Genomic DNA, 60,948 nt, shown 5'->3' with positions numbered 1-60,948 from the left:
GAGACGGCCCGACATAAGGGGCTGGAGGCCGCCCCCCGGGACCTGCCGGCCCTCGGGGCTAGTTGGGCTCAGAGCTGCCCCTCGGCACTGGCTCGACGGACCCAGCTGGCCGGGGCGGCTGCCGGTGGGAGCTCCCGGGGTCTCAGGGGGGAACCCCCGCTCCTCAGAGCTCAAATTTGGGGTTTTTCTTTCTTTTGGACAAACGCGAGGGTTTTCTGGGCCTTGGAGCAGCGGGATGCGGAGCCCGGCCCGTGCTCGCCCCTCCAGGCACTGCGGCTTGCTGAGGAAAACGTTTCATTAGTTTGCGGAGGGAGTTCAGGAAAAGGAGAGGTTTTTGGTTTTTGTTTTACTATTGGGGTTTATTTTTGTTTGTTTTAAAGAAAACGCATTTCACACTGCCTAGTGCAGAGCAGAGGACGCTGCAGCCCGGCCGGCTCCGCGCCGACGGGCAGTTCCTGAGCACCGCTGTCAGCTCAGCCCCGTCGGGAAACAGCCGGGCAGCGCGGGCAGCTCCGCCTCGGCCCTCGGCTCTGCCTCCGCCCGCGCCGCGGTTCGGCGTTTCCGCGGCCGGGCAGCCGCAGAGCGGAGCGAACCGCCGCCTTCGTTGTGTTCCCGCAGAACCGGTGGCTTCGCCACAGATTTTCTCTCCAACGATTCCGGCCGGAGCCGCTGGCCTTGGCCGCAGCCGCAGCCCCGGGGGAGCCGCCGGGGGCGCCGGGCGCTGCGGGCACCTCGGGACCGCCGGAGATCGAGGTGTTTTTTCTTTTCAGGGGGAGAGGAGGCGGAAGGTGGAGTTCGGGGAGCAGCGGTTTTCAGCGCAAGCCGTGGGGCGAGCTGCCGCCGTCGGGGAGGCGTGTGCCAGTGGTCCCCAGCAGCTCCCCACGTCCCGCCACGGCTGAGCCACAGAGGGGGGTGCGAGCGGCGGGAGAGCCGCGCGGTGCGGAGGCGGCAGGGGACATGCTGTATTCGCAGCCGCTCCGCAGCGGCGGCTCCGGCCCCAGACCGGCCCCATCGCGCCCCAAAACCCTCCGGCGGCGGCGGCGCGAAGCCACCGGAGCCCCGACGTGCGCGCGCCCCGCCCGCGGCCACGCCCATCGCGCGAGGCCACGCCCCCACCCCCGCGGCCACGCCCCCTCTCCCGCAGGAGCCGGCGGGGGGCGGGGACGAGGAGCCCCGCGGCGCTCCCATTGGCCCGGCTCCGCGTCCGTCAGGGCGCGCCCCGCCCCCCGGGGCCGGCAGTAAATACGGTACCGGGCGGCGCGGCGGACACTTGGGAGGTGGTTTCGGGGCCGCCGGGCCGAGGGGACCCGCCCGCAGCCGACACTGCCCGCCCGCGACGTGGCTCTGCCGCGGCTCCGCGCCGCCTTTCCCCGGGCGGGGCGGACGGAACCGCAGCGAAACCGCTGGGGACTTGCCCCGGAGCCGGACGGGACAGGGCACCCCGTCCCGCTTTCCTCGCGCCGCACCGCCGAGGCCGGCGGTCTGCCGGGACGGCGCTGCCCCCGCCGCGCCCCGCCGCCGAACCCCGCCGCAGCCGAGCGGTGGGCGCCGGGCCCCGCCGGGTCCCTCCTCGTCCCCCCCGGCCGCGGCGGCTCCCTGACGCCCGCCGTTGTGATGCGTATTCCCGTAGACCCGAGCACCAGCAGGCGCTTCACACCCCCGTCCACGGCCTTCCCCTGTGGTAAGATGGGAGAGAACAGCGGGGCGCTGGGGGCCCCTGCACCGGGCGCCCGGGCTCGACCTGAGGTCCGCTCCGTCGTGGATGTACTGGCCGACCACGCTGGAGAGCTGGTGCGCACCGACAGCCCCAACTTCTTGTGCTCGGTGCTGCCGTCCCACTGGAGGTGCAACAAGACGCTGCCCGTCGCCTTCAAGGTAAGCCGGGAGCTCCGGGGAGGGCTACGGCTGGGCAGGTAGCCTCAGTGGCTCGGAGGGACCAGCTCGGCTCCGGGCTTGCCCTTCGCCCTGATCCACTCGCCTCTTAACCTCCACCCCTTTCGCTTTAACTCGCTCCTGACATCACCTCCGAGGGAGCTCGGTTGATTATTTTTAATCAAGTCTCCGCATTGCCCCGCGGTCACAGCATCTTAGATATTCCGTACAGTTAGGAGCTCTCAGGCAACTTTGAAGTTTAATGAGAGTGGAGGTTAATTACCTTCCTGGGAGAGGGAGAGAAATGTAGGGAAGGGAGATCTAATCTGCAAAAAGAAAACGAAGAGCTGAAGCACCAGCACCGGGCTGTGCTGCCCGGGCTCCCCGCGGCACCAGGCGACCCGACGGGGCATCCCCGGGCCAGCCATCCCCGCTGCGCTCCCAGGGCGTGAGGGAATGGGGCTGAGGCGGAAGAAAGTAAAACATCAGCAGGGCGAGAGGCGCGGTGAACCGGGCAGGGCGGCAGCCGAGCGGCACTGAGTCCGGCGACGGGATCGAGGGGGTTGTAAACCAGGTTCCCTCGGTCGTCCCGGCGTCAGGAGCTCGGGACGTTGCTCCCCGCACATTTGGGTAGCAGAGGCCCTTCTCCGCCCCCCGGCGCAGCCTCCGCACTCCCGCCCGAGCCGCGCAGCGCCGCCGGCTCCCCGCGCTTCCCCCACGCCGGGCCCGGAGCTCCGGGTCCCCAGTCGCAACCACCCCGCGCTCCGCAGCCTCTTTGGTTTAGTTGTTTGGGGGTTTTTTTTCCCACCAAATCAAACAAAATAAAAGCACAAATTCTCCCCGGGGGAGCTGAGGCCGGACTGGACTTCCCTCCCCACCCCGTGGAAGCCCCTCGCTCCTTTTTACCCACTTTTTAGATCGTTTTCCCTTTCTTCCACTTTCCAGCCTTCCTCGGGGCCCAGGTTACTTTGATTTTGCTTTGGGGTTTTTTTTGAGGGGGGAGAATCGTAGGTCAGGTTTAGGTCCGATTGCGGTCAATTTTAGCCTAAAATCCTTTCGTCCTGCCTTAGGTCGTAGCCCTCGGAGATGTACCCGATGGGACGGTGGTCACGGTGATGGCTGGGAACGACGAAAATTACTCGGCCGAGCTCCGCAACGCCTCTGCCGTGATGAAAAATCAAGTAGCAAGATTTAACGATCTCAGATTTGTTGGGCGAAGCGGCAGGGGTAGGTACCGGCCAGGAAATGGTTGGCCGCCTTATTTATTTGGAGTTTTAGGGAGGGGAAAAAATTGTCTAGCTTAGTTTTGTTTTATCTTAACGGTATGTTTTCCGCGGTGCTTTCGTTGCTGCGGGCTGAGATTGTCACGCAGGGAGGAACACCGCCCCCTCCCCCGAGCCCCCAAGGCCCTTCCCGAGTGGGATATGGGAGCAGTCCCGGCTCCCTTTTGCGCAGCAGAGCAGCACTGCCCGGCTCGTCCCGGGCTTTTCCCTCTTGCCGAAGTGTTGAGAATCCTCCCTCGTTGTCAAAGGTGACACTTCTCAGCCTAAATCCCCCGAATCTATCCCACCAGCGAGGTGGTGGGTCCCCTCGCAGGTGGATGTACTCAGGGCTAGTGACCCAGCTGGCAGCTGACCCACCTGAGAATCACTTTAAAATAAAATAATACTCAGGTGCTCGGCCTGAGGGGAAGGCGGCGGGAAGGGGTGAGGAAAGGCTCGTTTCAGTCGAGTCTCTTTTTTATGGGTAAGATTCCTTCTGTTTTTTTCACGCTTGTTGCATGGAAAAACGGGAAAGAAGTTTTACTTTCTGTCCCTTTGGATGCGTTATTTAACCTTAACAGAAGCGCGGTGCTGGCTTTTGCCAAACAAATCGTCACAACTCGGAAATAAATCCCCTGCAACCGCGGAAGAGCAGCGGTGCCGGGGCAGAGCCTGCCTGCCTGGTCCCTCGCAGCTCTGCTGCACCTGAGCTGCAGGCAGTACAGAGAGAATTTCAGCATTTCATCCCTAATAAACACAGCCGATCGAGGCAATTAATTGTTCACTTAAACATATGAATACTATATGTTAATGGCCATATGGCAGCATTTTCTCAAAGGCTTCGGATGTATACATATAATGTCAGATATATTTTGACTTCTCTGCATTAATTAAAAGCAGTGATGTTAAGAATTATTTGCATGTAATAACTGTTTACTTGTTCCTCTTTATGAAACTGGAATAGTTTACATTCTTTCATACATTTCCTTTTTCCTGTTGGCTCCTTCTCTATGTTGCAGTTTCTTTAAAACTCTGCACTTAACTGGTTGCAGGTTGATGGATGAAAAAATGTTTTTATTTTATGAATTAAGCTTTCATTTCTGTAATCAATTATTCTCGTAGGCTCTTTTCTTTCTGGTTTGTGTTTTGGTGTTGTTTTTTTTTTTCTTCATCCTCCTTACACAAATTTCCAAACTGAATGCAACCCAGTCTCGGCTTGCCTCTTGAATTCATTATTAATTTTCCTCCTCTGAAGTCTCTAACTCTGAATTCACAGTAGTTCACAGGCTCACAAAGGTGAACTGTCCTTTTCCTCGGGCAGAGTCCTGACAAATACTCACTACAGCACTGGAAACACCTCCGTTGCCTCTAACAGGCTTTGGAGTGAGAAGCATAGCTCAAATGCTGGTTTATAATTTTAATATATCGTTGTGGGATGAGGCTTTGTAATATTTGCAGAGAAACAGCTCCCGGGGCTCCCCGGGGCCGCTGCGCGGACGGCACGGCGGGGTTTTCTCGCCGCGCGTGTCCGGCCGCGGTTTCCCGGCCAGGGGCCCTCTCGGACTCAGAGCGTGTGAAAAATCGTTTCCGAAAAAATCGGCAGTTTTATTCCGGGTGTCCCGATTTCTTTCCCTTGTTTGACTTAATCTCTGAAAGCTTGGTGCTGGTTTCGTTTGTTCTGGCAAAAGTCTGGATTCGCTGCGAAATGTTGTTGTTGGAGCAGAGCTCTGTGTGCGTGTAAATGTTGGTGTAAATGTGGTGTGTGGCCGTGGGCATCCGCGGATGGGCAGAGCCGGTCCCCGGGCCAGCCCTGCCCGTGCCGGGCTGCGGCAGCTCTCTGCAGTCAGAAGCAGCGAGGCTCTCGTTTTGAAAATATGACTTGAAATTGGGTTCGGACAGGGCATTTTTAGTATTAGCGTGGATGAGATCGTGCCCTGGGAAGAGCAGTTCCTTACACCCACCCTCCAAAATTACCGTCTCCATACGCAAGACAAAGTGAGGGCAGAAGGACCAACTTTAAAAAAACCAAAACCAACCAAAACCTCTCGTTGCTGCTCAGACTGCACGGTATAAAATGAGTCGAGGCCAGCGGAGTGCTGTGGCGCCCAGTGCACCCAACTGCCTGTTGCCTCAGCTGGAATATCCCCCGAAGCATCCCGGGGGTGCTCCTGAGCTCCCCCCCAGGAGTGGGGTTTCAGCCCCATACAGCCAAGCAACTGGATCCAGGGACGAGGTGGGAAGAAGTAACCTCAGCCTGGCTTCCTGAGAAGGCGGGAAATGAGTAAAAATGATTCTGAGTAATAATTGTACTTTTCTATTCATGGGAGGATTTTTGAGAGCTGTTAAGAGGCACAAAAACAGCCTGGCCAGCTCCACGCTGCGGCCGTCCGGGCTGGAGAGCTGCTCCAATCTGCAGCGAGCAGGAGGTGAACTGAAACACAGGGAAGTTGTTTCACATGGAGAATACAAAATTAGAAATGATTGGAGAAATGAGATGCAGTCGGAAGCAGAGGAGCAGCGAGCTGCACGCTGAGCTGCAGGGCTCAGCTTCGCAGGCACACGGGAGGGTTACGTGTTTCACAAGCCAGATTTGCCCATATGCTGCCTTCTCCCTCACATGCAAATCAAGGGGCTCCCTCCCTTTGCCTCTCTTTCCCCATTTATTTCCTAAATATAATTGCTCCCAATAATCCTCAGCCCTGCAAAGGTTTTGCAGACGTTTTGCCAACAAGTAACTCTGCTGTTGGGTGTTTTTCCCGTGGCCATGCAGGAGCCCAGAGCCTCTGTGCTCAGCGCACGGCGGCAGCGCAGCTCTTCCGTGCAGGTTGTCAGCAGGACCATGTCACCAAGGGGCTAAAATTGTGTTCCAGAGTTAGGGGGGGGCAAAAACCCTTTTTGTGCAGAAAATGAGCTGAAGGTTTGTGCAGTGTTTGGTCCTGTTTTGAAAGCTGAGGCAGGGCATGGATTGATGCCTGCTGTCTGTGTTATGGCCAGTGTTCCCCTCGGTGCTCACCCAGGGTGATCTCCCACCCAGGATAATTGTGGGATGTTCTCCAGAGAATATAACTTCAGTTGTGTTGTTTTTTTCTTTCTTTAGCTCTATAAAATACTGGGGTTTTTTTGCCATGGATATTCTCAGGTCCAATGCAGTAGACAGATGATAGCCTGGATCTGAAAACCTCTGATATCTTCAGTAGAAAAGGGAAAGGAGGTGTTTTCTGCCTGCATTTATTTGTGGAATAAGGCTGGAGAAGCTATGGACTATTGCATGGGCACTTCCAGCCTAATTCCTACTGGGATTTATACCTCTGACATACTTGATACCTTTGAAACCCAACAGTGATTGCTCTTGGAGGGGCTGGGCAGAGTGGTCTGTTCCCTTATGCGTACAGCCTCTCTCCATTACCCAAAAAAAGGTGACAAACTCAATGCTTCAGAAGCCTCTCTGAAATCCCCTGTGACAGTATCTGAACCTTTCCACAGCAGTGGATTCCTGCCTTCTGGTCAGGGCTGGGAGAGGAGTGCAGTCCCACAGCCAGGCACTTCCAGAGCTGTACAGGTTCAGGTCCCGTGGTGTAGTTTTCCAGTTCCTGGCCCTGGTTCCTGTATGTGGGCTGTGGGTGCCCATATGACCAAGAGCCTGGGTGCAGCTCCCATCCAAATGTCACTGCATCTGTGGGGCCAAAGCCACCAGGATTCCCCCACGAACACCAGCAGCCATTGCCTACAGACTGAAGTTGCCACACCAGCTTGGTGCTGCAGAGGCATCCCATGGGTGCCAAGACCTAAATCCGTCCCTCACGGAGGGGGATCCATGTCCAGCACTGCGTTTCAGGGTGGGATCCCCATGGGAAAAGGGGAAGCATCTGAGTGGGAAGGCACCAGGAAGCTGCTGTGGGTGGAGGGGTCAATATGGGGACAGGGCAGGGGAGGAGGGAGACAAGTGACTTTTCCATCCAGGAAGGTCCTGGGTCCTGCTCTGAACTGGGTCCAAGCCTCCCTCTGCTGCAGCCAGCTGAACCCCAGCGGGAGCCGGCCGAGCTTTGTGTCTCGGCAATAATGTCTCATAAAATTAAATGATGTGTGTGTTGGAGTTTGGTGGATGTGGATATTTGTGTCTGAGTGTGCTCCAGCAGGAGCCTTTTGCTCCCACAAGAGCTGAACCCATGCAAATATCCTCATTTCTCTTGTTTTTCTTTTCCCTCTACACCCTTCTCAGGAAAAAGCTTCACCCTGACGATCACGGTGTTCACCAACCCCACACAAGTCGCAACCTATCACCGAGCCATTAAAGTGACTGTCGATGGACCCCGCGAGCCACGGAGTAAGTGATATGTTTTATTTGGCAGCCACTGAGAAGCCTGGGTGGGGGATGTGCAGGGGGCTGTGCTCCCTGTGGCAAAGGCAGCCGGGGCACCAGTGTTTGTGGTGGTGGCGTGGCTGAGTGGGTCCTGAGAGCTTTGCCGCTCTGATTTTCTCCCAGAGTGTGGTCTGTGTCCCTGACTGCTGCTCACCCTTGCCATACTCTGTGTCCCATTGTGAAGGGATGGTTTTACAGCTCCAGTCGTGGTGGTTGGGACACAGGGAAAATGCTTTGGGCTTCAACAGCAAAAATGCAGGGGGCTCGAACCTGGTGGCATGTGGAGCATTTCGGGGGGTTACAGAGGCAGGGATGCTGTGCCCAGCTTCAGAGGCTGCCGTGCTGGGTATCAAACTGAAAATGTTGCAGGTTTGCCCTGCGCTGTGCTGGTATTTGCCTGTCTGTGAGCACGGCCCAGGAGAGCTCGGAGAGCACCTTCCCCTTTTTGGTTAGTGGCAGTTTCGCTTTCGGGTTGTCAAAGGCGCCGCTGCAGCGACGGGGGCTGCGGTGCTCGAGAAAACCAAAGAGATGATTCGACCACAGAAATATCTTTCTGCTTTGATGGGGGAGGCTCTCCTGGGGGAAGGACAGTGTCTCCTGAGTGAGGGTGGCTCTTTGCAAAGGTAGCTGCAAATCACCCTCGCTGGGGTGGTTTTTGGCGTCAGGCTGGTTCGAGTTCACTTCTCGCACCTCCCATGACTTGAGTGTGTGGAAATGCTCTGGTGCCATCGGCCTCGGGAGTTTCCTCTGCCATGAGTATTACTTGCTCTGTGGGACCCCATGTGCAGAGACCTCATCCCTGGGGCCTCCATCTCTGGATCTTTGCTCCGGTTTCACCTTCCTACTCGCTTGGCACCACCCTGGGGACTATAAAGCAGAGTTTGTTCCCTTTGCGTGTAAAGCTGTTGGGGCCCAAATTGAAGGGAAATGTTTTGATCCTTCTAAATAAGCTTTAGAAAATATTTTCTGTTGATGCTGTCGTTGGGCCATCAGTGCCCCTTGATGTCAGGCCAGGTGGAGGCTGTTACCTCAGCAAGGGGGTTTTATTTGCGTCGGGGTTTGTTGGATTTTCTCCTCCCTTGATTTTTATTTTAGAGAGTGAGAGGCTTTATGGGAGCCCGTGGAGCTGCTGAGCTGAATTTGCAAAGCATCTGGGTGATGCCACGCTGTCAGGTTTTTTACTTTTAAGGCAGAAACACAAGGCAGGTCCCTGTTGTGGGGCTGTGTTGATGAGCAATAGTGGGTTCTGGTGGGTGCTGGAGCCAGCAGGACTGGGCTCAGCCCGAGGCTGGGAGGGGAAAGCAGCCAGGGCTGGGCAGGGGATTTCACAACTCTTCCAGGTCAGGAATAGAAACCAGGTCTCCTGACTCCTGGCTCAGCCCCTTATCTGCTGCATCAGATCGCCTTTCTAATAATAATAATAATCAGGAATACATAAATAATAATACAAGGTGAGATAGTTACTACTCTTAGCGTTTGGTTTTCTCTGCCTTCACCCACAGCCACCGCTGAATCACACCCACTCCTCCTGAATTGCAACACGCCGGCCGATCGCTCCCCATCTTTAATGTCAATGTTCTGATAGGGAGGTTTCGCAGCCCGGCGCGGAGCTGAGGGGCTGAGCCGCGGCTCCCGCGCCCGGCGCTGCTCGGGCTGCGACTCTGCCTGCGCTCGGCGCTAATCAGGCGGCGGCTGGCCCCGGCTCAGCCCGCCTGGGGGATGCCCTCCCCGGCACCGGGCTGCAACGTTAGCACTTTTCTCCACTTTTTTGTTCTGATTCGAGAACGTAAAAACGTTTGTGGCCAAGGTGTCGGCTCCTTAAGGAGATCCGAGTGGTGTTTGCCCACTGCTTATTTCTTTGCCTCATGTGGACCCCCAAGGTCGATTTCTCCCCTATCCCTGCATGCCCACAGCCCATAAACCACTGATGGAAGGAGTTTAGACTCATGGTGTGACTTTTTGGGGTTTTTTTTTTTCAGACTATCAAGATTTGCTGGCAGTAAAGGTCATATTTTGATTCTCAGTTTGACCCTGGGGCTTAAATTCCTGACGGATGAAAATCTAGTGTCTTGTAAAACCTCTGTTTCTGTTACCACACTTTGGTTTGCATTTTCTAATGAACATGACATTTAAAAACGAAATTAAATCATGCCCTTTGCCCCTCCCTCCCCGCAGCCCTCTGCAGAAACCCTCGGTGTGGAAACACCGGCTGCAGAGTGATGGGGGCTGGCTGGTGCAAGCCCAGCGTGGTTTTCCTGGTTAACCTGCCACTGGGTGTCTCTCTGGCCCAGCACCCCGGGTGTCCCGGCGCCTGCCGGGCTCGCCGGCCGGTACAGCCCCGGTAATAACCAACTTTGGCCAAACACGATGGCTGTGGGAGGTGAGAAACTGCCAGCAGGAACCACAAGTTTTATATATGTGTGTCTATAACATACTGTTTCATATACATATATGTAAAAGCTTGTGTGTATATATGTGCCTATAGACACGTGTGTGCATAAAAATAGAGGGTTTTCCCCCCTTCTTAGCTGCACTGTTGCAAATGAGTGAGTGTTGGCTCCTGTTGCACAGGATCAGTGCTAGTCAGAGCTGGAAGCTGGTGTGAGCAGGCAGAAAAGCACCCTTAATGTGGGAAGAATTGGTCATTTGTCTTGGTATCCTGGGAAAGCCCTGGGCATCATCTTCTCAGATGCAGTAATATTCCTCCAGCAAGCGTTCTCGTGGGGTTTATGGGGCCAGAAACACAGCTGGACTCCATGCCCCACCTCAGAGCATCCCATTCATCTCTGGCCCCCGTCCCATCGCTTCATCTCAGCCCTTGAGCAAGACTTTTAACTGAAGAAAAACTTCTGAGGAGTTGGAAATTTAGTTGAGATGGGCGAGAAATTGCAGGGAAGCGGGTGACAGCCAGAGCCCCTCACGGGGCTGAGGGATGAAGCCTGGATGAGAGAACCAAGAGAGCTGGACCATGGCGTCAAAGACACCAAAGTGTGCTCGTTTGAAGGGCCTGGAGGCAAGCAAGGGCTGGAGCATGTGTAGGGCTGATAGTGGTGGTGGCTTTGTCCGAGCCACGATCTCGGTTGCTCGGGTGTCCCCAAGCTCCCCCCTTCTACCCACCCCACAGGCTCCCTCCCATTGCCCTGCTCACTCTGAGATTCATGTTATTTTTTTTCTCTTGTGCTCAGACTCTTTTTGGGTTAGCTCTGGAGAGAAAAAGGACATTTTTTCAAGTTGACACCTTAGCTCTAAACAAATGGCGCAGCGGGTGCCAAGTGTTGACATACTCTGTACAAACAGGAAGCAATAAAATATTTGAACTTCCTGTGGAATTTCCTCCTTTTTTTTTTATCTCCTCAGCAAAAGCCCAACTGGGCTGAGCTGCAGCTCTGGTGAAAAGCCCTCTTGCATCCATAGCTGCCTAAAATAATCCATGGGAGGCAGAACATGGAGAAATAAATAGCTGGAGGCTGTACAGGGCTGCTCTGCCTGTTCCTGGGGAAACAGGAGCATCTCCAAGGGCCCCCCCCCATCACACTCACCTTCCATCCCTCTTCCTTTTTGCTTCCCACCACGCTCACCGCCTCTCTGCTGTCACTGATCTCCTCCTCTCAGCTGCTTCTTGCAGCACCAGCCCCTTTCTGCTCATCTCCTGGGAACTTTGGTGGTTGTTTTTTTTCCTCTTTAAATGCCTTTTTCCCCCCTCTTTGACTTTTTTTCTCTATGCTGTTCAGTCTTTCTTAATCTCTCTCCCCACTTTCCAAACCTCCTTTGATATTAACATTTGTTTCTGATTTCTACCCCATTCCTGCTCTCCTGGCCATGGCATTAAGGAATAAAAGGAGACCAAGGGGACTTGATCACCCACTATAACCCTTTATGGGGAAGCACATCTACACCTGCCCAGGGTAATAACCATCCCTCTGGCTGTGAGTCTCCTTCATGCCACGTCCCTGGGAAGGAGCAATGGGGCCCTGCAGGAGAGGTGACAGCCCAGTGGCTGTCACTCCCCAGGCCCCTGCTCACTCCTGGCACAGCACGTAGCTAGCGGGTGGAAAGGCTTCTCACCTCCCACAGCTCTGAGTCGTTTCCAAGAGCTGCCACTTGTTGCTTTCGTGTTCTCGAGAGTCTTGGCTGTGCGAGGGTTTCCCTCCCATCCATGAGCCTGAGACACAGCCTGGCTCTGAGCCCTCAGCTGAGAAATGAGGGATTTGGGATCCGCAGAGGGTAGACACTGGAAACCCCCTTGTCTGTGCCAGTGCAAGACGTTAGTGGCAACTGTGTCCTGGAGGTCAGGGGGCATGAGGGCTGGGGCTTGGGTGCTGGCTGCCCTTGGGCACCTTGTGCGCTGGGGGCTCATGGCTTCAAGATCAGGGCCAAAAAAAAAGCAACAAACCAGGAGAAAGATTGACTGTAAAGGGGAAAAAACTCAGTTTCTAAGTCCAGCCTGATGAGGGCTATGCCACTGATGATAGCGGGGTGCTGGGATGGCTGTGGGAGGAGGGTGCCCATGGCCCCACGTGCCCCCAGCCCCACTGCAAGGGCACTTCTGCACAGCACTTGTGCTGCCTGGATGGCAGCCAGGGAGGAGAAAGGATTGTCTCAGCACTTACTGGGGATGACACATCCCTCGCTGTGGCTTCTCTATCCATCTTGAAGCAGTGCCCTGACCAGCCCGGCCCTGCTGCCCACATGCGTGTGTCTCACCACCCCTGTCTCGGCTCCCAGAGCCCGCTGCGGCTTCAAACCACCCTGAAGGAGCCTCTCTCGCCTTTTTTTATGTTTATTTAAGGTGCATCTGAACTTCATAGGGTTATTTGGGGTTTTTTTTCCTCTTTTTCCTAGTGGGTGTGCTGGTTTCAGGCCAGAGAGAAAAAGGATGTGCAGGATTGTGCTAGCAAGGCAAGAGTTTCCCCTGCTACTTGCCTCATCCCTCTTGGCTGTAGATGAGCTTCACCACTAGAAATAGCAAAAAGGTAAACCCATTTTAGTCAAGGAGAGGTGCAATATTCCACTGTGTTAATCAGAATAAACTCTGCAGACACCCCAATACAATGCTAACAACTAGAAATCACCAGGCATCCCACATAAGATGGTGCTGCCTTAATTTGAGCCTCCCATCCTGCCCAATTTGCCCTGCAGATCTAGGGCAGGGAGGTGCAGGGCTGAGCACTAGGGTCAGTGCTTTAATGGGTCAGCTGCGTGCCTGGAGTCTGTCTGTGTGTGTCCCTGGTCCCTCCCCACCACCATCTCAGCTTGAACCCCAAACCAGCTCCACTCCCCTGCAGCCCCCAAGCACGAGGGGATGTGTTTATTTGAGGGCAAAGGCAGCTTGCCCAGAGCTGAGGCCTTGCTGCGGCTGGGCGAGGCTGAAGAGCTGAGTCAGCCTCTCTGTGCTTGGATTTGGGGATTTTTTGGCAGTGGGGGCTTCCCCATGGTGCAGCCTTCTTGTTTGGTTTTCCTGGGGTGCAGCAGCCCTCTGCAAATCTGATTCTTTTAGCAGTATCCCATTTCCATGCCTTAATGGCTTAAATGCCATAAAAAGGATGAAATGATGTGTTTAGTACCTTGCAGGGTTGATTATTTCACACAACTTTGGGGCTGTAATTTCTTTAATAGCATTGATGGGTTTGGTGAGATTTCTGACTCCTTGGTAATTGCTTGTAACAAAGAGTGTGTCTTTTAGAGCTCCCCTCAATTGCACTATTTTGAGGGGTAAAAGAGAGAAAGACAAAGCAGAAACGTTCCTGTTACCTTCAAGAAAAGTGGCTGATCCCTGAATTCCCCCTCCACATCCTGGCCCTGCCAGAGACTGTGCTTCACGGCAGGGAAATTGCCAGCACTTTTGGGAAAGGCAGAGCCTCTCCTGGAGCATGGGGCTGTCATTTGCCCCCAAGCCCCATGGGGATTTTGTCCAGCTCCTCTCAGGATGTCTTGTACAGACCTGTGCTGCAGGGGGATTTATGTAAACCCACACTGCACCTCCTCCACACAGGCTGCAAAAAACTGTCACGGTTCTGTTACAATTCGAAGCAGCTTTGAGATGAGATGGGGACCTGGAAAAGCTCTGCAGGGCTCTGGTCTCTGTGGGAAGGCTCAGGGTGATGCATTGTGGCCCTTCAGGATGGCAGCTTTGTGAACCTGCATGGTGAAATAAAATCTGCAGCTCTTCCCTACCTGGGACACAGGGGAATGGGGATTCACTGAGTGGCAGACACGGGTGTGGGTCAGCAGGGGAGAGCCTGAGAGAGCTGAGGATGGAAAAGAGGGAGTAGGGCAGTCAGGGGTTATAGGACGGGAGCCAAACAAGAGTGAGGACAAAATGATCCCCTATTGCCCTGTTCTAGGGGCAGTTTTGGGACCCTGCAGTCTGCAGCGTGCCCAGGGCAGTGACACCCCCTGTTTGCTGTGTATTTTACCCTCTGAGGTTTGATTGAGCTTTGGCAAGTGCTTGGAGAAGGGATAATAAATTGTTAGCGGGTCTTGTGCTTCTCAGAAGCTCGAATGGAGACCCAGGATGGGGGCTGTGTCATGCCAGTATTGTACTGTTTCAGATCTTTATCTTGGCAAAAAGGCTTCCTTGTGGGGATGCATCAAACTTGAACTCGAGATGTTTCTGTAATTAAAAGCAGGCTCAGTGCTGAAGTGCTCCCGTGGGGTGATAGTTTTGGGTACTATTAGGGGCTTTTGTTTTATTCCTCTGCTTGTCCTTAGCTAGATATAAATACCCAGCCATTTCCCAGTCTGTCCTGGAATTAGGGGGGAAAAAAGGAAAAGGGAAATGGCAAAGAAAAAAGGAAAATAAGGGAAAAAGGAAGAAGACAACTAAATCAATCAAACCAGCAAGATCATTTAAATAAATAAATGACCTCACCACTTCCTGGACAGCTATTTGTTGATGTAAAAATGTTATTTGGTCTAATTTAAAATGCAGTGCTTAAAATACACTGATTTCCCACTTCTTGAGCCCTGACCCCTTCCCTCGGGAGGAAGAGGAGGAAATCCTGAGTGACACTTTCTCGCTTCCCTATTGACTGTCTGCTCTGGACGTGCTGCAAGCATTTGAGAGGGATACTTAAAGAAACTGTGTGACCTCCTGAGTGCTTTGGCATCGCTTTTGCTGGTGAGGGCCCTGCCCTGGTGCTTCCCCACTGTGGGGGAGGATGATGCTGCCTGAGGACATCAGGGTAATCCCAGCTGTGCTCCAGCATCTGCATATACTGGTCAGGGCCTGTGCAGAGCTTGTGAGTCTCTGCTTCTCCCTGCACTGATCCAGCCTCCAGAGAGCCCTACCTGGCAGAGTGAAAGGGTTCTGGGTGGCATGTGGGCTTTTTGGGGTGTCCTGAAGCAAGGGAAGGCATGGGAAATCCTCAGCTGGAACACAAGGTCTTGTAACGTTTTGGTTCGCTGTGTTTTCTCTGCTGTCATTGGAACGGTCGGTGCCTGGGATGAGGCACTTGCATGGGTGGTGCTCCAGAGCCACGGCCACCGCGTGCCTCCTGCATGGAGACCCCTCATCTCTGTCACACTCTTCCCCATCCCGTTTGCTCTTTGGAGGGAGACACCAGAACGGCAAATGCTGCCCAGGACCGGGGCTGGAGGATGACACGGTGTCGGTGGGGCACACGCGTTGCCAGACCCCAGCGCGGCAGCAGCCGGGGCCGGGCGGGAGGCGAGGGATGCGGCTGAGCTGCGGGCGCTGGGTGAGGAGATGCCGGCTCCCAGGTTCGTGCAGGAGCCCTTGCAAATCGGTACTTGCTGCGCAGGAGGGTTTCTCTGTTTGTATTTCCATCGCTAATGTGTTTTGATCCCAGCGGGGAAATTTGCACCCTTTGGTATCTGCCGAGACCGACCGGGCATTGTTTTCCTGCAGAGGCAGTTTGGACGCTGTTGATACATGCAAGTAATTATGTTAAACTACCTCCTCCTCTAATTTCTTATAGGCACTGTTATCCAGTTAACCCCTTCAGGGTGCAGTCCTGCAAAGACAAGGCGAAGGGGAGTCAGAGCTTGGCTTTGGTGTGGATAAAAATCCCTCAGGGACAAAACCAGCCTGGCACTGGATTCTGAGAGTCGGGCTGTGCAAGACCCCCAGCCCCTTGGCAGGGCATGGGACCACCCTGGGGGACACCCGTGTGCCAGGAGCTTGCAGAGTATTCCACAGGGCCAGGCTCAGATTGAAAGCGATGGATTTGCATCCCCTGGGCCTTTGGTGCTATAGCTCGAGGGTAAAATCCCAGCCTTGAAAGAAGCATTAATAGAGCAACTGAAATTACATGGGCTCCAGTAAATTCACTCCTCTGATTATTTTATTTGATACATATGGTAAATCCCACCTCTCCTTTTATAATCACCTGGCACGTAATAACTTCAAATTCATTTCACTTAAAAATGACCAATATTTCCCAAACAAAGCAGTACTGGGACTGAGAACAGGGAAATTGGTTCTGCTCACACTGGACAAAGAGATCTGTGTGGAAATTGGTAGCAACACCTCCTGCTTTTGAAAGCTTGGGAAAACCTCAGGGCACAATTCTCTGCTGGGGTGGAAGAGGCATACCTGCTCCTGCTCTAGCTTGGAAATCAATCCAAAGCAGAGAAGTGAGCACCGATAGTGCGCTTGGAAGAGATTAAACTGGAGCAAAAAGATCCCGATGGGGGATGTTTGCAGAATTAAGTTTCATTGAAGACTTCTTCCAGGAGGATATCAGTGGTGTTTTGATTCTGGGTGTGAGGCTGAGTTGTGCCAAGTGCTGGACAAATAAATAACAACAGAAATTCCTACTGGGTCCAGTTGCATGGCCCAAAGGGAGCTGTGAGAGGGCTGGGCTGCAGGTTACGGGACATGCTGGCACTGGAAAGGACTGTGAGCATGGCAGGGCAGATGTTGGTGAGCTTTGCTCCTTTGCAAAGGGGCAACATTTTGCTCTGTGCCTGTTTACCTTTTGGTAAATCAGATCCAAGAACCAGGTGGGCAGCAGGTGATGTGGGGGTGCTGTGTGTATGTGGGTGAGGGTTGATCATGCTGCAGCTGGGACTGCACATTGCAGAGTCATTAATGAACTGTGTCCCAGCTTCCTGCAGGTAGGATTTGTGAGCTCAGGGACAGTCTGAAAGGGTCACAGATTGGAAAAGAGGGGGAGAAAAAAAAGTCAATGCTGAAAGACAAGCTTCATTTCAGGGAAGATAACAGCTAAAGGACCAGAACTATCAAACAAAACCACAAGAACACATCAGATGTCAGGGCAGGACACATCACGGTTCTCCCTCTCGGTGCTTATCAGTGCAACCAATCACTTTAATGATGTGGCAGAGGGAGGAAGAGGATTTGACTCAGAGTGAGATGAAATTTAGTTCCTAAGACCCTTCTCTTCCGCTGCCGGAGACCAGTCACCTGTTCTGCCACCAGCCAGAGATAAATCACATCCTGCAGCGGAAGGTGCTTAGACATGATTTTGCATTATTTTATCTTACGCTTTCCAGTGAATCTACACAGTGGGAGAGGGGAGGATGAAGAGGAGAGCCAGCACGCAGAGAGCACACCCATGCCTGCTTCGGCCTCTAAGCCCTTGCACCGAGGAGGATGGCAGGGAAAGGTGCTGAGCAGCTAAGCCCTGAGCTGCTGGCACTGCCTGTGCTGTGTCCCTGCGCTGCTCTGCTTCTCTGGCTGTGGAGGAGAAGCGTGGCAGAGAGGGTTAAGGGTGCTGTGCAGGTAGAGTTGCTCAGGGGCTCTCGTGTGGAGTGTTGAGTTGTGTGTGCTGGCAAAGCTCGACGGGAGCTGTAATTATCTGACATACCAGCCAGTCTCTGGAGATGGAGCTTGGAGCTCAATCCTGGGATCGAGGGATATTAGCATTCAGAAGTCAGGGCTGGGCTCCAGCTCTGTCCTAGGGCAAAGGGGAAACCCAGTGCTCAGCCCTGGGAAAGTCTGGGTCTGATCTGGCTGGCTCCGTGTTTCTGAGAGCACAGGACTGCCTGCCAAACTGCTGGCAAATTCAGTCAGCCTCAGGTACATCCCAGTCCATCAGCTGTACCATGGCACATTCTTCACACAGGTCTGAACCCAGACGATGGTCCTCCCCATCCTGGGCAGAGGATCCTTTATCACCCCAGGAATTTGATGTGCTTGCCCTAATGGAACAGGTTATTAACTGGGAAAAACCAGCTATACTGGTACCACATTTCAAATTGCTAGATAGCAGGCATTAACTCACTGTCAGCTGGCATCACTCCATTGATCTACGTAGGGACAGCTCATACATGCAGCTGAAAATCTGATCTCAGACGAGGCTGAGGCGATACCAGCTGGATGTACTCGAGATCTGGTTGCTTCCTCTCAAGCACTCAGCTTTGAAATCTTTGAATCAGGGGTTTTGCCTAATTTCCTGGGAACTGGATGGCAGCCCATAAATGAATTTTGCCTTCCTGGAAATGTGAGCAACTGCAGTCAGAAAGGCTGGTGGTTTTTGCGCCCTATTCAGAAAGCTGCTGTTTCTCGCACAGATGTGCACTGAGCTGCCAGTCTGTGACATGGGGGGTGAAATTGTCAGAACTGCAAATCAAAATCTTTTAAACCCCCACTCCCCAACTCACTCCGTGGTCTCAGAGTCTGATTTTCAGAGGTCTTTAGGGACAGGAAGATGCAGGAAAGCGCTTGTGAGGATTTTCAGCAAGGCACGAGCGGGCTAAATGCTTAAACCTGGTGGGTTTTTTTACCCAGTCTGTTGCTGATAGTGGCCCAACTTTTAAAGCACAAGTAAAGTGCTTTAACTGCCTCTGTAAATCCAGAAAGACCCCGTCTCCCTGCTGAAACCTTGGGAATGGTGAGTCTGTGTCCTTCAGGGATTTGTGCTGAAGTTGCATGGAAATTTAGGTGTGATGTTGCTTTAGATCTGAACAGGGGCCGCGTCTCTCCCGTCCCGGGAGCCTTTGGAAATGCTGCCCTAGAATTCTCTTGAAATATCTCAATTAATGCCCTGCCTTGTTTTCCTTCCAGAAGGCTTAGTTTTGGGGTCTGCCAGTGCAATAAAAGGCCACAACAGGATTTGTCAGAAGCTGGCTGCCTGCAAGGCCTCCCATGGCAGGGCGAGCAGGGAGAGGGGTAGAGGCAGAGTCAAGGGACTAACCCGCAAGTGAGAGGAGATCAGGAGCTTGCAAAGCAGCTAATCAATACCAGCCTCCTCGAACGAGCATCTCTCCCGCTGCTGCAGCTTCAGACAGTAAAAAAACCTACTGTAAATGCAACGTATCTCTGTGCCTCCTGCCAGCTGGCCGGGAGCCAGCCTGCTTCCTTCAAAAGGAGGGATATTTATTTTCATCCTTTTAGAGGCAGCCAATTAATCTCAGACCACCACCAGCTAAAAAAGCTTTATAAATTAGCAGCCTTTTCTTTTCGTTTCTCTCTTTAATTGTCCCCCACCCCTTTCCCGCCGTCGCTGGGGCCGGTGCAGACCCTCTGCCTGGCCGTGCGAGCCGCCGTGCGTTGCGACACACTCGCTTCGCAGGAGGACAGTAGCCGCAGTGTCTCACCAAAGCCAGAGGAAACCCGAGCACGGCCTCGCCGTGACTGATTCCCTTTCCAAATGGCGTAAACAGCCAACTTCAAGCGTGCGAATAACAAGTTATCTGTGCTGGACTCTGTTCGGCGGCAGCAGCGGAGGCAGCTCCTTCTGTTTTCGTCCCGCTTCCTCCCGTGAACTGCCGGGCTTCAGCTTTCAGCAGCGGGCTGGAGCAGCGCTGGCACGCGCTGCCGCTCGGTGGAGATCTCCATCCTCCTCCACGGACACGTCATGCTGAGTCCCAGCTGCCGTACTGTGGGCAGCCTGGCTCCTGGCTCCACACTGTCCTCCCCTCCCTATTTCACTGGCCACAGGGCTCCACCGAATTCTTCTGGGCTGGGAATTTCCCATGGAGAGTCTTGAGCTGGAGGTGGGTTTCTAGGGAAAACCTGAGGGATGTTCCTGTCTTGTGTAAAAGGTGTGCAAAGATGAAACCACCCCAGCATCTGTTGTAAGGGACAGGCCTGCTGTTCCCATAACACGGGAGTTTCACATGTGGCTTGTTTCTGGAGCACATGCTGGAACTTGATAGTCTAGCCGAGACTCAGACTGGGAAAAATTGCAATCCTCTGTAGAAGATTGGTGTGTCTCTCTGAAGTACCTATTCTGAGGGCTACAAGAGGGATCTGAAAGGTGTTTTGTGCATTGAGATGGAGTTTTATCCGCTGCTGATTGCTTTCTTGTGGTCTGCACTCAGGGACATGTAGAGACGAAGCTGTTGTGTTGTGTGGGGTTGTGCACAGGCTGCTCCTGGGGAACTCCTCAGCTGACTTGTGGAGTTGGGCTGTTCATGTTTGGCAGAGCCTTGCATGGAGGGTGGTGGGAGCTTGTCACTGGGGGGCTTGGAGCCTTGCTTTGAAGGTGGACGTGTGAGGGCCTTTGCAGCTCCAGATGGCTCAGCTCCAGCTGCTACTCTAGCCAATGCTACCATCTCCTGGTTCTTGTCTCCTCTTCAGTGGAGTTAAGGAAATGATCTGCAAACATGATTGTTAATGACCGTTCCCCCTGAGCTGAAACACTCCTCATTTCCTTCACTCCAACTTGCCACCAGTGTTTTGCAGCAAGATGCCTGGGGAGGGCCAAGCCACTTCCCACCATCTGCTCTTCTGTCCTTTGGCAGCACGAGGCTGCAGCAAGGAACAGGGATGAGCATGACACCCAAAGCTGAACAGGCTGAGGTCAGAGAGCAGGCTGTGCAGCTCTTGGTCTCTCCCAACTGTAATCCCATCTGCATCCAAACACAGATGAATCGAGGGACTGTGACTTCCAGGCACCCCAGAGAGTGGCTTTTTCAAATGAAATCTGCTGGCTCTGAGATTTTGGTGTCACTCAAACCATGAAATTCCTGGAGCCCTTTCTAGCATTGATTAACTTCATATTCTGCATCTGGATAATCTGGGGAAACAAGCTGCTTTGGGTGGACACTGTAGATAACCCCACTGCCTGGAATCCCATCCGGGTCCCGGCTTCAGAAGCCACATCAGGTTGCACACTCCTAGAAAGAGGAGCAGTGTCTGTTTGACCTTTGGAACGTTTCCATGCAGAAAGCGTGTTTTAAATGATAGCTTTGAGGGCCTTAGCTCCAGTGCAGCACATAGTTTCCCTGTCTGCATTTCCAGGAAACACCCAAAACTCCCAGTATGATGCTTATTACTGGCCGAAAGTGTCAAATTCACAGGGGCTCTTCCAGCTGGGGAGTGCTCAATGGGCTCGTTTGTTTGATGTGCTGATACAGATCTTGTTACTGCATCAGGATCCCAGGTGATCTGTCAATATTTGCATCATGTCATGTTCAACAATGCAGTTAACTGATCCAGAAACCCAATCCAGGGTTAAACCCTGTGCTATTGGCAAGAAGTGCCCAAGGTCAGTGGCTACCATCTTACGAAGGACTGTTGTTTCCTGCAAGCAGAGCTGGAAACGACGATCAAAATCTCTGACCCAGCAGCAGCTTCTGTGCCCCAAAAACTCACAGGTCGGGGTGATTAAAACAGATTTCTTTGGGTGAGATCTGGAGCTGCTTGAAGTTGATTGAAAACCTGCCCACTGGCTTTGGGAGGCTTTGACTCAGCCCTTGGGTTAAGCTAGAAACCACCTTCCCCTTCGCTAAGGTATGAGCTATTGTTCACTTGACGGCGCTGGTTTCCTCTCCGTGACAGCTGTGGGTAGACGGGGAAGGGCTTTTAATGAAGCCAACCGCTGCAGAAATTAAAAAGCTCAGGTTGTTCTGATGAAAGAAACCCATTAATAGTGATTCTCTCTTGCGTGACAAAGGCTGACGTCCTTAGCTCAAAGTGACATGAGGCAGGAAGTCCTGGGGAGACAGCCTGTACCAAAGAGGGCTGATAGCCCAAGTTGGTCGGTTTTTTAACTCAGTCGCTGCCTTGTTTCATAGGGTTTAGCACTGCCAGGTCCCACCCATGGAGATGGAGCCTCCAGGAGAGCCAGGAAGGGTCCTGATTCCACTGCATCTCTCCTCTGGCTTTTCACTCCTAAATGAGCCTCTGTGTTTACCTTGACTTATATTCCCATCAAGCTTTTTACTTCCTTTTTATCAGGATAGTTTTAGGTTTTTGGGGTTTTTTTGTTGGTAATTGCTTTGTCTCCCCACAAACCAGACTCTTTCAGAAGCTGTAAGTACAGTGCTGCTATTTACTTGAGGCTTGAATCCCCCGTGGGGCTGCGCCCGCGTTCAGACAGCGCGGGGACGGGGCGACCGCAGCGCAGCGTGATGCAGCCACATGAAGCCCTGGCTTCAGCTGGGCGGCTGAATGATCGTTACGAGCATTATCAGCATCAAGATCACTTGATTTATTTTTTGGGATTTTCTCTGTCACATGCCCCATCCCAGCCCAGGAAAAGGGTTTCAGCTGAGATACAGGCACCGCGTTTAATTTCCGTTACATTTTTTGCGGAACTTGGTCTTTGAAGTTCTTTTGGCTCCTCTGCTGAGCTCTGACAGAGAAAGCTGGTTAAATGGAAAACATAAACCTCTTTTTCTTCTTCTGTGCTCCGTTTTATGCTGAGATAATAAAACGTAGACCAAAACAAGACATCTCAGTGCACACGCTGTGCCCCTTGGGCAAGCACAGATCCGGTGTGGCAGGTGCTGCTCCGAAGGTCCTCAGTCAACGCAGAGATGCCCAAGGTCTAGGGACACACAGAGGTTCGAGGAGATCATTTATGGTGTTGATTTGAGGTTTCCATAGTTTACTTCACTCAGCAGGGAAAATAGATTTTCCAAACACCACTGAGTTTTGCTTTCTGCTGTGAGCTTGCTCTTACCAAGCTTTGTGCACTGCTGTCAGTGTGTTTTCATGCAGTTTGGACTTTTACACCCCCATGAGCTTTGGGATTATGGAGTTTGAGGGGGGCTCACATGGACGTGGAACTCCCAGGAGAGGGTCAAAGACCCTCAGAAACTGTGGCTGGGGTTTGTCTGCGTTTGGAGTTGCACCCATGCAGTGATGCCATGGCAGGAGCTCAGCTGGGAGAGCAAGATCCCCTCAGGAGTCGATGCTCTCCCCTCCCTTCCGAGCCGTCCAGCATCTCCGCAGACAGCCTGGCAAGTGCAGCCTGTGCACCAGGAGCCAAGCCGACGCGAGATCAGGAGATACCAGACCTCAGATTAAAGAGGGGGAAGTCTGGGGACTTTCTGTGACTTCGCTATAAATTGACACCCCGGTCACGCTACGCAGATGTGAGGGGAGAGGGAAGGGGGTGTGAGCAAGAGGTGGCTGCACTTTCCCCCTTTCAAATGCATCACTTTTCTTCTTAAAAGCTACCGAGAGCTGAGCTTGACTTGGTGGATGTTGAGCCATAGGACTGGATCTGATAAGGCCCTGCTCTCAGAAGTGCTGTAGGAGGGTTTCTTCCCAGCTCCTCTCCTCTCTCCCTGGCGTGCCTGCACACCTCCAGTGCCCCCAAGTTCTGCTCTGGGTGATGCTGGGGTGAGGCGTTTGGCGCCTTGGGAAGGTCCTTTCCTGGCAGGTGCAGAGCTCTGGGGGTGCTGCCCAGCTGTCTGGCTGCAGCAGGTAACGAGCAAGGAGAACCCAAGGTCTGAGCCCAGCACAGATGTAAAACTGGAGCAGCTTCTCTGGAGCCCCTCCAGCTTTGTGCGGGTGTAACTGAGACTGGAATCCGTCCCAGAGAGAGTGAAGCCGTTCGGTGATGATTAATACAGTAAAATGCGAAAGTTATGTATCGAGTGCATTTCATGCGCCTCTCGCCTCGGGACAGTTCGCATAAATGTAATAACTGCTGCCCTGTGCCAGCAGCTGCTACCTAAGGAGCTGGGAGTGCTTTACAAATGCTCATTAGTTGCTGCCCTGCCTGGGGGAGGTAGGTGAATAGTCTCCCCATTTCACAGCCAGGAAAAGAGGAACGGAAAGAAGCAAAGTGAGATGGCCGAGGTGGGGGCTGCTCCCATCCCTCCTCCTGCACCTTCTCCAGCCCTGCTGGGCTCTGACCCCCCTGGGTGGGCAGAGCTGGGGAGGGGGCTGCAGAAAGACAAGACTTTGTCCTGTGTGCACTGAGTAAACGCTGTTGAAAATACTTAAAACTGAGCATTTCCTTTGCTGGTTCCCCAGTCACCACCCTGCCAGGAGACAGGTTTCTCCTGTCCCCTCTCCCCACGGGGAGCGGGTGGGGGCTGCTGTGGGCCAGTCAGTTGGGCACAGCTCGGGGCACGCTGCTCCTTGATGGGATGCTGACTTGCCCAAGGATTTGGGGCCTCCCATGTGGGGCAGTCTGTGTCTCTTCCTCATCAGGCTGCATCTGCCCCAGCTGTGAGACCTTCCCATGTGTGTGTGCCATGCCAAGCCCCCCGGGACCCCCTCTCCCCTGGGGCTGCCACGCGTTACCTGCTGCACACAGCAGAGATGAGGCTGCCCTGACTGTGTGTAACCAGGGTGCTCTAGCTAAAGGGTAACTGATTAGATATCAGACTCTCTTATCATGTTCCAGGGCACAGACAAAAGCTAGAAGACCAAGCCAAACCCTTCACCGATCGCTACGGGGAGCTGGAACGGCTGCGCCAGTCCATGAGAGTCACCCCAACAACACCCAACCCCCGCGGATCCCTCAGCACCCCAAGCCACTTTGGGTCCCAGGCTCAGACTCCAATACAAGGTAACTGGTTGGGTGCCCCAGCCTAGTGTCAGTCCCTGAAGCCTCCTGCTCCCACACAGCAGCACCAGCCAAGCAGGCTGCCCTCCAGATGGTGCTTTAGGTCTGCAGTGCAACAGCTCCCTGGGTGACAAGCCAGGGAGGGATTTGGTTGGGTTTTATGACCCTGGAAGCCTTTTTGCACCAGTTAAATCGGCAAGATGGCTGCTGAATCACAAACCCAGGCGACTCTGCTCTGAGCACCATTAGATGTGGAGGCTTAGGGAAAGCTGAGCAGTTTCAGCAGGCATGGGAGGAAGATCAGAGCAGCATACTTTGAACCCAGCAGCTTCTTTGACATGAAGGCACCCGCGCAGTCGGTTAAGCATCAACTAGAAAGGGTGTTTTATACTTTACATGCTAATCCAAATGGTTTCTTATCTTGTTGCATTGTGTTTGTGCCAAGTCTGGCGATCCATCGCCCAGCTCCAGCATAATTCCCCACATGCATGCACACCTGCACGGGGCACGCGTGCGCACACACTGGCACACCGAGCCTCGGCCCTTCCCGCGTTCGCCATCAGCACGGCTGAGCCCTCGGGCGCTCCCCAGGAATCTGCAGCTCCATGCCAGGACAGAGGCAGGGATTGCCACCAGAGTTACCGGAGAGAGGTCACTCTGCTAATTCCCAGGCACCTGAATTTCAACCCCAAACTCTGGGTGAAGGCGCGTGTGCGCCCCGCTCCCTGCGATGCCACCCCGAGCAGCCCCTGTCCTGCCTGTGTGTGAACCCTGCTCTTTCCCCACGCACCTTTCCTCTGAAAATCTGCAGAAACACTGATGAGGATTTAAGGGATGATGTTTAAGGTGTTTGCATGTTGAGTTTTGGTGAAAAGTTCCCCTTCTCGGAAGGTTTCATATGAAAAGCTCCCAAAGCCTTTGTGTTGCGTTTCCAGGAGTGATGTAGCTGTTTGAAAACCTCAGTGTCACGGGCAAAGAGGGTGTCTCAGGTGCAAAAACATGTTAGAAAACGTTACTCCAACTGCAAAAGCTGCCCTGCTCCTCCCAGCCCAAAATTACAGCGAACATTTAATTTATTTCTCATTGCAATGCAAATCTTTATGCCTGGAATTCTCATTGATATTAGCATGGCTTGTGAGAAGAACTCGGGCATTATCATTTGATTTTTTTGTTAAAAAAAGCAAGAGAGAGAGAGAGAGAGTTTTGTAGGCTCATCCCGTTGGCTGCACAATAAAGAGAGAGGTTCCTAGGGGAAGAAAAAAAAAGAGATGCGTATTTTAAATTAGCAGAGTCCCCTGTAGTGCCAGAAACCCAAAGAACGTTGTTTGGGGAGAAGAATCAGGTGATGACACAAATTCAGCAAGAAAAATAATGAAACTGGCCACAAGCTACTGACTGTGCCAAATTCCCAAATGTCAAGTGACAGCAGGAGTGGAGACACACAAAATTAGCCATCTAAAACCGTTCCTGCGGAGCGAATCCAAAGGGCCAGGAATGCTGCAAAAGGCAGTTTGTGCACGCTCTGCTCTTGGCTCCCGTGTTCTCAAGTCAGAGGAACTGTCTTAAAATTACTGTGGGCTCTCACCAGCGTAACTGGGAGCAGAATCAGCTCAGCAGTTTTAATCTCAGCCCTGTCCCTTTGACACAACGCTGGCTATAACCAATCATAACAATAACACTAAAACCCACCCCAAGCCTCTTTCCCTCACACACACACACGGCTTATTCACAAAGACCGGGATTTTTACCGGAGCAAGTGGAGCGTGGCCTGTGCCAAGAACAGCACAGGAGTTAACAGGCCTGTAATTCTCACCACTTGGCACGTTCTTAGGTAACCCACACGAGGAGCCGATTAGTGAAAGGCACGACGAGATACGGGTCAGGAGGGACGAACGGGGCGGGCTGGAGTTCAGCCGGACCCTGCTGTCCTGTACCTGGATGCTTCCCAACCTCTGTGTGTTTAGCATCCCTGCATCCCTGTGCTGAGATTAAAAGGGGGCCAGCGAGAGGCAGAGGGGCAGATTTTCCCTCCCCCATCACCTGCACCCCGTCAGCCCTCCGCTCATGTGCTGGAGGTGGTTGGCCTCCTGGTTCTGCTGACCCAGCAGTCTGCACAAATGCTTCCTAATCTGCTTCTGGCAAACCCAGGCTGGGGAGCTGAGATGCTCAGAAGCAGCCTCAGACACCGAGGGGGAGCTCGGCACCTCCAATCCCTGCACACAGCACGTGGGGTTTGGGCTTTGAAGCAGATCAACGTCTAGGAGGTGATGTTGATCTCCAGGAGGAATTGGGGTCCTTTGGAGAGGGGTTTGCTCCGTCCCAGTGCAGTCATTCCTCCCCGTGAGCGGAGGCTGTGGCTGCAGTGGAGATCACAGCAAGGACACTGGTGTAAGGGGGGGAAGGATCTGCCCCGCAGCCGTTTGCAGCACTTTCAGTAAAGCCACCCCGGAGGTTATAAATAGCCCCTGTGTAAAACGATCGTCCTGAGGTTAAATGGTCTCAAACCAAAAACCTCCTGGTAAGAGAAAAAACGATCGTTTCTGCAGGCCATGCCAGGAAACTCGGGAGGAGAGTGTGCTCAGCACCCTGGCTGAGAGGGTCAGATCCTGCTCTCACGCTGCTTTCCTGCTGCCTAGTGTCAGTGTGTTTCAGTGGCTTCAGTCTTGCCTTACCCCGTGAGATAAGTGGAGAACCAATCCCTTCCCACGCCTGTCCCCAAATGGGATGGACGTGTGCAACCCTCCCCACATCAGATTTCATTCCCACCAATGCTGCTTTGGGGGAAAAACAAGGTAGTTCTGGGTTTGCTCCAGTGCAGCTGTGATGAGAATCTGTCCTGGGCAGGTAGGACAGGCAGACCCAGTGCTGCTTCCCTGGCTTCAGCAGCACAGAGCCGTTTGCCTCCATTGTGGATTTGGCCCAAGAGTTCTCCAGTGAGGTCTGGAAAATGTGAGGTTTGAGCTGCCAGGCGCCCGTCTCGCAGCGAGACACGGAGCTGCCGGCGTGGCTGGGGACGGTTCCGTGCGGGGGGCATGCGAAGCCAGGGCCTTGCGTGCTTGCCTCGTCTCGAGTTTTGTCTTCTAGCTCAAAAAAAAATCAAGTAGCTCTTAAAAGTGAAGCAAGATGTTGAAGGAACTTGCTCTGCCAGCCTTCAGCTGCTTCTGGGGGCCCCCCTTGCTCTGGGGAAGTGGGATGGTGACAGACACATGTCCTCATGGGGAGAACCGGGATGGGCGCAGCAGCCCCGAGCTCTCCGTGTGATGCTTCGCCCGTGGCTCACGCTCAACCCTTTTATTCTCCTCTCAGCAGAGGAGGCTCGCCCATGCAGCCAGCCCCTGGGCTCCCTGGCTTTGTGGTGGAAACATCTTCCACCACTCAAAGGCAATTGTGTGCACTGTGCAGCAACGTGCAGGAGCCTTGTGCACACGAGGACAACTGCAAAGTGATTTTAAATTGAATCTGCTCAGAGACAGAGCGAGCTGTTTTGATCGATGCACTTATCATCCCCTTGCACAATCTTTGCATCTCTCCAGCGAAAACAAATTCCCTCAGCTTCACAGGGAGAGCACTAAATACTGGATCTTTTTGCAGGCTCCATCCTGCCTCTCCCAGCCTTAGTGTCAGCTGAACTGGGAGACATTGTCTTTGCTGGTGAAGAGCTTTCAGATCTCCTGATTTGGAAACTGTTCAGCTTTAGCCAGCTTGCCTTCCAGGCTATCACTTAAAGCCAGAGCAACATTTTTAACACAGGCCAGTTATAGGCAGCGTGTTTTACTATAAGCATTTAAAGTGAAATCTCTCTCTGCCTCTTTTCCTTTTTAAATAGACATTTTTAAAGTATCATGTTACTTTTAAGAAGCCTCTTGGCATAGGCAGCAAGTGCCCTATTGTTTCTGAAATGCAACGTGGCCTCTCTGAGGTTAAGTCCTGAATTATGGGCCCAGCAAATACACTGAATTGCTGCTTCCTAATCCCTGTCCAGATCGACTTATGGTTTCTTTAAAATGTCCGTTTCTTAATGGATAAAAACATTCTACCATGGGCAGAGACTAAATTGTTTCCAAAGGAAGCTAGGCAAGCATTAGTGGGAAGAAAACATATTGTGGGATTCAGCTTCAGCCTCAAAGGAAGGAACATGCTGAAGATGGGTTTCCTGCCTGCTCTCAGGCTCCACAGGCTTCTGTGCCTATCTTTAAACCGCTTTTCTGCTTCTCTTAGTTACACTTGCCTGCTGCTCAGTGGATGTCCCTTAAATGAGTCTGGCATGTAGCCATCAGAGCACAGCCCGGTGCTGGACGGGAGCACCCCCTGGGAGAAGCCCGAGCACCCGCAGCCGCTGCCTTTGCCACTGATGTGCAGCCGCCTCCGTCTCCCAGCCACAGCTCAGGGAGCTGAAACCCTGCAGTTCCTATGGAGCAGCAGACGGGCCAAAGAGCAGATGAGCTTGATGCGAGCCCAGCTGCCTTTGTCCCGGGCTGCAGGGATGCCATCCTGCCCCTGGGGCGCAGGGGCTGCAGGAGGAGCCCTCTCCCCTCACCTCCCCGCTCAGCATCCCGCTCTGCAGTGGGGTTCCCATGGCAGACGCAGCCTGGTCCAAACCTGCTCAGCAGGCAAGGTGGTCTAGCTGCAGGCTGGGTTGTAAATTCAGCAACTTCCTTTTATGTAGTTAGGGCTTGTTAATTTTTTTTCATACCCTTTGAATACAGGTACAGAGCGAATGCAGGAGGCCGGGGGGGTGCGGTTCCCAGCCAGCCCACCCATCCGCGCCAATTAGCACCGTTAGCTCGCTCATTAGCTTTGCGGGACGGAGCGGGGACTGCGGCGGGTGCCGGGCAGGGGGATGCGGGCAGAGGAGACTCTGGGGATGGCGAGGGGAAGAGGGGGACTGTCATGGAAGAGGAAGCTGTGAGAGCCCGGCTTGTTTAGTCTAGCAAAAGGCAGGCTGGGAGCAGAGCTGAATGCTCTGTATAAATACATCCAGGGGGTAAACATCGAGGAGGGACTGGAGCTAATGTAAGCTATGAAGGACAGTGCTGGCACAGGAGAAGGGGCTGAACTGGCCCTGAATAAAGCCAGACTGGACATTAGAAGCAAGGTCCTCCCCAGAAGGGCAGGACGGGTCCAAGGTCTGGCAGGGAGCATCCCAATGGACCTTGAAGCATTTGCAGACAAGGTTGAAGTGTGGTGCCTGTTTCACCAAGCTGGGTGTAGCTGGGTATCTCCCTGCCCTGCACACCTGTACGGGCTGAGAGGCTGTTGCCCAGCACATTTGGTTCAGGCTTGTGATGCTCAGGTCTGGGGTCTGAGTGTGTGTCTGCATGGGCAGCACAGGGCGTTTGAGAAGAGTCAGAGAACCGAGCAGCGAGCACGCTCAGCATCTCGCCGTGGTGCCTGGCGATGCTGTGATAAGCGACGTGTGTGTTGTTGTGTTTTGGTTTGGGGTTGGTTTTTCTTTTTTTTTCAAACTCTTCAGAGGAAGTACTTGCACCCAGTTCGTGAGCTCCTTATATCAGATACAGAGCAATTGCTCCCTGGGTGTGTAACAACGGATGCTGATCGCACCCTCGTTTTCTTTCAACACCTCCCCTCCTCCCCCAAAATAAATCTTGCTCTATTTTTCGCGGGGGGGGGGAGGGGGGGAAGGGACCGTTTTCTTTTTTAGTTGGCTCTGACTTGGAAACGAATGAACTTGTTAACATGTGTGACAGAGGCGTGAGAGCGCGCCTGGGTGCGTGGGTGGGGAGGGGAGCGGCGCCTGCTCGCGAGATGAGTTGGGTCTGCAGAGATCAAACGCAGCTCCTGCACCCTCCCGTGCAGAACGCATTCTCTCTGCCTTTGGCCACCTGCCTCTCCGTGCTCCCAGATGGAGCCGTTCTGATCAGGGGAAGGAGGCAGGGAGGAAGAGAGGTCAGAAAAATGCTGAGAGACAACCTGGAGGCTCAAGCATCACAGAAACTAGTAGAGAAAAAAGCGCCAAAGGTCTGTACAGAGGGAGGATTTCTGTCCCTGCTGCGTCCCACACATGCACACGGATTATATACATAAGCATAAAGTATCATTAGTGTTTACACTGTCGTCAATCATCAGGGCATAAGACAGGAAAGGAGGTTTTTTTCCCCAGGCTATATTTTTCATGACAATTTTGCAAGGCACGTACATGCATATAAATAGAAGGGTGATACATAGCCAGGCTGAGATATTTATACAGTCTGTACGCTTGGAGAGTGCCACCCTGTCAAGCTCCCTTTACATTTCCTTTATGTGTGTAAATTTCCTCTGTGTGTACCACACATTTGAGTGTTTGTGTGTGTTGTGCAATACACACACTGAGGTTTTTTGCAGACTTTATTCAAGCAGCCACTGCATGCGCCTCACAGCTCTAAAATGAGGACCAGAGAGTGATGTCTTGGGTGCTGTGGAATTGCTCAGGTTCCACACGTCACTGCAGATGATCTGATAATCTCCAACTGCTGCACGTCGAGCCCCGGTGCTGTGCTCTGTGCACATGCCCTGGGTGAGCTTCTTGTTTAGTTACCTCTCAAAGCTCTTTCTGTGCTGCAGCACTGAAGAGGTCCTGACATGGCTTTTGCTGCTCTTTCTGCTCTCCAGCCAGAACAGATATTTCCTGGGTTAGGAAGCAGTGGAAGCCCCCATCACTTCACTGGGATGGATGCATGTCATCGCTCTGAGTCCCTAAAACCTCTTGCAGAGTCCACTGCCTCAGCTCCATGAAGGCTTCCAGGGAATTCAGAGCAGACCCACCAGTCCTGACCCAGCAAGGGCACATGAACCAGTTCCACTCCACCCAAGACAGCTCCCAAACCCAGCATGGTCTTATGGGAGGTAGCTGAACACACCCAGAGAAACCTCTGTGGTCAGCAGCCTCACAAACCAGCCTCTCCACCTCCGTGCTCAAGGCCAGCCCTCACTGCCCTGCCCAGCTCTGCCTGGAACCAGCTGCAGTTCAGCTCCCATCGCCATGCAGGCACTCAGAGGTGGCTTTTTGCATTTATATCCTCGCCATCCACCCAAGAAAAGACCCATATTTTCTCCAAGGTGAGAAGAAAGCTGCTGTGTCACTTGAGCGTGGTTGTTTTATCTGGAAAGGGGCTGAGCAGCTTTGAAAGCCTTTTTCTATCCAACTCTGTGTGCAGGGGGACTTGGGGGTCCTCAAAAGGTGCAAATTGCAGCTGCACAATTAAACCACGGGGTGTGTCGCAGTCCCCTGGGCAGCACAGCCCTAACGAGGAGACAGTGGCATTACTAATCAGGGCTTTGACCTTTACATGGCTTTTATTTAATACACATTCCACACTTCCCCAAACTCCCATCCAAAACATTGACATTTCCGCTGATAGATTGGGTCAGATTTTGGAGTAGTTGGGGGACTCGATTCACTCTTACAATGGTTAAATTCTTACAGCTAAATGGGCTTATTCAGTTAGTGCAGCAGCTGGTGTGATTTCGAGAAGAAAATAAACATTTCCTTCAAATATTTTGATTGGCAACTGGACAACTGAAATACTCAAGCTCAGATTGCCAGGGTCCAGAAAGGAAAATGGGGGCTGGACGGCGAGTGAGGGAGGCAAACCGTAGTAAATCCTGTGAGGCAGCGCGACCACGCAGATGTGTGAGATGCGCAGGGCTCTGTCTGCGCTGGACAAGGGGACGGTGACACGGGATTCTTAATGCCCATTGTTGTCTGTAGCCTCACAGGGAGCGTGAGGCCCAAGGGTACAGCTTCACCCGCTCCTATTTCCCTGGCATTTGCTTAGCACGTTGCTCGCTCCAGCTCGCTGTCTGATGGCTGGCTGAGCGTGACGGAGGGTTGCTTTGCTGCTGAGTTAGGTGGTTATGGAGGGTATTAATAGTGATGTTTTATTTGGACCTTTATTTGGCTGTTTCAGCGCAGCTCTCGGATGCAGGGAAGGAGGGCTGATGCCTCTGGACGGGGTGGTGGGCATGGGGCTGTGTGGGTCTGGCCGGTGTGGATCCATAAGGTGGAGGGGCAGATCCACAGTGAGGGAGCCGAGATGGGGGGGCAGCGCTCCAGTCCCGCCGCGCTCGGTGCCGGTGCCTTTGCCGGTGCCTTTGCCGGTGCCTTTGCCGGTGCCGGAGCCTCCGTCTCCCTCTCGCGGCCGCCCGCGACTGCTGCCGCGGAGCACGTCGGGGCGGCCCCGGCGGAGCCGCGTCCCGCAGCAGCCCCGTGCGGCCGCGCACCGGGAGCTCTCGCCGGGGACGGGCGGGCTTGGGCTGCTCGGGGCTGCGTGGGGAAGCAGAGACGGGCATCCTGCGGCGGGAGCAGCCCGGTGTCCGGTTGGCACGGCGTGGTAAGGCCGAGCCCAACGTACACAGAGCACAGAGACTGAAATGCTCAAGTGGGCTTTGGATTTTGGGGTTTCGTTTTGTAGCCTCAGCCTGGTCGGGTAAAGCTGGAGCTTAATTCTGGTCCAGACTTTAAGCCTGAGGCCCAGCAGAGATAAAAGTGAGTCGGTCACAGTCGCTGGGACGCTGCACTGGCTCTGTGGGGCTGTGGGTTGTGCTGACCGGGGCAGACGCAGCCCAGGATTTGCTTTCAAAGGGATTTGCACCCACACACTCAGATGTAGAGAGGCCCGAGTGTGCAGAGAGCTCTGGTCAAAGCCTGGCACCTGCAGAGCTTGCCTGCAGCCCCCTGTTACTTGTCAGGCCGTAGCTGGAGAGTCTCTGCCCCGACTGCTGCTGCTGTGCCCACCAGCATCTCACACACTCACGTCTGAGTTAGCGGCGAGGACACACTGCCAAACGGTGCAAGTTCAGGCCAATAACATGCAGCCTTAAAAAGAAACCAACCCCCTTTGAGTGTGTGTAAAGAGAAATGTGCCCTGAGCACTGAGGGTTTATTTCAATTTGCATTTTATGGAATATTGTTTATGGGCCTGAGAAAGCGAAGGAAGGAGCGTGGTCTGATGGCTGGGGAGTGTCATCAGCTCCCGGGAAGGCAGTGAGCAGGACGCTGGGCTTTTGGGGAGATGAGGGGGATTTCAAGTCTCTTTTTTCTCAGTATATGGCAAAACAGCCCAGCCGCTTGGGCTGCAGGGGCAGGGCAGGGCAGTGTGTGTGAGGAGGAACCATTCAGGAAGCAGTGCTGTTTGTCTCCAGCCCAAGCTCAGCCAGGATTTCTGTCCCAGGGTCCCACCTTACTCTGTGCTGCTGCTGGATTGCTTCAGCTACGGGCTGTGGTCAGGCTGCTGATCTCCAAGCCTCAGCTCACAGCACCTGGTGGCAGTTTTGGTGCTGCTTTTGCTTTGGGATGGAGCCGAGCGCCCTGCTGGAAGGCTGGGATGTAAAGTCAGGTTGGTTTGGTCAGTTGTGAGCACTTTGGGCAGCGCTGTGCTTTTCCAGCCGGCCCCAGCACGCTGCCCCTACCCCTGGGCACGCGAGGGACGGCCCCGCAGCTCCCACGCTGGGCTCCAGCCCCGGGTGTGTGCAGAGCCGGGACAGCTTTGAGCTGCTCCTCTTATCTCGCACCAAAGCCGCAGCCACGTTCACAAACCAGGTGCTCCCCAGCCTCTCTCCTCCGTGGAGCCTGCGTGGGAAGGCGCTGCCCGCAGAACGACTGCAGGGGAGGGAGGAACCTTCTGGCCCCTTCTCCTTCCAGCGGCCGATGGCTGAAGGACTCACCTGGCATGAGAAAGAGGGTTCAGATCATTCTCCTCCCCATCTGCTCCTCCAGAGCATGCCCTTGCCACTAGTTAGCTGGAAGGGATTAGCTCAAGTATTTTCTCCTGAGGAAATGCTGCAGGGCCTGGAACACCAGCCCTGAGAAGTTAAAAATGCTTCATGATAATAAATACATGTAAGGCACACAGCCCTGAGCATGCATAGCAAATGCACAGCCCTATGAGTGTGTGTGTCTGGATAGATATTCATACCTAAAACCAAGCAGCACGTTTTACCCTACTCATCTCACACCTTTTCTTGTGCTGGGTTGATTCAAAATCCAGCCAATGGAGCTGAGGCAGAACTGTTTCCCTGAGAGGGGTGTCAGCCCTGTGCCAGGCTGCCCAGGGAGCTGGGGCAGTGCCCAGCCCTGGAGGGATCCCAAAGCCATGGAGCTGAGGTGCTGAGGCTGTGGGTCAGTGCTGGGCTGGGCAGGGTGAGGGCAGCGCTGGGACTGCAGCAGCTCCAGGGGCTTTAACAACCCAGATGACTCTGTGATTCCATGAAAGGATCTGTTGGTGTGGATTCCAGGCTCCAGCCTGGACTTCCCACAGGAGGATGGGGCCGAGCAGCACTGGGCAAAGGTTCCTCTCCCGTTACAACTGACTGCAGCCTCCTGTGGGGTCGTGGTGGGGCTGCAGCATTTGAGGGAGCTGGGTAACCTCCCCCACCATGCTGACCCAAGTGTCCCTTCCCCCAACAGAAGAAAGCCTCAATTTCTCACTCTCTTTATCCTCTTGGAAGGAGAAAAATACACAGAGAAATGAGGCAGAGGGATATTGTGGCTCTTAGCTTGGGAGCTTTCAGCTGTGTGTTTATCAGCTCCATCCCCTGATGGTATCAGCACGAACAGGCCACCCACCAGAAGGCTTAGCAGCCGGGCCTGGCCTCCAGCCTTTCCTCCCTGTCTCCGTGTGTGTATTTACACCACCGACTATCTCAGGGACCCGCCGTCTGGGGCCTGCATCCCTTTATTTACTACACAGCTGATGTAATGGCTAAACATCTTTTTTTCTGTGTTTATGGGGTGTGTTTTTTTTAATCTGCCAGAGATGAATAGAACCCCGGAGCAGTCAGCTTAGTCCTGTCCCTTCTTGGATAGGAAACAACAAATTTTAGTACAGGAAATGGGAACAACTTAAACAAAGGGGTTTAGGAGTCTTGTGTTTAAGCTCTCCAGCTCCTTTCCCTGGCAGATCCAAGGGGTGCTTTTCCTTCTGACTGTAACTCCCGGGGTGGGGGGTGGCCGGGGCCGTGGGACAGCGCTTTAGCCTCTCCCTCTCCTCTTGCCCCCGCCAGGCACGTCGGACCTGAGCCCGTTCTCGGACCCGCGTCAGTTCGAGCGCTCGTTCCCGGCGCTGCCGGCGCTGAGCGAGAGCCGCTTCTCGGACCCGCGGATGCATTACCCCGGCGCCATGTCCGCCGCCTTCCCCTACAGCGCCACGCCGTCTGCCACGAGCATCGGCGGCCTCAGCATGACCAGCATGCCCACCACCACACGCTTCCACCACACCTACCTGCCGCCCCCCTACCCCGGCTCCACGCAGAACCAGAGCGGACCCTTCCAGGCCAACCCCTCTCCCTACCACTTGTACTACGGCACGTCCTCGGGCTCGTACCAGTTCTCCATGGTGGCTGGTGGCGAGCGCTCGCCCACGCGCATGCTCTCCTCCTGCACCAGCGCCTCGGCGGGGAACAACTTAATGAATCCCAACCTGGGCAGCCAGAGCGACGGCGTGGAGGCAGACGGGAGCCACAGCAACTCACCCACCACCATGACGACGACTGGGAGGATGGATGAGTCGGTCTGGAGACCCTACTAGGAGGAACTCATCCGGGCACCCCGTAGCTTTAACTTAATCAGCCACTGTTAGTCCTTTTGATAGTGAAGAGAGCAAAATGATGCCTAGGGAAAAGGTAAACCAAAGTGTCCCAAAACCAAAGCAAACCAGGATCCTGTGCGTGCGTGGGCAGACGGACCAGGAGCTGCATCACACTTCAAGATGAACATCCACGAGGCTTCGGTTTGTTGCTTGATGTGGTTCCTTTCGTCTGCTTAAAGTATGTGGATTGTACATAGGGAAAACACAAAACCAGCCCAAAGGGACTTGTGGAATCAGATGTTTGTTTCTTGCAGAACACTCCTCAGTCATCTCCCTCGCACCTCGTCCCCACACAAAGCATTCGGAGCTCAACCTTCTGCAGAGCGATGCAGAGGAACGACCGGGGGGTCGCCCAAGGCACCTCTCTGCCAGGGCAGGAAGACTGGACTCAAGAGGAAAAAAAAGAAAAGCCCCCTCCCCCCCATCTTCTCTCCTTCCCAACAGCGTAGGGCCCGGCCACCACGGAGCTGCGGGACGCTGCGGCACGTCAGGGTCTGGGCGACAGCACAGCCACGGCATCAGCCACGTGAACAGGAGCTGTGGTGGGATTATTGTTACTTGGTGCTGATGGCAGGGGTTGTATTGTTCCTTTTTGTCGTTGTCATAGTTTTTAGCCCAGTAACGTGGCTGATCCCGTGCCCAGCAGACCCTCTCCTGTATGTTTACGTATGTCCCTTTTACCAGGCGTGTTTCCTCCTGTTTGCTCTTTTGTCCTGACCTCACCACTCAATTCTTTGCTCCTGTTTGTTAGCAAATCTCAGTAATGGTGCCTGGAGCAAAGGCAGCATCCAGGACAATCTCAGAGGAGGCACTTCCAAGCACATTAGCTGCAGAAGGGACCCAGAGCCTCTGGCATGACCCTGCCACTGGTCTCTGTGTCTTCCTTTCATCCTCTCTGAGGATGCACATGCAGCTGATGGCAAAGCATCGCATTCCTGTTACGATTCCTTCCCATGGTTTCACCCAGAGCAGACTGACACGGGATGACTTTGTGAATTAAGAGAAGATTTGCTCTTGTCAGTTTGTACCACAAGCTCTTACTGGGATTTGGAGAAAGGAGCAATCTCTACTCAGTCCCTTGGTGGTGGGAATATTGTGAAGCAATGGGATCTGGCTTTTTCTATCCTCTCCCCCTCCTTTCCTCCCCCACAAGTGCCCCAGAGCACAGGTGTCTTGCTGTAGATGAATAAGCTGAAGCAGCAGCACTAAAGATCCCCCCAGCACGTCAGAACCTGGTTGCATCACGTGCAGCCTTGTAGCTGATACCATTGAGATCTCAGTGTGAGCAAGGGCTGTGCTGGGAGGCTGTGGGGGTCCCTGGGGTCTCCTGTGCCCCAGCTCCGAGGCACACCCAGGGTTTTTTGGCTTCCCCAAGCTGTCTGTGCCTTCTGCTGGCGAGGGGATTCGGGCTGGCCTCGGGATTCCTCGTGCTGGCAGGTTGTGGGGCAGCATTTAAAGCGATACCCCGTGCCCCAGGAGCCTGCCCTGGGCTGCAGCCCCCAGTGCCACCACTAAACAAGCCTTTTAATTTATTTCCTTTGGGATTTTTTTTGCATAAGCAAGAGAAAACTGAATCCCCAGAGCTGCCCTCCCAGCCCCTCTGTCCAAGCTACACCATCACAGCCTGTCACCGAATCTCAGCTGGCTGCTTGTCAGCCCTCCAGGGTTGTAATTGCACTACCATGTCAAGACTGGAGCAAGGCACCCCATCTTCCTGGGACAGCTGCAGTGACCACTCCTGAGTTAAATAAGCACCAAGAACAACAACTGTTTTAAATAATAACAATAATAATTAATTAAAAGCCCTACCCCAGCAAAGCTGCAACTTCCCCCTCGCTGCATTCACCTGTCCCACCCGGCCGTGCCACTGGTGGAAAGCACAAAGGAAACAAGGCATCTTAGTACCAGGCTAATTTAAGACTGATGTTAGTGAATTTAAAAGGAAAAAAAAAAGAAAAGAATGGCCAGGATGGTGTTTTTGTGACATATTGTCATGTGAAGGGGTGGGTGTCTGCACCTCTGGTGTGCACAAACGCTCCTGAGACAGGCCAATGTTTTCTGCTTTGCACTATAATTTGCTTTTTTAAAGAAAGATGCACAATTGCTTGTACAGTGAAACCCCTTTGGCTCACAGAATATTTAACTATGGAAAAAAATCTAATGTTTGGTCTTATTTGTTATAATAATATAATTCTTAAATGTGTTGAAGGATCTGACTTAATAATGCTTCTGATACGTGTGTGTGCAGGGTAAAGTGCCAACAGCCAGCCAAGTAGATGAGAACAGAGACCTTTGTGGATAAAGGGTGAAGTTGGTTTTTTTAATGGTGTCTTATGATGGACATTAAAACAAATGCTAGTGATGCCCAGTAATGTGGTTATTTGTGTAAAACACCAGCCCTACTTGAAGGCAATGCCCTATATTTAATATGTAGCCCATCTTTTTAACCTGTAGCACTTGTCACTAGGGAGGGGGGAGGTGGGGAGGGAGAGGAGGAGGAGGCTCTGCTCCTGTTGAAGCCCCTGGAAGAAGCTCTGGCTGGAGGAGTCTCTGCTGGCTTCAGGGAGGACAGAGCTGGGTCCAGGGAGGGCGGGTGGGAACGGCCTTGGCCCGAGGCCACAGCAGAGGGTCTGTTCTGCTTTTCTGTTCCTGGTGTCGATGTTCTTATCCAATGTACATGATCCTGTCGTCCGGCCTCCGTGTAATCATTTTCATGACTTTCCGTGTGGAATAATAAACGTGTGGTTGCAGATGCCCCGGTGCCTTGCTCCTGCTCCCTGCCCCTGGCACGGGAGGGCTGCCACCCTGCCCTCCCCACCGGCTCCTTTGGGCCCTCTCCCAGCACCCTGCCCCCTCTCAAGGTGGGTCTGGAGCACTCAGGCCGTGCCAGTCTAAGAAATGGTGTTTGCAATGAAAGAGGGGGAAAAAGAGACCAGAAAACAAGAGCAGCCTGAAGAAAACCACAATAAATGCTGCTCTGGGTGGGAACCCGGCAGCTCAGCCCTGGCCAGCGGAAACGTGTTTCGAGTCAAACCCTAGACGTGCCTGCCCTTTCTTCACAGCTACTGGGAGAGGAAACACCCCGAGGTGTAGCTGTTATTTAGAGGAACTTTCTGTTCCACATTGATCCAGGCTTTACTGCAGCCTCATTTAATGTGGTGACGAGGAGAGAAGGAGGAGGAAAGGGAAAGAAAGAGAGGACAGATAAAAAGGGCTCTGTTGTACCAACATACACTGGGGCATCCATGGAAAAGGGGCTTTTGGAGAGGTGCAGCCCCTCATAAAGTGGTTTTGGTGCTGGTGCTGATGGGGTGATGCCTGTCAGGTGAGTGGCTGCTGCCTGAGGCTGTGCTGGACCGAGGCAATGCCTGGGGGGACGCAGCAGCAGCTAAAATACAGCTGGGAGGCCCAGGTAGCTCGGTGAGCTGATGGTGTTAAACGTTCCCAGCACCTGAGGGCCAGATGGGTGGTTTTATTTTTATATGGGTGTTACTTTTATATGAGCATCATTTTTACACGGGCCACCTACAAAGCACAGGATGTGGCCTGCTGCGGTGCTGGGGCTGCAGCGCCTCTGCACGGGTTTTACACCCCTTGGATGGACTGAAATGAGAAAGCTGCACCCCACCGTGGCAGTGTGGGATGTGGGGTGCATCAGCTTCTCCCAGAGGCCCTTCAGGAGGTGATGCTGTTCCTGAGTGCTGACACAGGAGGGGTCCCTCTGTTCCAGAGGGATGCTGAAAGACAGGGCTGAAAGCAGCAGTGTGGAGCAGCCAGAGCTGAAATGTCCTTTGCAAATGAAAACTGGGAAAAAAAATGAATAAATCACTGTAATTTGGGTGAGAGGCTTTTTATATTCAATTGAGTGGAGTTTGGGCTAAAAAAAAAACCTCTTAGGAAAATGAAGAATGTTGAGATCAGAGCTAACAAAAGTCTCAGCAAAAATCTTACCTCATTCTCTTTCCAGACCAAAGCCTAAACCCCAGCCTCTATTTTAATGACTGTGTTGGGTCCAAACTGTTTGTCTTAGTAAATAAACTTTTAACTTGCAAGCAGTATCCAGGCCATAGGGGAAGGAGGTTGCCTTCCTGGGGCAGGCACTCACCTGGCACACACTCCCCTTCCCTCACCAAGCCCTTAATGAACCCTGCACAAACGAGCCATTGGCATCATTAAGGCACAATCCTGTCCCTCTGAAATAATGAGGCCAAGTGGCCCTATGAGGTGCTTGGCACTCTTCCTGCACCCCAGACCCCCTGAACCTGCAACCACTGTGGATGCTCATCACCTGGACCAGTGTGAAAGGGCTGTCAGCCCCTGTGCCAGGCTGCCCGGGGAGCTGGGGGAGTCCCCAGCCCTGCAGGGATCCCAAAGCCATGGAGCTGAGGTGCTGAGGTGGGCTGGTCAGGGTGAGGGGAGGGGTTTGGACTCCAGGTGATTAATGAGCTTTTCCAATCCAAACAGTTCTGTGATTGAATCAGAGCCCCTTCAGCATCACCTCCGTGGGCATCCCCGGGGTTAATCCTGCTGGAAGGATGGGTGGTTGCAGAGGTTGGGTGGATTGGTTTGGGGTTTGTTTTTTGAACAGTGCCTATTTAGAAGCTAAATGTTGGAAAACATGGAAAATTCATTAGGGTGTCTGGGAAAGTGTTGGGTTACACGTCATTCACATCAGCTGCTCAGCAGGACCTCGCGCCTTGGGGCAGATCTATATTTATAGAGATATAATTTATATATAGCTTGGTAGGTTGGGTTTTTTTCCTCTCCATTGAGTTTTCAGAGAGGCACAAAAGTTCCTTTTCCTTCTCAGAGGCTCTTCAAAACCCACCCCTCCCCCCTTCACCCAGCCTCTCTGGGGTTGCCCCATTCCCACCCCTCCGGGGCCATCCCTGGTGCTCAGCATCTCTGGGAGGTGCCCGGTGCTTGGAAAGGCAGGAGCTGTTAAACCAAGGCCTGTAAAGGGCAAACAGGCAGCCACAGCAGCTCCTGCTGGCAGAGAGCCCCGGCTGGCTGCTTCCTCGCTGCTGCCTGGCAAGAGGCTTGGTGAGGACGGGAGCTGGAGAGGAGCAGGGGGAGGCGGAGGCTGGTTCAGTGCCCAAACTATAAACCCCCCCAGAAAACCCCTAATCCTTCATTCCTGATCACTCAGAATTTCTCAAGATCGGTGCAACACAAAAACAAGCCGATAAAACCCTTGTTCTGGGGTCACAAGAGCTGTTCTGTTCAGCTGCAGCCAGGATGTTTCCTTTTCCAGCTCCTCGGCTGAGCTCTTGCTGCTCAGCTTCGCTCAGTCCCGACGCCAGCACCCAGCCCTGAAACACAGCTTGTTCAGCTAAAAGCAGCCCCAGAGCTTTCCATGTCTTGCAGAGGAGACTCTCCAATTCAAAACAACAACAACAAGAAAGAGGCAGCCTGTGTTTTCCCATAAATAGGACTCAGCAACAAACCCTCTGCCTCGGCTCGTGCCAGGACGGTTGTTTTCCCCGGCGCCTGCTCCCTCCCGGCCCGGGCAGCTCAGCCCAGCGGGACTGGGGCTGAGGTTTGGCTGCGGCTGAGCCGTCCCCATGGCACGCCGGGGGGCTGGAGGGAAGGGGAGCATGGCTGAGACAGGGGCTGACAGGGCCCTGACCCTCAGCAGGGTTCACCGAGGGGGCCTGCGTGGGGAAGGAGCCAGGTGGAACAGTTTGGATTCATTTATAGTGGGTCTGAGGCACTTCTGCTGAGACATCCCAAGCTACTCACCTTGAAAATCTCCTGCTAAGGCCAGTTCGGGATTGAAGATGCACTTGGAGATAAAGGAGGCAAAAAGACAGTAGGAATTAAGCTCAGAGATAATTTCACATGGCTCAGGAGTCAGATTGAAATGCAGTTCCCTGGATCCTCATCAGCCTCCTCAAATCCCTGCAGGGATGTCACAGGTGGGGCTGTGTCAGTGGGATGAGCATCCCCGTGGCACCTGAGCCCACACACTGATGTCAGCTCAGCCACAGCTGTGCCAAGAGCAGCAGCCACAGCTCAGACCTCCCCCAACACATCAAGTGCCTTTCTGCACCAGGGCTGTCATTTAATCACATGTTGCTTTTTATCTAGATCCTGCAGAGTTGCCTGTGTAAGTGTGAACCCCCTGACAGCAGCAGGATGAGGTGCAGGGAAGGTGTTTTCTCGTGCAGAGCCCGGGCTGGGAGATCAGAAGAGTTTGAATTAAAATGGGCTCATTCCCTGAGAGTCTTTATTCTTGACTTAAGCCACAGAGGCTAAAAATGATGTTAGTGACACGGTGCTGGGATCCCAACGCGCTCCACAGAGCTCCTCCCATGCTGACTTCAAAGGGCCATGGCAGGGGAGGATGGAGAGGGAAGACTCATTAACCCTGGAATCATGTTAGATGGGGTGATAGAGGCTTTAATGAGGCCATGGAGGGGGGCAGGGGAGACGGGGCTGTGGCCCAGGGGAGCGTCTGTGTCTGTGTGTGTCTGTGTGGTGCCATCGATGCACCCCCAAGGTGAGTGCCCCAGGCTGCACCTCCCTGCGTGGGCAGAGCACACAGGACAGGGCACGTCTGCGTGGCCATAGGGGCATGTGCCCCACAGCACCCAACACCTCCCCCCAGCCCCCTTGGGCCCCTCTGTCTGCTCAGATCCCTGGGGGAATGTGTGGCTGCCCCAGGAATGCTCCCACAAGGCAGGATCTGGCTTTGGGACGGGGCAGGAGCATCATAGAATCACTGCTGCAGCTCAGGTGTTTAAATGAGTGCTGCTCTGAAATATCTGTGACTGGGCTCCTGGCAGGCAGTGCACCATGCAACTCCAGCCCCACACTGCTCCAGGGAGTACGGGGCTGGAAATCCTGTTGGTCTCTTGGGTGTGCAACCAAACCAACCCTGGGATGGCCCTGGGACAGCAAAGCAGTCAGGCAGAGAAGGTGAAAGCAGCAGGGTGCTGCCCTGACCTCCTGCCCAGGGCATAGTGCTGCCCACAGCCCCACCACACAGCAGAGCAGGAGGGACAAGACAACACCAGTGACCTTGCAGGGATGCATCACCCGAAGCCTTGGCTCTGTCTGCACTGTGATGCTGAGCAGGTGGGTGCCAAGGACTGTGTAGGGCTCTCCATCACCAGAGAGCTCCGGTGATCCACCTCCAGTGATCTATTGACCCCCTTCTCCAGCCCCTGCTTGGCTCCGACTGGGCTCCAGGAGGGATATTTTACACCATTGCCACCAGGTACAGGATTTCCTTTCCATTCTTGTGCCTTGCAAAGCCTTCCCCAGGTCCCTGCAAACAGAAACAGATTATTTTAAGATGGGGAGGAAAACAACCGTAGCAGAGCTGGGTTTGCCTGCAGAGAGGAGCTGGAGCTGCTGTCCCTGGGGTGGCTGCAACCAAGTCCCCTCCCTGGCAGGTTCTGCTGTTTGTCTTTGCAGCCCTTGGGTTTGTTACAACCAGCAACACGACGGTTTTTCCTCAGCTTCTGCCATGAAATCGATACAGTAATTTCATTTCTCAGTCATAAATGAAACGAGCTGTGAAGTAAAGTCGTGTGTTTGAGCCAAAGTGAAAGAATGAATTGTTCTAATGGGGGATGTTAACGAGGGGATTAAATGTTCCTGCAAAACCTGGGGGTCCCCAGGCTGCCCCTGTGCATTTAGGGGTCCCCACATCCCTCCCTCCTGCTGCCTTGGAGCTGTGTGGTCCGGCCCCTCCCTGCTCGGGTGTGTGGTCACACTTCACTCACCCCCCACCGGGGACCCCGCCAGGCACAGAGCAACTCTGGAGGGGTTTCAGGGTGCTGGTGGCCAAGGGAGGGACCCAGGGAGGGAGTGGGATGGGGCTGCTGCAGCAGCTCTGCCACAGCCCCTCTTTGGCAGCATCCCCAGCACAACTGCAGCTCCCTTCCACCTGCAGTCAGGCTGAAAGAAAATGGGTGGGGGGAAACAGGTTTTAACAACAGCCTTCCAGCTGACCAAAGCAGCTGTTTCCCCAGCCAGAGGGTGTTTTGAGGGGGGAGGACATCAAACTGCTGCTTCCCGGGGAGGGGGCACACAGGTCTCTGTTCCTGGAGATGGGCAGTTGGCAGCTCTGGGTTGTTTTCCCATAGGAGGGCACTGGCTGGTCCTGGGCACTCAGCCCCTCTCACTGGGGCAGGATTCACTCAGCTCCAGGTGTACAATATTAAGCCCCAACTTTGGTCCTTGCACTCCTGCCCTCAGCCTGACCTCGGGAGCCCTCCCCTCCCAGCCAGCAGCTGAGACCCCCATCTCCCCTCCTGCCCTTGCTCCAGCCCTAATTCTCCAGGGAAGAACACCCCAGTGCTCACCCAAAGTGAGAGTGAGTGCTTTGACAAGGCCAAAAACACGAGGACCATGTTATCTTTAAACCATCAAAAAAAGCCCCTCAGTGAAAGCCCTTTTGGGCCAGGAGCAGCTCCAGCCAAGTTCCCCAGGTCCCTTCAGTCGTGTTCCCCTGGAAATCCTGCAAAGAAAAACACGGGGCACGAGGAAGGATTTGGTTTTCATTAAAAGCCTCGAATGTGAGGGGTTCTGTGGCTTTCAATGGGGCTTTGATTCCTATAGATGATGGAATGTTTTCAGAACATTTAAAACATGTTCCCCACCTTTCTCCCTGGTCCTGGCAGCGCCCGTGCCGGCGCGTTCCCCGCTCCCCAGCGACAGGAGCGGCCAGAGCTGGATGCAGATGCCAGAGCTGGATGGAGACGCCAGAGCTGGATGGAGATGCCAGAGCTGGATGCAGATGCCAGAGCTGGATGGAGGTGCCAGAGCTGGATGCAGATGCCAGAGCTGGATGCAGATGCCAGAGCTAAATGCAGGTGCCATCCCTCCCCTCCACTCACCTTCAGGTTCCTTTTAAAAATACCTTTACATTTTCTTGTGGCTTTGGAACCAGAGATCATCTGTGTGGTGGGGGAAGCAACATGTGGAAAATGCTGCAGGAATTCTCTTAACGGGGGGTTTCTGAGCAGTATTTGATTTCACTGAGGCAAAGCTGAGTCGCTCAGCACTTGCAGGCACCCACAGACCACCCTGAGCACCGGCCTCGGGGAGCTGAGAGGCATCTCCAGTCCCCGGCCATCACCAGCTCCGTGGAGATCGTTGTCTGTGCCTACAGAGGTGATTTCACAGCTGTTACACCACTGCCCCTTGGATGCACCAGCTGGGGGCTTCTGCCAGTGTCTTTTTGCAGGGCAGTGTTACTGTACTGTGATTATCTGTAGCGACTGTAGATTTTGGCCTCCCCACACCCAGCACCCACCTCTCTGCACACCCCCCAAGCTGTGGCACAGGCAGTTTCCTGCTTTCTCCTGCAGGAAGAAATAAAACCCCAAACCCCAAACCACCTTTCCTGCACGTTGGCACTTCGGTGCCACTTCAGGGCACGCGGCAGCGGGGGGAGGCGTGAGCTCAGCCCTGTGCTGGCACTCGGCACGGGCCGGTCGGACCGGTCGGGCTGGCAGAGCAGCGCCCGTGGCACCCAGACACGCAGCGCTCGCCCCATCCCTGCTCCTGCCCTCTCCCCTTGTGTCAGCTCACCTGCTGCTGTGGATTAAAGCCTCATCCCAATTACAAGAGTCATTAGTCACCACCCAAGGAAGGGCCACCCAGTCTGTGGTGGCAAAGTGCCACGGCGGGTGCCTGGCGCCGGGGCAGCACCGGCAGCACTCGCGGCACGTTGATGAGCAATTCTGTCCTGAGGGAGCTGCAAGGTCTGAACAGACCCAGGGGTTGCAGGCCCTCGTTTCAACACCGACAGCTCTTCCCTGAGAGCCCACAAGCAACGAGTGGCCAAATCAGAGGGATCCAGCTCCTACCTGCCACAAAAAACACAAACGTAACTAATTTTTATATAGATAGATGGATAATGAACTTCTACTGTGTCACCCCTGCACCAGGAGCAGAGTCACCACCCCTGTGCTGTCACCTAACGCCCCACACTGAGAGGCTGTAAAACACCCTCGTGTCGTTGTGGATCCGAGATCCCCATTAATTAGCACACAGGGGTGAGCAGGGTTCCTTTGCACTGTGTGTGCCCCATGGCTGCATCCCCCCAGCATCCCCCCTGAGCCCCCCCGGGCCCCTCACACGGCTCCAAACACGCTGAGATTACCCAAGGCAAATGTCAAAGGCCTCTCTATGACCCAGAGCAGTGCTGATCTGTGCCTTGGTGAGCTCTAGCACTCGCCTACAGGGAAAAAAAATGCTTATTAGATTAAAACCAAGCCCCTCTTCATGAATCCTCTCTCTCTTCACAAACCAAATCATTTTAAGAGGCAGAAATGGAAAAACCCCAGAGGAGGGTTGCCTTGAGGAGACTCACCCCTCACAGCAGATACCACAGCCTGCTGCAACTTCACAAATAAACTGTGCTTTAAAAGTTTGACTTGTGGCACAGTTTTGGCAAATTCAGACCCCTTAAACACACCGTTTCCTGCATTCTTGATTGCTATCTGAAGGCTTGTGAAAATATACAGGTGGATGGAATAAACTTTAACTCTTTGCTCCCCAACGTCTCCCTCTGGGTCACACAGCTGCTGGTCTGAGGCAGCTCTGGGTGCTGCTCCAGAGGGGACAGATGTTCCCAAGTCAGGACCAAATCTCTGCTCTGACAGCATGAGCTCAGGCTGGGCTTAGAGTAAAACAAGAACTGGGCCTAAAGGAAAGGGCTGGAAATGGTGACCCACCTCAGCTTTCCCTTTTTTTCCTGTGCTGCAGAAAACTTGGAAGGACTTGGCTTTTCCTGCCCATGCAACAGCATCTTGCTGCTGCTGCTGAACACACATCTGCAGAGACCCTGTGAGGTTCTTGCTTCACAACTGCCAAGGAATTTTAATTCTTGGTTTAAAAACAACAACAAAAAAAAGAGTAATAATAATAATTTATGGGATATTGGGCTCAAACCTCTCCCAAGCCCAGGGATGGGGAGGCATCTGCCAGTGCTGGTGGTCCTCTGCGGGCAGAGCTCCATTCATGTCCACCAAGCCATGAGACCAAACCTGTCTGTTGAGATCCATCAAGCCAGGGCCAACTTTTGGGTCAGGATTAGCTGCTCCGGGAGCCATCTGACCCCTTCCTCCCTGGGCAGAGCTTGGCTGTCACTGAGTTGCTCGTGGCTTGCACCCCACCTTGTGTCTGTGACCAGTGAGGTGCCAGCCTTCCCAGGCCAGAAACTGTGGCAGAGAGTCAGACCTGGACCTGTTAAACCATATTCATTATGCTGTATTATATTAATTATATCGATTCTTTTTTCGAGTCATTTCCTCTCCTTTCAGCACTCAGACCCTGCCGGGGCTCTTCCAGAACCAAAGCTCTGTTGGCGTTGGCTCCTCTCAGCCCTTCGCAGCTCTCGGGGTGCCCAGCCCACCCAGGGCTGCCTGGGGCCGGAGCGGGGTCGGGCGGGAGGGATCGGGCGAGTGATGCCCCGCACACCGCCGCAGCGAGCCGGGAGCTCGGTCAGCTCAGCACAAGCCCGGCGGGAGCGAAGCTGCCGCCCCCGCGCCCCGGGACGCGCCGCCGCTCAGCCCACACGCAACGGCTGGTTTCTTTCTGCCACATCAAGATGCCGCGGCTCTGAATCAGCTGTTTTTACAGGATTCATTACACTCCCCCCCTTTATTACTTTTTTTTGACTTGCCGGCCAAAGTACGGAGAGTTGGGGCCCTGGAGACGAGAAACGCGCGGCCGCAGGAGGCGCGGCCGGAGCCGCACGCCGGGGCTGCCCCGGCCCGGCTTCCAGCGCCGCATCCTCCGGGCGGCAGCGACCGCCTGGCGACGGACACGCACACAAATAGACCCAAACCCAGCCACCATCCCGCCGCCAGGGGACCCCGGAGCCGCTCCGAGCAGGGGTCTGCGGTTCCCTTTGGGGCCGGCCCCGGCCCCGCGGCTCTGGGACCCTCCCCCGCTCTGGGACCCTCCCGCGGCTCTGGGACCCTCCCCGGCTCTGGGACCCTCCCGTGGCTCTGGGACCCTCCCGTGGCTCTGGGACCCTCCCGGGCTCTGGGACTCTCCCCGGCTCTGGGACCCTCCCGTGGCTCTGGGATCCTCCCGGGCTCTGGGACCCTCCCGTGGCTCTGGGACCCTCCCCGGCTCTGGGACCCTCCCGGGCTCTGGGACCCTCCCGTGGCTCTGGGACCCTCCCGGGCTCTGGGACTCTCCCCGGCTCTGGGACCCTCCCGTGGCTCTGGGATCCTCCCCGGCTCTGGGACCCTCCCCTCCCTGCGCAGGCTGCAGGTGCCTCGGTGCCCGACAGCCCGGCTCCGGCACACGTGAGGAAAATCCCGTTCAGCATCGCCTCGGAGCTTTGCCGGAGTCCGAACTCGCTGCCGTTGCCCCGGAACGCTGTCAGCCCGCGATCAGAGTCTTTCCATTCCCGTCTCTCCTCGGGAGCTGGGCGTGCTTTGTGCGGTACAGGGTGCGATGTGCTCAGCTCCGTCCCCGCTGCAGCCCCTGCCCCAAAACCCCCGAGGCGCCGGGTCAGCCTCTCCCTCCCTCCCCGGCCGTGCTCCGGGCACAATAACGCTCGAGCTGTGCCGTTGGTGGGGGGCAGATCTCAGCCAATGTCCCTGGATGAGGAACCCGCCTCAAGTTCAGCCCAAGCAGGAGGAGGAAATTCCAGCCTCTCTCTGCAAGTTGGAGGATGCTGAAGGTGCCCAGAAAGATGCTGGTAAGAACAATGCTGTGCAAAGGTTCAACTGGGCAGGGGGGACAGATCCGTGCAGGATGGGGGGTTGGGGTCACCTTGGTCTGGCTTGAACACGTGGGAAGAAACTGCTGGGACCTCAACCTCTGCATCCATCAGCCAGGACATTGCTGGGGATGGACGTGTCACAGAGCCCCAAACAACCTTCCAAGAGGAGCAGGAGCATCCAAACGGCTTCTGAGCACAGCAGAGGAGGGGAGGCAGAAGGGAAAGAGGAACCTTGAACCGAAAACTACACACTGCTGGTTTACTTGAATGGTTTGCATTGACCACGGGAAATGAGCCACACGTCCAGGCAGCCCTCCCCTGCCAGGCTGGGCCAGCCCAGCACCCCGTGGGGCCGCAGGACATGGCCCAGATGGCACAGGGACAGGCACAGCAGCAGGGGCTGTGCCAGCCTGGCCCCACCACGCACACCCTGTGCCCCTCCTCTCTCTGAAAACACACCATGGATTCTCCTTCTGAGGAGGTTTCCAAACACATCTGGACACATTCCTGTGCCCCCTGATGGAGGGGAACCTGCTTGAGCAGGGGGTTGGGCTGGAGCAGCTCTGCAGGGCCCTTCCCACCCCCACCATTCAGGACGCTGCAAATGGAAGAGCTACTGAGATGTTTTGGCATCCCCTCTGCCATCAGCCTCAGCCCTATGATCCATGTTCCTGGGCTGGACCCACCCGTGTCCCTGAGGGGCTGCACCGTCCCCAGCCTGGGGGGACAGCGGGAGGTGGGAGCTGTGGCCGCGGTGGGGAGCGTGGGCCGAACTCTGCGGGCACACGGCGCGTCCCGGGGCAGCCTTGTGCAATAACAGCCCTGGACCAGCCCGGCTTTGAAATGCAAAGGCAGGAGGAGCTGTTACGTTCAGGTAGTGCAGTTGTGGTCTAAGGCAAACAAAGTGCACAATATAAACTGGCTGCAATTGCTAATCAACCAGCAGATTCAGACCAAGAGGCATCTCGCATGTAAATCAGACTTACCACTAATTAAATGCACAAAGGAGATTTTTCCAGGCATCCAAGGTTGCTGCTGCAGAGTCTGAACACCCACACACGCTCACACCCAGCGCCGCTGCGAAGCAGAGACGGTTTTTGCTCACAAAGCAGTTGGTTTCTGTGCAGGGGTTGGGCAACGCCAACGCTCCCACGTGTGTGTCCCCCCACACCGGGCTGCGACGGCTCGTGGCTGTCCCAGCTTCACCCCCACACCCATCTCGGGGGCTCTGGATGGGAAAAAGGCCAGTGGGACAATTGCAGCCCATTTGCAGAGTTTGTGGAGCTGGGTGAGGACTTGAAGGCACCAGGCTCCTGCGGGTTTGGGGAAAAGACTCGAGAGGTCCCATCTTGCCGAGGGAATCGGGGGCAGCTACACAGTGAAACCAGCATCAGGGCTGAGGGTGTGAAGGTTCAGTGTGGCCAGGAAAGCTCCCTGGAGCGAGCAGGCTGCAGGTACCAGCTGGTGGCTTCTTGGCCCCAACAGCAGGAGAGGCTGCAGCAACGGGAGAGCTGAGCTGGACCTGCTGCTCTCTGTGCTCTGCCCTGGGCACCCGCTCTGGCCCTTCACAGCAGCAGAGTGGGGAGATGGCACAGGAACAGCCCCCAGGGCTCACCTGCAGAATGCACCCACAGCCTCCTCCTCCACCACTGGGGCAGCCAAGGGGACAGCACAGCATCTGCAAACCAGACTCCCCTCCCTCCTCCCAGCACCCCCCAACTCCATCCCCAACACAAACCTGCCCCCTGCAGCAGCAGCTGCTTGTGGCCTCCCTGCGCAGGGCAGAGGATGCAGACGGAGCCAGGGGGTGCTGCTGGAGCTGGGCAGGGGCAAACACAGCCCCTGGGGCTGCTGGTGCTGGGGGGGATGGCTGGAGGAGTCACCCCCCCTGCGAGGGCTGGCAGGGACAGGCGCCTGCGGAGCCGGGGGCCAGCAGGGACACAGCGCCGGTTCCTCAGCCACACAGGGCTGGTGCTGTCCCTGCTGCCACCCACAGCTGGGTTTGGGGGGAAGAGCTCGATGTCGGTGTTGTATCTGCTGCTCATCTCCAGCCGAAGCATTCCTCCTTGTTTACTGGGAGAGGACCAGTCACAGGATCCCAGCTGAGCGAAGGAGCCTTCGCTTCCTAGGGACATGTTGCATTCATTAGGACATGTTGTTATTGACTTACAAGGCTGCTAATTCTCAAGGTCCAATTTAGCCCACAAAACCACTAACATGTGTGCTGGGGAATTGCCACATCCCTGGGATCAGCCAAGTGTGCTGGCCAACACAGCAGAGCTGGGCACGAAGGAAGCCTTGATTTAAAGCCACCTTCTCAGTGGGGAGGAGATGTGGGTCCCCTCTGCTGGCTCTCAGGAGCTTCAGCCCTGAACAGCAGCTGCATCTGGGGCAGGGAGGGAGCTGCAGGAGACACAGGGAAAGGGGAGCAGCCCCTGAATGAGCAGCAGTGTGAAGCTTCAGGGTGGAAGGACAAACCCTGTCTCCTGGGGCCAACCCACCCGCCAGCTCTGAGCCACGAGACAGCGCCGACAGACACCAGCTTCAGAGCACATTCAAGTGGTTGGAGAAGTTGCCTGAGCCATGAGTGAACTGCAACAACTGACCACAGATGGGCTCCTTGTCTGGGCCCTGCCCTGAGCAAACAGGTTTGCTTAACTCCCCATCTCGGGGTATTTCTCCCAGCTCTGGTCATGGGGGAGCCGATGGGGAGAGGCAGGTTCCTGAATCGCCTCCTCGCACCCCCACCGACTATATATAGTCAGCCCAAGCTCTTAACTTAAGGCCCTGGGGGCACTGACTCATGAGCAGAGGTGGATTAAAGTGGGGTGGCTGAAGCAATCCCAGCCCCAGCCTCCCATCCTGTCCGCAGCCGCGACGCTGAGCTGTTTACAGCCTGCGCTGGGCACAGGGAGCCCGGGGCCACCACCCCCACGGGCCAGGGCTGGGGGTGCAGCTGCTGCACCTGCAAAGGACCCCTCCTGCAAACAACCTTGCAGCTGTACCAAAGATCAGCACAGCCCTGAGATCACCTTTCCCTTGGCCAACAAGGTGCTGAAGCCCTGCACAAGGCTAAAGGAAAAAGAACTGAACCTACAAGCCTCTGGGCCACGCCTGAGCTGGTACAAACCACCTTCCTCCTCTCCCCCTTCCCATCCTTGTCCCACTTTCTGCAGGCAGGGATTGCACTGCAGGGCAGGAGCAGGACCTGAGCTCCCAGTGTGGGCTGGCAGGGGGCACAGGGGGTGGCTGGGAGTTCTTCAGAGAGGGATGACAAACCTGCTTCTCCTGCAAAGGTCTCGTTTGGGGTCACCTAGAGATGGAGGGACAGGAGCAAAGCTCCCACTAACACAGCTGCTCTGCAAAGGGGGCTCTGGGTTGGTGCCTGATGAGGGGCTGATGGTGCATTGCCCGTCCCCCAACCCAACCCCACTGCTGAGCAGAACCCCCTGTTCCCAGCACACGGCTGCCTGGGGATGGGCTCCTGGGGCAGCAAGGCTGCTGGAACTGTGAGGGTCCCTGGGAGTCAGACTCCTCCCAGTGCTTTGGGAAGGGCCAAAAACCTCTCTCAGAGCCTTGGGCTCCTCTGAAAAATTGTTTCTCGGGTCATGGCTCAGAGGGACTGGAATTCATTCATTACCATCGACTCTGGAAATGCAGATGAACAGGAGCCTGGGCAGGAGAGATACACCTGTAATTAAAGGGTTCAACTAATCCTTCCCAGGTTCAGGTCATCTCAACTGCCCTTCAGGGGACTTTGTCCTCAGAAGAAGCTGTCTCCAGCCCTCGCTCAGTCACAGATGTTGGACAGACCCAGTGCAGCAGCTGCTGCTGGACACCAGGATGGGACACACCACCGCAGGGCTGGGCACCTCAGACAGGCTGAGTGGACAAAAAGGTCCCTTTTGGCAGTAAAAGTCTACATCTCACCATGGGAAAAGCAATGCCACAAGTCTTCAGTGAGGAACACGTGCCTCCAAAGGTAAGAGCCCAGCTGCAGGCAGAGGCTGAGCTGCCCACACAGGGATGTGCATCTTCAGAGGGCCACAGAGGGGAGATGGCTTCCCAGCACACAGTCATCCCTCCAGAAAGCTCAACAGCACCACATTGTTTCAAGGTCTTAAAACAGGAGCTGAAAAATCCAAGTGGATCGTTTCCTACTGGACATATTTGGGAATGTATTTATTTTATATCTCATGAAAAAATTCCAGGATGTAAGTGAGAAGCCAAGAAAGGGGAAAAAAGAGGAGGGGGGAAAGAAAGAAAACAAATTCGAACTGTGAATGTTTTATGTGCAGTATTAAATCTCCAGCACACAATGAATCATGCAGTTCTTGGTCTAACAAGGAGGACTCCAGAAAGTCTGTAGTGTGAAGGAGTCACTGGAGACTCTAAGAAATATGACAAGCTTGGCCCAAAGTGCACAAAAGAAGGGTTTTTAGTAAAGGGAAAAGGAAAGAAAAGAGGGGAAAAAAAAAATCTCTGATTTCAGTCCTGCAACAGCTCCATTTGTCTGAACCCTCTGGTGCCCAGCAGCTGCTCTGGGGAAGCAGCCAGGGACAGCAGCAGAGGCAGCGTGTGTGTGTGTGTGTGAGCTGCTGCTCCAGAGCCAGCCCTGTGCTCACGGTGGGACAGCACAGGGTTTGTGCACACACAGCAGGGAGAAGCAGGGCTGCAGCCCCAGGAGCTGCCCGACCTGTTCCCTGCTCAGGGCAGGCTGCTGTTTACCCAGACGAACATCTGTCTGGCTGCTGTAACTGCTCCTCAGCCCGTCCCTCACCCTGCTGATGGCCCTTCCCTGGTCTGCTGACACACAGCGTACTTTTTTCCTGCCATCTAACCTGAATCTGCACCTTTTGTTTCCTCTCCAGGGACAGCAGTTCCCCTCCACAGCTCCCATGCCTCCTGGTCCTTGTTTCTCTGATGATGAGCCCTTTCCCTCTTGCAGCCTGCTCTATGCTCCCAGTCTCTCTTCTATGGAATTCCAGAAACAGCCACTTACCTCAGGTTTGACCTTGCAGCCTCCAGCCCTGACTCCCAGCTCAGGACAGACAAGCACAGGATGTCACGAGGCAGAGAAAACCCCAGGGGAAGCCTCTGCTCTCCCCATGCTCTGGCACAGCCTCTGCCCTCTCCTCCCGTGCTCGGTGTGTGCTGGGCAAGGCAGGAGCCACGTTCCTCTCTTCAGGGCTCCTCTCTCTTAGGGAGATCCTAATGGATGAAGGAAGGTCTGGTGTGGCTGGGAGATGGAGTTGGGTCTGGAGAGGGAGTATGTTCATTCAGCCAAAAGCTCTCCAAGTCCTAAGGTGCTTGAGAGCCCCTGTAGAGATTGCCAAGTGTGTACAAAGGCAGAGCTGCCCCCGGAGCCAGCACAGAGACCAGACCAGCACCACCACAGCAGCCCGAGCCCCCAGCCACGGTTCCACCAAAGCAGACAGTACTTTATCCGCTACCCAAGCACAGCTGCTCCTGCCCCAGGCCACAGCAACGCTTTCCCATCCCTGAGGCAGGAAGCAGAGCCACGTTTCTCCCCCCATGTGCCCTGGGCTCAGCTCCCCCGGTGCTGCAGCGGGCTCCGAGCAACGCGTCAGGGCAATGCACGAGTCAGCAGCGAGCAGGGCAGGTGGAGGAGTCCCCAGGAAGGAGGGAGCTGCATTTTTGGGGTGTCTTTTTGGTAGAACAACAGGCTGCAGGAAGCAAAGGATGAACCTGGCAGCCTGGCTGAGCCCAACTGTCAGTCTGGGCACAACGCTCGGAGGTTTGGCCCCATCGCTGCCGTGTCAGGGCCTTTCTGAGCAGTCACCAGCTCCTCTGAGCAACTTTGATGCAGGATGGATGCAATAAAAAAGGGGGGAGGGGCAGGAAGTTTACCCCATGGGCATGCACAAGCACAGCAAACTCGTTCCTTGGCCTTTCATCTGCCTTAATAACATGCTTTCTGTGGCATCTATAGAAACCTGCTAACAGCAAAGAATAGGAGCTCGTCTAAAATGTGAATCCAACTCCTCTGCATGTTAATGGGTGTGATGGAGCCTGGGGAGCCCAAAGTGAGGACAGTTACCAGCCCAGAGCAGTGGAGGCTTCGAGCATCTGCTGTGGTTACCACCAGCGTCCACATCATTTAAGCTTCCCTCGCTTGATTAGGTGGGAAATGGGAAGAATTATTGCTTTGATACCACTCGAGGTGCCCAACTCCCTGGAAACTCCCAGGCCTCACCACGGGAATTTTCTACACCCCTGAGAGGAGAAGCTGGTATCTCAAATCAGAGCAAAGGGCACCAGCAGCAACCACTGCTGCATGGGCCAGCGAGGCAAAGACCTTCCAGGCCTGTCTGACACTTACCTCACCATTAGAGGTTTCCCAGAGGGGGCTGACAAGTGCTATAACAGAGATCAAGGAGCAGGAGTTACTTTTCTTCTCCACCCATTCTCCATCAACTCCAAAGGCTCAATTCAATCGAAACCTCCTCTGCTTCAGAGCTCCAGCCCCCCAGAATGACCACAATCATTGTCATTACTGCCTGGAGGGGCATCTCCAGGGGCATCTCGTGGACAGGAGCCCAGCAGTAGAGGTAATTTCAGGAGCCTAAACTGAGCTCTGCTAATTAGCACTGGGCACTGCACAGACAGCACACAGCAAGAGGAGCCACCCAACTATCCAACTTCAGGAGCCTCACTGAGGCTCCATGAGGGGTGAGTCAAAGGAGATGGTTTGTGGGAAAGAGATGGTCTTAAAATGCACTAATATGAGGTGCTGGTCCCACTGTCCTGCTTGGTAGGCTTTGGAGAGAGGTATCACACAGGTTTTCGAAGGGTCCTTCAAAACCCATCTCACATAAAGCTGTGTTTTGCTCAGACTACAGAGCTCCTGGGTTTGGGGCATTCTGAGAATGGAGAGTCTTCTGAGACCCAGAACATCAAACACTCACCCACTGCCAGTGTTCTGCACTTGCTGGATGGGGAAGGATCTGGAAAACACCAAGAGTCCTGATGCCCATCTGTGGTCACTTCTGACCAGCATCAGAAGAGCGAGACACAGGTCAGCACACTGGACGTGGCACAGAGCCTACAACACAGGGACAAATGCACTCACACTGTTCAAACGGGGTCAGAACTGAGAACGTGGCAGTTTGCTCTGTATCTCTCCAGAAGTCAGACATCCCCCACTGTCTCTGTATTCTTCCCTCTAAGAAAAAGCAGCAGGACAGTGGAGGGCAGCGAGAGCCTCCCAGCCTGGGGTGGGGGAAAGGTGCAGCCCCAGAGATGGCCCCTGCCCTGGGCAAGAGCTGCCGAGGCGCTTCCCTGAGCTGAGGCTGACCTCCACAGGCCAGCTGGCTCATAACAGCCCTGCAGAGAGAAGCGAGGCCTGTTCCCCACCAAAAACAGCCCCCGGGTTACCAAAGCACCTGCGCCGCCTGGGACACAGCAAGGACACAGGAGCTTGTTTCTCCTCCATCCTCATGATACGTCCAGGGCTTCTTCCCCTGCTGCTGCCAGAAATTGAGAGGTTGTGCTACAGAAATGGAGGGTTCGCAGCAATTCATTAAGCTGCTGGTCTAACGAGGCTTTGGCAGGCCCTGAGAACCCCGTTTGCACACAGAGGATAAAGCAGGGCCAGAAGCAGACCCAGGAGCCTTGATCCCCCGTGTCCGCACCATCTGCTCAGAACAGCCCGCGATAGCCCGGGACTGTTTGCACTGTCACAGCGCCTGGAAAGGCTTATCCCATCTCCAGTTAATCAGAAGGGCAGCAGACACTAAGGATTTGGGTTTCAGCTCGACAAGACAAAGATACCTCCTCGGTGTAGCTGACAGAGGCTGCCTCTCCCGAGGTCTGAGCGAGCAACACGTACGCCCTGACAGAGCGAAGTCATCCCTGGAGGGCAACAGCAGCTCCAAAGCCTCTTGCCTTGCTGAGGTTTTCACCACCAGCTGCTGATCTGAATTCCTAGACGCAGCTTTTGCCTCCTCAAAGCCGTGGGTTTGTCTGGGGGTTGGTGCCAAGCCCCAGGGCGGATCCGCTCCCCCCGCACGCAGCCGCGGCCCCGCGGGCGCCCGGGACAGCGCGGCCGTGGCAGCGGGACGGGCCCCACGGAAGCTGGGGGGGACGTCAGAGCGAGAAAATCAACAGGAGGATTATTCAGAGACCCGTTTCGGTGCCTCGAGGGGGAGCAGAGCAAAGCCAATGGAACTGGCAGGACTGAGCCAGTGGTCACAGGTCTGAGGCACTGAGGACGTTGTCCAGATGTGACACGGGCTGCTCGCTGTCCCTGCACCCCACACCCCGAGCAGAGCTCATACTCTGGCCAAGCCCCTGGGCCTTGCTGAGCCCTGTGTTCCAGCACTGACACTGTGACAGGTTCCCTCACAGCTACCCAGCCAAAATTGTTTCACCAAGATGGCGACAGCTCCCTTCCGTGAGAGGGCCCGGGAGCAGCTGTGCCCACATGCACAGGGTGGGTTTTCTCTCCTCCAACACCACTGCAGGTGGAACTGTGGGAACAAGCAATGCCAGTGGGGAAAAAGAGAGCCTCTGACATGGAGAGGGCAAAAACCTGACCCTTCTGCCACTGGCCTGCTCGTGTGGGCAACTGGACTTACTTGGCCTGCAGATCCATCACTTCTTCCCAGCCTGCTGCTAGGAAGAGGAGACTTGTTAGACTAGTGCTGTGAAGAAGACATGAGAAAGAAGTCTCCCATGAAAGGAATCATTCAGGAAGATGCCTGGCAGACAATGTGATGTACCAACACATTCTGCAGAGCCAAGTGTTTCTACTGAGGTGAACTCTGTACAGATACACGCTCTAGGCTGGGCAGAGATCAGGATCACAGCGAGGGTGTAAATAGAACGATGAGCGTAACACCAATTCCAGTTTGCCCACTAACAACATTCCCATTCACTCAAGGAAACATTCCCAGGAATCACTCCTCTTTGCTGGCTGCCAGTTCAGGCTGTGTTCTTCTCCTCTGTTGAACCAACATTCCTGGTAAGGCAGGGACTGCCGGCTGCTGTCTCCGTGTGAAGAGACAGACACACCTCGCCTTCCACTGCCTGTTCCAATCGGGCCGTGTGGTCAAAGCAGGGATCCTGGGGAATCAACCAGGGATCCTGGATCCCTTCCTGACCCCTCTGCAAACGCTGGGAGAGGTTCTCCATCCTCTGCATGCCAAGGGGGGCCCTGACACTTGCCCACGCTCCGCTGGAACATGCACACTCATCCCTGATACCCTCAGTCCTTGGAAGCAGCATAACCACGGCCAGAGCACGCCAGAGCTGGGATGTCTAACCTACACACAGCACCCCAGGTACAGCTTCACCCCTGGGGTCAGGTCAGAGCTGGGGATCTCTCCTCCAGGCTGCACGGCACAATGCAGACACGCACTGGGTGACTCACACAAGGGCACCTCCGAGTCAGCAGCAGAGCTGCTACTGCGCCCAAGCACAAGTAACCTGGAGGGACCCCCAACGAAGCTGTGAAGCTCAGCTATTCTTGGGAACCAGTCACAACTTGCCTTGGTTTCAAGGCCTTCTCTTATCTTTTGCAGCAACTTGGGCTCATTGTGAAATCCTACCACTGGAGATGTTAACAGCCAGGATTTATGGCTTCTGTAGTTTCCCTTTAATAGCTTCAGCTGGGGAAGCGCTGGCGAGGGATGAAAGATGCTGCTACGGGATGGATGTCAGGAGAAGACTTCAAAGACTTCCAATACATTGAGTCGCATTATGATACTCAGGATCCTTCTCTTACTCCCATCCAACACTTTCAGGAGCCTCTCCCTCCTTAAGCACAGGCTTAACCATTTGGGCTCACAGTCAGGCACCTGCACCTCGGATCTCAAGGCTCACAGGGAGGGTTCTGTCCTAAGGAGCCCTCACTCAGTTGCTCCCAGCAAGTTTCTCATTGCTTATAGCACATTACACACCAGTACCTTTCTCCTTACCCTGGACTTGCCCAAAACCTTCCCTCCCAAAGATGCTACAGACTACCAACTGTCTCAGAACAATGTCATAGCCACTACAAAACCCAGTCAGCAGCAGGAATGCTCATGGGAAAGCTGAGCAAGTTGTGCTGTAACGAGGAACCAGCCATAAGGAACATTTCATCTGGAGGAGGGGCACAGCAAGCTGAGGGGGGATTTTGCACACTAATACCTATGGGCTGCAGTGCACCATGGGCTGGCCACACTGTGAGAAAGTTTGCTCGTGTGCATCTTTCACTGCTCACTGATGCAAAAGGATCTCAGACTAACTGCACTGGTCTGTCCCACACTGTGTGGTTGGAGGGCAGACAGCTGGGGCCCAGGGACAATCTCCATCCTGTGAGCTGCCTGCAAGTGTGCAAAACTTCTTTCCTCAAGGAATCTGGCAGGAAAAAAAAAATCCACCCAATGGTCAGAGCAGCATTATTTCCCCTCTTTCCCATGGCAAGTTTTACTGCATAGCTGATTCTGGCTCCAAGTCCACAAAATGCTCTGAAATTAGTCAGACCCCTTGAAGACAACTCGTGCTCAACGCTCCAGACCCGCCAAGCCCTCGTGTGGTGCCTGCAGGAGCCAGGCATGTGCTGTGGTGTATCTGATTCCCAGGAGAGTGGGTGCAGCAAGACACAGACAACCACCAACTTAAAAAACCCAACACAAACTACAGGAACTCCCAGTCCCTATAAGAAATACTGCCTGAGGAAATTAAAACTTAAGTAGCTGAAGCAGCATATGCCTGCCTACACCTTAAACCCACATACACAAGCAGGAGCTGTAAAAAGCCTCAGCTTTTTCCTACCCTATGTCCTTGCCCGGTGCCTTCTGGCTTCACTTGCTGGTTTGTCACAGGCAATGCCACCCAACATGTCAACAGCAGTTTAAGCTGTCCAAGTGCCTTGAATAACAAGAAGAAAAGCACAAGCTTCATCATTCAGTTTTGTTTCAAACATATCCACACGGGAGCCCATGGATACAGATCAACCCATCCAGATCAAACGAAACACTTCAGCTACAGCCCACAGAACCAGTGTGGAGGCCAAGGCAGCTTTGTTACACCGATGTAACTTCATTCCCAGTCAGCCAGCAAAACAGAAGTCATTGTGACCAGCAGAGCTAATAAATGCCAATTTCCTGAGGGCACATGCCCTTGTCCTCAAGCACCCCTCTCTGCTGCAGAAACCTCCGCTCCCCTCTTCACCCCATGAGCCTCCTGACACAAGGCTCTCACTTATCTGGAGCTACATGTGTGCTGAAGCCAGCTCTGTTGATGGATAGCAAGTACATCAGCTCAGCTCTACCCTTCAAAGGGTCTTTCTTTAGATCTCAAAGGATTGTCCATGATACTTTCTACTTTAAGTTTCCTCATTGGTAGCTACAGATAGAAAACACCAACAAAATGTTGTAAAGGAAATAATTTCCCTGCTAAGAAAGCAAGATTGAGACACTACAAATGGAAACAGTCTGCCCAACACAGACAAGAAATGACCTTACAGACCCTAGAGTTAAACCCAGGGACTGTCTAGGCCACCCTTCCTCCTCATTAGACTCTTCCCAGAAATAACTTCACCCCAGAAACAACCTCTGATTGTGCAGCTACAGACTAATAGCCCAGTTCTACTGCCTTCAACCAGTGCATGGATAGGGGAGGCCGTTTTTAACCAGCATAACCTTCAAACTCATTAAGGAGAGTAGTATCACTTTAATCAGTCTTTAAAATAAGAACTCCATGTGCAAACTGACAAAGTCATTCTCCTAGGTCCTGCCAAGCCCTTTGCCGTGGGCAAAGCAGTCGAGACGTCCCTTAGCATCAATTTTGTTTGTTTATTTATAAAGTTCACATGTTTGATCTTTGTTTAGCAACTGTTTTCATCTCTCTGTCCAGTGGTAAGAACACAGCAGTTCTTCTCTTGAGTCAAAGAATCATGAGTTCTCTTTTTCCAACTCTGGAAACCATCCAGCATCAGCTCTTGAGAGCTCACCAGAAATTTAGCAAGACCAAGTGCAGTAGGTTCTGCAGGGAGACTCACCTCCAGACTTTTCATTTCTCACACAGTTAAAAGCCAGGCTCTTTAAGTTGCCCTAACTTAATACTTTTCAGAAATGATCTTGTGTCACCTCCCTCCGTCTCTGGTTGCTTTTGAACCCTGCGATCGTGACCCCACGGTGCTGAGCCACCACACTTTTGGCAGTCTTGGAAAAATACTAACCCAGACTAAAGAGCTTTGTTATTGCCAGCCTTGCTGCATTTTTTTCATCAGAGATTAAACTCACTCCTCTGCCTGCTGACTTCAGGAGACCAACACAAAACCAAGCACTTGGGCATGAACTGCTCACCAGTTGAAGGTATTTCTTTTGCAGAATAAGTTTGATGAAGGATGTACGAGTCCTCAACCAGCAGCTTTTAAGTTTGTGATTAAAAGGTCAGTCACCTTCTCATGGACCATTCCCACCGTTGATGCTATCCCCTGCTTCATGGAAGCTCATCAAAGGCTCTCCTGGGACACCTG

General features: G+C 54.3%; 1 protein-coding gene across 1 annotated transcript; it reads left to right on the top strand.

Annotated features, from left to right (window-relative positions):
- The first annotated feature begins 1,614 nt into the window (after positions 1-1,614).
- On the top strand, positions 1,615-38,218 carry RUNX3 (RUNX family transcription factor 3). The gene is made up of 5 exons (XM_062014392.1): positions 1,615-1,875; positions 2,943-3,099; positions 7,354-7,458; positions 24,015-24,179; positions 35,178-38,218. Exons 1-5 carry the CDS (start codon positions 1,615-1,617, stop codon positions 35,699-35,701), a joined length of 1,212 nt encoding a protein of 403 aa, XP_061870376.1. The 3' UTR covers positions 35,702-38,218.
- Positions 38,219-60,948: the final 22,730 nt, after the last annotated feature.

The sequence above is a fragment of the Colius striatus genome, chromosome 24, assembly GCF_028858725.1.
Source record: "Colius striatus isolate bColStr4 chromosome 24, bColStr4.1.hap1, whole genome shotgun sequence".
Classification (NCBI taxonomy): domain Eukaryota; kingdom Metazoa; phylum Chordata; class Aves; order Coliiformes; family Coliidae; genus Colius; species Colius striatus.
The sequence above is the reverse complement of the archived record's forward strand: the minus strand, read 5'-3'. Positions and strand labels throughout refer to the sequence as shown.

Bases quoted from the DNA above. Each gene is read 5' to 3' on its own strand.
- RUNX3 (XM_062014392.1), top strand. From the start codon at position 1,615: ATGCGTATTCCCGTAGACCCGAGCACCAGCAGGCGCTTCACACCCCCG. The intron at 1,876-2,942 runs GTAAGCCGGGAG...GTCCTGCCTTAG, and splicing joins CGCTGCCCGTCGCCTTCAAG to GTCGTAGCCCTCGGAGATGT. The intron at 7,459-24,014 runs GTAAGTGATATG...ATCATGTTCCAG, and splicing joins TGGACCCCGCGAGCCACGGA to GGCACAGACAAAAGCTAGAA.